We start from the raw sequence: 72,089 nt of genomic DNA on the forward strand, positions 1-72,089 counted from the left end.
TCGAGCGTCATATCCTTGTTCCAGTGAGCTGCCAGATGGTACTGAAGGGGGCGGAGGTGGAGTCTCCCTAACTCGATGAACAGGGCTAGTGATGAAAGAGTCCCTGTTAGACTCATCCACTGCCTCACCGAGCATCGGTTCCTCTTCAGCATGCTCAGGATGCACTCCAGGGCTTGGTTGATTCTTGGGGCCGACGGAAAAGCCCGAAAAGCTCGACTCTGAATCTCCATACCCAGGTAAACGATGGACTGGGAAGGAACGAGCTGGGACTTCTCTAAATTGACCAGGAGGCCCAGTTCCTTGGTCAGATCCATAGTCCATCTGAGACTCTCCAGACAGCGACGACTTGTGGGAGCTCTTAACAGCCAGTCGTCTAAATAAAGGGAGGCTCTGATGTCTGCCAAGTGAAGGAATTTCGCAATATTCCTCATCAGTCGCGTAAACACAAGAGGTGCCGTGGTCAGGCCAAAGCACAGGGCTTGGAACTGGTACACAACCTCTCCAAAGACGAATCTCAGAAAAGGTTGGGAGTCTGGATGGATGGGAACGTGAAAGTAGGCATCTTTCAGATCTAACGAGACCATCCAGTCCTCCTGCCTGACCGCTGCTAGGACCGACTTTGTCGTCTCCATTGTGAACGTCTGCTTGGTGACATAAGCATTGAGCGTACTGACGTCCAGCACCGGTCTCCAACCTCCTGTCTTCTTGGCCACCAGGAAGAGACGGTTGTAAAAGCCCGGGGATTGATGGTCCCGAACTATCACCACTGCCTCCTTCTGTAGCAGGAGCGACACCTCTTGTTGTAACGCTAGCCTCTTGTCCTTCTCCTTGTAGTTGGGAGAGAGGTTGATGGGAGAAGTGGTCAGAGGGGGATTGCGGCAGAACGGAATTCTGTATCCCTCCCTTAGCCACTTGACAGACTGAGCGTCTGCACCTCTGCTCTCCCAGGCTTGCCAGAAGGTCTTGAGTCTGGCCCCTACAGCTGTCTGGAGAGGAAGGAAGTCAAAGCTTGCTTTTCGTGGACTTGGCACCCTTCTTTGACTGAGCACTCGTAGCAGGTTCGGGGGTCACCACCACAGGGGAAGGAAAAGGTTGAGGGACATGGGGAGAGGAATAAACCAAAGAGCGAGAAGAACTCCTCCTAACTCTCTCCTTCTCTAACCTAGTTGTATATTTGAGGAATTCATTAAATTTGAATTCCGAAAGCCCCGCACATTCCCCACATCGATCTTCCAATTGACAGGATTTTCCCCTACAATCGGAACAAAGGGTGTGAGGATCAACAGAGGCCTTCGGAAGACGCCTATTACAAGTCCTAACACTACATCGCCTATATTTAGGAGCTTGAGAGTGGTCGGACATCTTGAATTTAGGGAACAGTCAAGGGGGAATTCCAAAGTAAAGCAAAGATCGTTAACCAATAAATCAAATTAATTCCAAAAGCTATCTAAGCTAAGGGAAAAGCTTCCTGTACAGCGAAGGCTAAATTTTAGAGCAAATACTTCACCAAAACCGTGAACAAAAGACTCCAAAATCAACAGCGTATCCATGTAGGTCTTGCCGGCGGCACGACAGAGGAAAAATTGAGGTCTTATTGACAAGAAGTACTGGAGTACCTGACCACAGATGGCGCTGGTGAGTACACCCCCACCTGTATAAGCGATCGCTGGCGTATCCCGACCGTAGATTTCTGTCGGGCAACGGAGTTGACAGCTACATGATCATCGGGTAAGATTAATATTGAAAAATATGATTTATTCCAGTTTCAAATCTTTTGTAGTATTTTTGCTTATATTATTCATAGATTTGTATAATATATGGAATGTTGATGATAATGACATTCCTCCACCTTTGAACAACACAGTTCAATCATCTTGCAATCAGTTATGAACTTTACAAGCTCTTGAAAAAACTTGGATTCCTTTGTTACACTTTATAGTGCAATGAATCCCCCTTAGTAATGGTAATTCTGGTCACTAACACCCAAATTCCTAACTTAACCTACACCACCAAAGATCAGTCTTATATTAGCATTCCCTCAGCTGCTAAACCCTTTGTGGTTCACAATTCTATTTACTCTATACTATAGCTAGATCGTGAGGCAGAAGACCGAGCAGGTTGTTCTGATCCTAATAACCCTCTGCTTGCTAAAGTACTGTAGATGCTTCTCATTAGTCTCATTAATATGTGGTTTGTGTGACACTGATTCCTTTAAAACGCAGGGGGTTAAGGTAGGGTTAACTAAAATTATGTTTTTATGGAATTTTGTGTCAATAATTACTCACTTGGTTAGCTGTCTACACAAGGGAAAGCATCGAGTTTATCCATTGTGAGGAGTATGATATCTAACTGTTCCTATTAGCAATTATGATTTAAAGTTAGTAGTTATGGAAAAGGAGAGTATACTCTGCACACTGGTAAGATTATACAATGTTTAAAAATGGCAGCCTTGTGTGTCTAATAACAGCTGAGGAAAGTTTTTTTCAAGGGGAATTACAGAGAGAAGTCACCGGCCGTATCACGCTGAAAAACTGCTTCTCGTCTGGTCAATGAGTTAAGCAATGCTGGGTTTGGTCAGTACTTGGATGGGCGACTGACAACCTGGGAACACCAGATGCTGTTGGTAATCAAATAGAAATCTTTGGTTTATGGAGTGGATAATATTATGAAATGTCATTCTCACCTACAAACCTAGGTAGTGATCAACCAGTTTAGGTTTTAACTTATTTAACTTCCTTTGTTATTCTCAAAGGCTTGTGAGCCTTCTCTTGTGAGTGGTAAGTTTGACTTGCCTTCCTGGTTGCTTGAACTACCCAAACTTCATTAGTCAGGTCTACTTACTTAGTGATCCTTAAGTAATTGTTTTGAATGTTTCTCTCGGAGTCTCAATGTCTCCACTTACTGTACTCCTTCTGCAGCTTAACCACTGCATTACCACAATACCGTGTTTGGTAGCTTGATCTTTATATTCCACCTCTCGCTAGTAAGCGAGCTTAAAAAATATTGACTTAGTTTGAGATATGGTTTCATATCGTTGTCACACTTGAAATATGTTTGGTACTGGTAATATTTCAGCTCAGTTGGTTGGTTGCATAAAGTGATCAATACATATGACAGTGCATTTTCGTTGGCTTACAAGCTGTCTCTATTTCATCACAGGTTTACTTTAGTGTGGTAATTTATTTCTCTCAGGTTGAAAGAACATTTATGAGTCTGACTGTAAGAAAGAAATACAGCATTATATTGGATTTACTGTATTTGCTTTTTCTGTTATTATACTGTAGTTGCTCTATGTGACATCTAAATTGAAGCAAAAGACAGTTTGATAGCTGGATCTGTATATCCCACCTCTTCTTAACACAAGCATTTAAAAAAAAAATATCTTTTACTTTTAGAAATGACATTTCATGTCATAGACGATCTTTAAGGTACACGAGATAACTTGTATTCTATAGATCCTGCATCTAACCATACGGAGACTATCCATCACTTTTCTCCAAACCAGTCCTTGCAGCCCTCTAGATTGTCTTTCATAAGTTCTAAAACTCAATTTACCATTATTCTATATCCAATACACTGAAATGCTTATTTTGAGTGGTGCCAATCCAAGAATGTATCAATGATTACTAGCTAGCATTACATTTCTAAATCTTTAAGTTTCTATTTCAACGAAAAACTATCAATTTCAACCATTAAGGGATATACAGTAGATTAATGGTTAATTCTGCACTGAAGCCTCTGGGATTAGATATATCTGTTTTAGGTATTATAGTAGATGTGTTCATGGATTTTAATATTAAAAAGCCCCAAGTAGTCAGGTCTATTTCTTTGAAAGTTGGACGTGGTTTTACAGTAATTAAAATGTTTGGCTTTCAAGCCATTGGAAAATCTTTCATTTACAGATTCCTTGGTTAAATACTTTTTTTAGTGGCAATAGCTTCAGGTAAGTGCATAATAAACTACAAGTAGGTTTTGGGGAGCACAAAATGATTCTATCTTTTTTGCCATCTTTCAAATAATGAAATCTTAAGACAGAGTCTACTGCAATTTTTTCACATCTGCTCTATTGAAATGAATGAAAGCATATCGTCAAATTAATTTTAAAAGAAAAATTTCTTTGGAAAGTTTTAGCAGCAACTCAATGGCACATATTTTTAGTATAAAAAAGTATGCATTACATATAAAGAAGGAAAAACCCTACATTTCTGTGTATTTCATGTGCCATCAAAGATGAGAGGAACCCATTCTGATTTGGGACTTTATAAAATATATTTTTAAAACTTCCTATGTAATTTGGGATTTATACATCAGAATTATGCAGCTCAGGGATTACCTCCAAATAAAAACTGTGATGGACTTACTCTCAATAATAGCTGACAGGCTATAGCATCAGAAGGGTACACACATTTCCATATGCAAATCAGTAAAACATTTCCATCCTTTTCATACACACAGTACATGTACTCCATTACATTTGGACAATGGACAACACAAACAAACATTACAAGGATATCAGAAGAAATAAAATACTATCACAAGATAATTCAAAAACACAAATCACAAACACTGTTTGTAAGAAATTTAGATTCAATCTAAAGAAATACCAGGGCTCAATAAACATAATCTACACCAAAGAAAAGAAGTTTAACAATAAAATAACTAAAACACATAAACAATAACATTAAATATTGGTATGTTGTCAATTGATTTTTAAAAAATGAACACTGCAAATAATCAAATAACCATTATTCATAATTTACACACCCTTTTCATAACACTACAACAGCAGTACAGTGAATTTACATTAAATTTCAGCTTGTATGCATGAATTAATCTATTGGCCCTTTTAATTACAAGAAAAACTTCCTGTTGAAATGTTTTATAAAAGGATTATTATTCCCTAGTTTATGCTTAAAATTGGAATATTGAAAATGTGAGAAAATAATGTTTTAAGTGTACCCTATTAGGACATCTAATGATCCCATATTTCCCGTTACTCTCCGTTTCAAACAAAACACAATCCTTGCACTCTTCGCCCATCCCTCAATCTTTCATTCAATGTTTCAATTATCAATGCTTATCAGAAAAAATTAAGAACTTCAAAATAAAACTTACCTTAAACTTCCAGTTTCCTTCTTTTGTGCAACATCAAGCTTGCTAACAAAAGTCAACTTCCCTGTCTCATCAACAGAATAAAGCATTGGGCAGCACCCGTGACCCTGAGGACAAAAATTGGGCATGATACAGCTACTAAATTTCAAAGACAAAGGAACAAAGGAATCCTACTGCAGTGATATTCATATATGTTAAGAAAAATATTCCAGTATGAAATTAGATATTAGTTCTCTTTTATTTAAGAAATTACTATTCGTTAAAATACAATTACAATACATTAATACAAATGAGAATTCTAGAGTTTGTAGAAGCTCTTATTGTGATAAAATTTTTACTACTTTAGAATAGCTAGAACCATAATATTTATTTATAAAACCATAAAATTGTTAAACGATCAATTATCTTGTAGTAATCTATTTGTAAGGAACCTAACCTAACTGTATAATGATGTTTACTGTGAACACTAGAATTATCTTGCACTTTTTTGTCCTACAAAACTTAATAATTCTTTAATAGAGGATATATAAGTTCAAATTGTTAGAGTTTTTTTAATACAGGTAACTAAAGTTACATTATGTATGAAAATCAATTGTACTCACAACTGCCACCAATGAATTAAGAGCAATCCAAGACACAGCTGTAAAAGGTAAGTATTCAGTCTTTAGCTGAGTTTTGGACATTTCCTTTCCAGCATCTGCAACAGTAAGACTGGAATCATGACCAACCCAACACACACGGTTTCCATCTGAAGAAAAGCTGACACTATGCACCCAGCCACCTGAAAAAATAAAACAGTTTTGTAAAGGCAATGTGATGATATTTTATAATAACAAGAGTACAACAGATGTCAATGTTTATATCGTTTATAGATTGATTTACTATATTCACACCAACTCATACCAACATCAAAAATGATGGAATATTGACAAACTCTAATGAATGTTCTATCATTGGAAATGGAAATCTATTATCTTTTTCCATTAGTAAAGCTACCACTTCAGCTCTTCTCGCTAAGACTAAATTCTCAAATGCAAGTAATTCGTTACTCTATTTATGAACAGCTATTTTTTTCTAGTCCAGTGATCTTATTGAACTAATATTATAATATTCAGTAATAAAAAAATTCATATTGGGAAGGACTTTAGATTTAAGATAAGATTTTGTCATTGCCATGGACATAGCCATAGTTTAACAGGCTTCAAACAAAAGAATCTTTAATACACTCTTTTTATGTCTAATAGATACCAAAAAGTACTTGGCATGTACTGTTTAATGAATAGGCCTTATGATGCCTCACACACTGAAAAGGTTGGAAAGTCAGTCATCAAATCATACAATCATTAGAAAGAATTTTCAAATTATCGAAGTATTGGTATCGGTTATTTCTCTGGTATCAGTCTAGAGAAAAAATGGGTATTGGTATCGGCCTAGAAGAAAATTGGGTATCGGTAACGGCGTCCAAAGTGGTATCGGCATATCTCTAATAAAAACCAAAGATCACGAAAAGCACAAAATACATTATCAAATTGAATGAATATTGAAGCGTACGTAAAACACAAAATGAAGCAGAGCTAAGAGTACGTAATAAGCAATGAAAGCAAAAACATTGTACTAACCTCCTCCAGTGGAATTTGAAAACTCAGTCATAAGCTGGCCTAGAGGCATCTTAGCTCCCCAAGGGGTAGGGGTGGGTTTTGGTTCTATGTCCTTGATCCAGGCAGAGAAGATACGCACCTGCAATATAGAATTTTTTTTTTTCCTCCCTTGAATTAAAATATAAGCTTAAGACTATTCAATACGTTGAAATAAAAGTATATTTATTACTAGTTATGCAATTTATCTGTCCAGTTTTCTAGTTATTGGTCCAAAATATTTTTTTTTATAAACTAGGAAATCATAAAACCACTACAGGAACGTGAATCATAAACTTCCATACACTGCTCTATTCTATCATTAGACTCCTTTCCCATTTGAGATTACATCCCTTGACATAAAACAAATGGTCAGAACTAGAGCAAATGCCCCCCCACAAAATAAAGTCCTGTAGCCTAATTATAATCATGCATATATCTATGTACAGTACTGAAGTATCTAAATATGCAACAATTACAAAAGTAAAAAAAATTTCATAAAAAAGTACTTTTTATGGTATTTGTCAAAACTGTGCGACATTAAACAAGGAGGCATGAGCTTCCAAAATATAATAACACAAATCTGAATCTTTTAAAAAGCACAGTCAATTAGATATAATAACCTTGGCTTAAAAATAAAAATAATATATACAGTACAGTATATACTGTATTTGAGAAAGGTAGACTACTGTACCTTATTAATACATACATACGTACATACATATACCAAGGCACTTCCCCCAATTTTGGGGGGTAGCCGACATCAACAAATTAAAAAAAAAAAAAAAGGGGGGGGACCTCTACTCTCTACGTTCCTCCCAGCCAAACAAATTAAAAAACTAAAAAAAATATTTGTAAATGAAGAAAAGATCAAGATATATTAAAACTTTTGTTTGACTCTTAATCAGATATTTCTATGCTTTATATGAATACAGTTTTAAAAATTATAAATGCTTATTACTTAAATGACTAACAGGTAGGTATTTCAATGATAAATCTTCTTATAAAAATACCCACGCCACGACGCGAGCGCCATCTGAACAACATCCTTCTTTTTGGAATACTAAGTGTTGATTTGTTTTGTTGTGCTCTCGGTCTTTTTTATCTATCGTGGATTTATTTTGTCATGTCCGAAGCTTCACCTTCACACATTCCATGTTAAGTACCATAGTTTGTTTTGACAGTATTTTATTGTACCGGGCTTTTGTTTTATATCCAGTATAGTCTGTTTTATTATTCCCGTCTGGCCTTTCATGGCGGCCATTGTTTGTTCACTTGTTGGGAATTCATCTTTGTCTGCCCGTTTAGTACTCTGTCACTTAGGTTCTTGGTTAAGTCCCTGGCCTTATGCCTTTAGAACCGTTATTATTTTTATTTTTATTTTTTTGTGTATTTATGCTCATGGTACTTTTTGCTAGTAAGTCCAGCCTACGAACGAGATAGCGATTTAGCTTTGTATTTGTTTAGTGCCCGCCCCTCCGAGGCGTTCGTCACTCGACTGTGCTATTTATTTAAAGTTTTAGCAGATGCTATTCTTCGATCGTAGTGTTATATGGATGTACATTTTTATTTTATACGTTTATAATAGTGTTGTGTGATTTTTAGTCCTGTTTTTGTGTCCAAGAGAGCGAGAGATTGGGGTCCCCGTTTTCTGTTCGCAGTCACGAGTTACCCCTTTCTCTCGTTTTCTTTCTTTGCTCTGGTGGTTGAGCGGATTTCCCGTTTTCCGTTTTGTGCGTTCAACGGGTTCTCCCTCCCTCACCTCTCCCCCTCGGGGTGGATGATAACTTACGAGTTATTTATTTTTCGTGACTTTTCAATTGTTAGCGTTATTTTGGTCCGTGTTCGTCCTCTCCCCGTTACGGCTCGGGAGTAGTTTATGAACGTTTTCCACTCCGCCTTGAGTTCTACTCCGGCTTGAGGGATTCTCAATGACTTTCGTTCTATTGTTATATTTATATATTGTTTACTACATGGGACGGGCTTCATATTGTTTAGATACGACCCTCCGGTGGCCCTTACTGCGGTCTCAGGCCACGGCCATATCCACAATAGCCATTGTTATTACAATTGTGTTTTTATTCACAATAATTATTCAGGACCTTTCTTCTCCCTCCGGCCTCACCGGAGTTTGTAAATACGCTTTGCTATGATCTAAGCCTTAGCCTTTAGCTGCGGCTTGGCTTTTATATCTTCACAATTGAATTATTAGCCACAATTGAATTATTCAGGGTATCTCATTATCCTCCGGCGTCACCGGAGGTCGCCCATACACTTCACACTTATATTTGCCTTGCCTTTGGCTAAGACGGCATTATTCAGGACATCTCATTACGCTCCGGCTTCACCGGAGGTCGCCCATACACTTAACACTTATATTTGCCTTGCCTTTAGCTAAGGCTGGTGTTTATATTTATTTTAAGGGCATGTCACTGCTTCCCCGACCCTCGCAGGTCGGCAGATTGCTTTAAGTTATTTATCCTTATGTCATTAACAGACATTAGGTAAATTACAAATATACAAACATTTGGATATTATAGTGCCAACAATGGTTTTGGCCGAATAGCGATTTAAACGTTTGCGATTTAGTCTGTTAGTCTGTTAGTTTGTACTCGCCCCAGGAAGGCTCGATTTAGACTATATCCTTATTTATTGGTTACGTTGTCGTTATTCTTCGTTTTTGGTTATTACAATGACTAAAAATGAAAAAGAAAAAGGAAAAAATAAAAATAAAATAAAAACAATCAGTTTTATTTTACTTTCCTTATATTATTGTGTGATGTTAGCTTTTATTATGTAACCTTGAGAGTGAGAACATAGGGTGCTCGTTTATTAGCTCGAGTAAGGGAGGTGATTTTCCCGTTCTCCGTTTTTATACGTTCACGAGTTATTCAGGCCTCCTCTTATTATCAGAGTTGATGATAGTACGTTTAATGTTATACACGTTTTATTGATGTGGTTACTGTTAATATAGCTAACACTATTAGTAGGAACGTTGGTGTATGAGTCATTAATTGGGTTCGATTTATACCGACACCCTTAGCTCCGCCTTGAGTTATGTTTAGCTCCGCCTTGAGTTATACGCCGCTATAATGGATACTCATTGGGTGAGAACTAGTCAGATATTTGGAGTGCAACGGTGAAATCCGGCACTCAGACTCCGGCTGAGACCTTTTTGCACACGAACCTTTGTCATGTTTGATCTCAATTACACCTTTCCGGCCCCTTTTTTCATCGAATCTCCGGCTTCGCTGGAGATAACTCAAACATTCATTGAGGTTAATGTTATCGTACCGGTGACGGTCACGATCTCACGGGGACTAGCCTTTGCTACCGGATCTCCCATACAAACAGAGATCAAGCAGACGTCCAGAACCGGAGTTAACAATGTGATACCGATGAGGATTTCACAGTTTCATTATTACGGTCCCTTTTTCATCGAATATCCGGCTTCACTGGAGATAACACAGACATTCAGTTTTAGAGAATGTTATCGTACCGGTGAGGATCACGTTTTCACGTTGCCGGACCTTTGTCACTGGTTCTCCGGTACAAACTGAGATCAATCAGACGATCAGAATCAGGGTATGAACCCTTTTTCATGAATAATCACAATATCGTCATTACGATTCTTTTTCATCGAATCTCCGGCTTAACCGGATATCGTACAGGCGGTCAGCATTGAGGTTAATATTAGATTTCCTCTGGTTCACGTTGTCACTATGACGGACCTTTGTTTGTACCGGGGATGGTTACCGGAGATCCGGTACAGTCGGAGGTCACTCAGACCACGGGTGGCCAATCTTTTGTTTTACCTGTAAAGGGAAGGATTTAAAAAAAAAAAAAAAAAAAAAAAAAAAAAAAAAAAAAAAAAAATTATTATTTATGAACGTAACTATGCCTATATTTACGCATGTATTTAATTCTAACTATGTATAAATATGGATAAATATCCATACAACATCGTGTTCAAATAGAATTAAATTAATTATGCCTATATTTATGCATATTCAATCCTAACTGTCTAAATATGGCTAAATATCCATACAACATAGTGTTCAAATAGAAATACATTAATTATGCCTATATTTATGCATAGTCAATTCTAACTATGTCTAGATATGGATAAATATCCATACAACATAGTGTTCATATAGAAATAAATTTCCACCCAGTGGCGAATGCGCCAACAGTGTCACATTTCATGAATACAAGTGTCGCACTATACCCCAGAAGATAATACATTAAATAACTTGTCTTTAAAATGGCTTTTTAAGAGTTATACAGCTGATCCCAGCCTGTGAATAGGATCGCTAACCAAAGTTCAAGGAACATCCAGACTTATGTCCCCTTTGTGTTACAGAAGGTTCGCCTGCATGGTTCCCATCAGGATGATGATGATTCTCTCTGGCCTGCAAGAGAGGCTCTCCACCCTTGGGTATCGAAGTTGGGAAGGAATGCTCCATCTAGAGGTCCCTATCTCCTCGGAGTGTCCTCTCTAAGGTTGGACAACGACCCCATGGACGGGCAGGTATGTGGGGATGAGTTTTGAGCCTTCAGCTTTGCAATTACCTACGTCACCAACCTAGGACCATTAAAGGATCCTAATGTTCATGTTACCCTGCATAAACTGTGACGGCTAAAAGCAACACATTCTAAGGAAATCCAAGGGGCTATGACGAGCTCTAAGGTATGGTGGTGAGTCAGTGCCGTTCAGGAACTCGGATATAGGTGGTACCATAAATCTGGAGGGCATAGACGTCCTCCCTCTGGGGGACCTAGATTTTACTCCCAGGTACTAGAATTCCCATTCAACGGATTCGTTCGATTGAAAGAGATTGCCTTGGTTAGCTTAGACAAGGTACCGAAGGTAACGGTATTATTTCCTAAAGGGCAGGCCCGATCTGTCTGGACCAGGATGTTGTCAGCCTGGGGGGTACGATAATTCCAGGCTCTGCCCTTCCAGTTCGACCTACACGTTTGTTGGTCTGATCGGGTCAGTTGTGGGAAGTACGTTCTGTCTGAGACCTCTATCAGACAGGAATCGATAGTCGGTTTCCCACTCGTCATCACAGCCTTCCTCTGGTTCGACGCTTTTGTATCTGACCCCCCATCATCAGGTGGTCTACCTCACTGATTCCCCAGGTACACAGCCCAACTCCGTTGGGATGTTTTGCCTGCATGCAGCCCTAGATCCGAACCCTCAGGCTCCTTTCATGGACACCAGAGAGGAAGCTACAGGAGTAGAAGACAGTCCCGACATCAAGGCGGACCTAGGAAAAAGGGGGCTCGGAGAAGGGAAGGACCTAGATTCACTCCCTCACAACGCGGTGGTCCCGGTAGAGGGAAGACTTTACCACTTTCGTGACCATTGGACTCGGTCTGTGGGATCATAGCATAGTCTCTAACGGTTTGAGATGAAAATGGCCTCAAGGTCCTCCTCCTCCGCCAGTGACCTTCTCCCAGAAATACACTCCCGTCCTGAAAGAGTACACCACAGGGTTACTCAAGAAAAAGCAATCAAACGACTATCTCTTAGGTACGGTCCTTACTTCCCCGTGGGACCGTCACCACCTCTGTCGATCTTACCGACCGCTATTAGCTTGCGCCTATAGCTCGAAACTTCTCTTCTTATCTGGGTTTCCACCTAAGCAGGAAAGCCTTTGTGTTCAAGACATGCCCTTCGGCCTCAACATTGATCCCAGGATATTCACGAAACTGGGAGAGGCAGTGTTAGAACAACTCAGGAACCAAGAGATACAGATCATTGCTTATCTGGCCGGTTGGCTCATTTGGGCCCGGCCGGCCATAGAAGGCAACAGAGCTACGAAGGAATTACTTCGATCGCTCGACAACCTGTGATTTCGGGTCAATCTCCATAAGTCTCGCCTGCGACCATCAGGCCACTTAGAATGGTTAGCCATTCAGTGGGACCTTTCGAAGCACACGTTGTCTCTCCCTTCCAAAAGTAAGAGGAATAGGTTCCAAGATCAAGAATTTCTCAAGCACAAACAGGTGTCCAAAGAGCCTAGAAAGTATCCTCGGCCTTTCCCAATTCACTTCAGTAACAGATCTCCTAATAAAAGCCAAACTCAAGACATCAATCGATTTTGGAGAAAGAGAGCTACAGTACCTATAAGAAGACAAGGTCTCGAAGATCCCCTCTGTCGGGAAAATGAGACAATGCCCATGGTCCGAACCGAAGAACCTCTCCAAAGCGGTTCCTCTACAATTCCCACCTCCACAAGTGACATTCCATTCAGCCGTGTCTCTAAGTGGATGGGGGGATTTCTCCGAACATCAGATGTTTCAGGTTCTTGGTCACTAGCCATGAAACAGTCCCATATCAATGTTCTCGAAGCCATGGCAGTGTTCTTGACCCTGAAGAGAGAGACTCCTCCGAGGTCGACCCACATCAGAGTAGTGTCAGACAGCACAAACGAGGTACACTACGGAAACAGGGGAGGATCCAAGTCACCCAACCTGAATCAGATCCTGGTCACTTTCTTCGCCTGGGCAACAGAAAAGAACTGGTTCCTGTCAGCACCTCACCTAGCGGGAGGCCAGGATGTGAGAACGGGCTCACTATCCAGGACGAGTTCCCTGGAGTCAGAATTTCACTCCGGTGGATACTCAGGTTCGTTCCAGGCATCCAGGTAGATCTATTCACATCTCAGATCAATCACAAACTTCCTTGTTATGTGACCCCAATCCTGGACCCTCGGGCTCATGCCATGGACGCATTACCCCGGGATTGGAACCATTAGAGGAAGATTTCCCTATCTCTCCCAGTGAATCTTCTAAAAACTTTAACACGGACTGCGCTCCTTCCGGGGCGCAGTGGCTTTAGTACCACCTCACTGCCCAAGAACAGTTGGTTTCCTCTCCTCCTCGAGTGGAAACTCCGTCCCATCCGGATCCCGTTCCTCAAACTGACCCGAGTATTCCAAACTCACTGTGTCAGATTACTCAAGGATGTCCAAAACCCTAACTTTGTGGACTACAGGAAGTTGGCAGCTCGTAGAGACTCGAACATTGAACCGGAAAACGATTTCTTCATCGAATCAGACAAAAGGGACTCGACAATTCGCCAATATGATTCGGCCGTTAACCCCCAAAATAGGTGGTCCCCTTGGAAAGTTATTCCTCTTCTCCAAGATACTTTTCTATGTCCGGTCACCACTCTCAGGGCCTTTTTAGCCACGACTGCTACCCGATCGTCTGGCCCCTTGTTTATCAGAGAACAAGGAGGTACCATTCCCATACGTGGTATTAGGCTATAGATCCTATACTTCGTTTAACAAGCCAATCCGGGATCATTTCCCCCAGAAGATGGACTTTGATGACCTTATAAAGTTCACGGGTTGGGAATCTCCTATGGTCTTCAAACGCCACTATCTAATGAACTTACAGGCTCTTAAATACCCAACAGTTGCAGCTGGGAGCCGTATCTCTCCCCAGTGATCTTTTGTTCTTCCTTTCATCCATCTCTTTCTTCTCCCTCCTACCCGCCACTCGCACCACGACGCCGCTTCCTTGGTGGTTCGTTAGCCCTAAGTTTATTACATATTAGGTTATGTTTGTAACTATTGTTGATTACCGTTGTTACAGGGTTGGGATATTCTTAGCCACGTCAGTTTTGTAGCATGTTTCCTCTGATACTCGGAGGCTTCCCTGTTATCATGTTTGTTTACCTTAATTATTTATGATTTTCTTTACATGGTGTTGTTTCTCTCCCCTCATTAAATTAGTTATTGTTGGGCTTGGAAGGCATTCTCTGGTACATTTTCACCCGGCGCCACAGATCGACCCAGAAAAGGGATTTTGACGAAGGAAAAATCTATTTCTGGGGAGAGACCTGTGGCGCCCGGTGAAACCCTTCCCCCTTTATTTTACACGATCCCACCCTTTCCTTTCCAAGCCGTCATGACCATTACAGAAGGATGCTGTTCAGATGGCGCTCGCGTCGTGGCGTGGGTGGTGCGGCGATGGGGGTGTGTCTAGGGCCGTTGTATCGGCCCATCCCTTTGACGAAGGAATTAACTAAATGGAAGACAACCTGTGAATAGTGGATTTCACGCGCCTTTGCTTTATACACGACACCCAAAAGGTGCTCGCGCGAGGGTTGTAACCTCAGCATTCCATGCTTTTATCTTTCTCTGGTATAATTGGAAGGTTTTATCAGAAAAGACATACAAGAAGGACTTTTCACCGGGCGCCACAGGTCTCTCCCCAGAAATAGATTTTTCCTTCGTCAAAATCCCTTTTTTGAAGTGCAAATCATATTTTTTTGTTTAACAGTAAGGAAACATAAACAAAGAGCCCTATCTTGTGGTCTATTTCTTCACAAAACAGCCTTACATACCTACAAAAACACTTGTATAAATGTATGTGTTAGTCATAATGGTCTATCTATCTTTGCACTTCCCCCAATTGTGGGAAGTAGCCAACATCCAAAGAAAACAAACAAAAGTGTTTTATTTCCTGCTTGTTCTTCCTTGCTTGACAAGGGACTTAGCCAAGTTTAGCTGGTATTGCTAGGGTTTCTACAGCCCAATCCTCCCCATTCTTCCACCACAAATGAAGCTTCACATGCTGACTCCCCTACTACCGCTACCTCAGCGATTACCAAGGTAACCCTAGGTAGAAGCAGGGCCTTTAGGAACTGCGTCACAATCGCTCACCAGTCATTTTTATTCCTAGCATGATCTTTTGCCCCCCTCACATCTATCTACCTGTCACCAAGGAAATTATTCATTCATTCACCTAAATCTTGGCTTTCCTCTTGCAGTTCTCCCAACTCTTGCATTTATCACCTTCTTTAGCAGACAACCATCTTCCATCCTCTCTACATATCCAAACTACCTAAGCATATTCATATCCACTCTAGCAGCTAGTTCATTCCTGAAACCCATTCTCACTCTTACTACTTAGTTCCTAACCCTATCCAATCGAAATACACCAGCCATTCTCCTCAGATACTTTGTCTTGAACACATTCAATTTCTGTCTGTCACTTTCATTCTCCACAACTCTGATCCATATGTCATAGTTGATACAATGACTTTCTTATACAGAACTCTCTTTACATTCATTTCCAACCCTCTCTTCCTTACCATTCTCTTCACTGCCCTCAACACTTTACATCCTTCATTCACTCTCTGATGTACAACTGCTTCCACCATCATTTGCAACAACAGAACCGAAGAACTTAAACTGATCTACTTCAAGTAAATCTCCATTCAATATGACATTCAATCTAGCACCACCCTCAATTCTTGTGCACATCTTAACCTTACTCTTACTTATATCAACTCACAACTTCCTTCTTTTGCACACCCTTCCAAACTGTTACTAATCAACACAGCATCTCCTCCAAGTCTGCAACCAATACAGTATCATCTGCAAATAACAACCGATTCCCCTTCCACTCATGATCACTCACATGTATCAATCACAATCCTCGACCAAGCACTCAGGTAATAGCATCTCTTACAGCTCCATCAACAAACAAATTGAACAACCATGGCGACATAACACATCATTGCCTAAGCCCACTCGCTCAATTCATTCCCTAGCCTAACACACACTCTACTTCCTACATATAAACTCTTCATGGTTTGCAACAACCTTCCACTAATTATATATAACCTTATCACATTCCACATCACATCCCTATCAACTCTACCATAAACTTTCTCCATATCCATAAATGCAAATTATACCTCCTTAACTTTTGCTAATTTATCACATATCTACCCAATTATAAAACCCTGATTTATACATCCACTACCTCTTCTAAAGCTACCCTGCACTTCTAAGATTGCATCCTCTGTTTAACCCTTAATCCTATTAATGAACACTACCATATACTAACAAACTAATGCCTATAGAATTTCAACACTCAAGCACATCTACCTTACCTTTGTATAAACACAATACACTCACTAACACAGTTAACTTGCATTATTGACAGCATACAACATATCAAACAATCTCACCAACCATCCAAGCACACGTACACACCATTCCCTTAACATCTAAGTCCTCATACCATCCAAAGCAGGAGCTTTTCCTGCTTTTGTTTCATCTAGTGCTCTCTTCACTTCCTCTTAAAATGGTAATGACAATAATCCAAGTAATTATCTTGGAATCTTAACGGGCTGACAGACTATAAATTCAATTCATTATCATACAGTATACCAAAACTGGCTGACAGTCAGCACTTCATTACATCTAATAAGAATAAAATTCTAACCTTGAAGTCAGCAGCTCCAGCAGCCAAGAGCACATTATTAGGATGCCAGTCAAGAGTTGTAATGGTTGATCGAATGGGCTTCTTGATGTGTTTGGAAACCCACCAATTGTTCTCTTGCTCAAAGTAACACACTGAGATTAAACGAGCTCCTGACCCAACAGCAAACTTGTTTTCTGTTCAGAGAAAAAAAAAATATAATGAAATCTTGCTCCTTTGGCTTTAGGAATTAATAATAATCTTAAAGCCATTATAGTAATTATTAAGCAACTATATAGTATAAAATTCTAAAAAAAATGGGTTTTCTAACTCCAAAAAAATGTCTAGGTAATATTCATGTTCCATAAACACAAACGTCTAATTCTGTTTGTTATACTGGCAAGTAGAGTGCAGTATTGACAAAGATATGAGACAGAAACAGTTAAAAGAATCATATACAGTAATCCTTTCAGTTGAGTCTGAAATTTTAAAAACGATGAAAAAGTTGTTAAAGAACCCTAAGAATTGTTAACAATGCACAGAACATTTACATGAAACAAACCATTTAAAGTTCAATAACAATCTTTTTAGTTTATCTATATATGAAGACTTAATATGATAACAGTTTACATTCAGAACAGATGCTATTCTTTATACAAACAAATGACTTACGATCACACATTGATACACAAAAAGTTGTTGTTTTGTCTTAAATTTGGTTTGTAATTTTGTAATGCAAGCTCTGTTACAACCTGTGCCTGTTATAACAGCAAAGTATAGTAGCATTTAATCACCATCATTTAATATGCATTAACTCCCCCCAAAAATATGCCAATAATACCCATCACATCATAATGTAATTTTCTTAAAATAAACTATCACTGTGGTCTTTCTGTACACCATTTTCTGGCATGACCCTTTTAACTTGCTTAGATTCTGCATTAAGTCATATGTACAGTACTCAATCTTGCTCAAACGCTGCAAATTTTTAAAATACGTATTTTTCTTAGCTATACAAACCTAAGTTATTTATATGATTTGCTCCTAAATCATCCAGTTATGACCAGAATTAAAGAAGTTGTGGAATTGTGGTAACATTGTATGGTTACCGGCTATTCCATCCACCCTAGGAAGGAATGGTTGTGTCAGTGAGACAGCCTCACTTATCTCATGGTTAAGATTTGAGGGGTAAATGAGGCAATACATTTATAATAAATGACTCTGGTTTGTATAGCTAGGAAAAATAAAAATTTATCGTTAAAATTTGTAGTTTGTTCCTATACAAACACAAACTGTCATCATTTAGGTGGTAGGCAGTCCCCTGTAGCAGGAAGGAATCTGTCTAACCTTTAAACCAGATAAAATAGATGACATTCTAAGACCGGATCGTATGAGAGGCGAGGTCAAGAAGTCAATCCCGAGCAAGTTATTACATGACTAGAACAATATTATAATTTCGTTTTAATAAGTTCCAAAATTACTTAAGATTAAATGTCATATGAAAAACCTATTACCAGCATAAGTGTTTCTTCTGTTAAGATACTTCCCAGGATGTCCAGAAGAAGAAATGAAAAGAACTCATTCATTTTACTCTCATACTCCCTTACGATGAACATAACTAATGATGTGACCAAAGGTTAGACGTCCTGAAAAGGCAATTTTTATACATCTGTGGAGCAGCAACTACTGGACCAACAGAAAAAGTGTCAAGTGATCTGTGGGTACAGTCCATATGGTAATGTGCAATAAAAGTGGTCTACCAGCACTAAGGACTTAGGCTACCGAGCAGTTTTGCAGAATGCCATGATCTCTAGAAGGGGCCAGAGTTGGCACTTTTCCCGAGGATTTATAGGCTTTCAGTATGACTTCCTGCAACTAAAAAAAGATGTTGTTCTTTGTTACCCTCTTTTTGTTTCGACCTGCAGTAAAAAAATATGTTCAGGACAAGACATTAGGATGAGGAGTAGTAGTTCTCTTAATGTAACGTTTAACTGCCCTCACAGGACAAAGTAACATTCAGCAGTTACCCCTCTTATAGTGGAGATGGAAAAAGAATCACTTAAGTTGTCAACAATGGATGGACTCTGGGTTTTTGCCATGAACTCTGGAACAAAAGAAAAGAGAGCTTTCCACTACTTGGAGCGTAAAACAAGATGCGATAAACCGTGCAACTCGCTCACTCTCTTAGATGAGGGTAAAGCCAGAAGGAAGAGCGTTTTTAAGGAGAGGTCTTGATCTGAGGCTCTATGAAAAGGTTCATAAGGTGCCATTTTTGGGGGCCTTGAACCTTAATCACACTCTGTGACAGGGGTTGAGTTCCCCACATGGGCAACACTGCTTAAAACTCTTGTTAAGAGACAAAATTTCCCAAGAGGAAGAGAAGTCTATTTTCATCAGTCTGAAGACCTGGTTTAAGGCTGAGCAATAGACTTTCATCACTGTGACCTAGAAACTTCTCTTTCTGCAGGAACATCAAAATGTCCACAATTAGTGGATTAGTGGCCTAGAGTGGAGCAATACCCCTTCACAAAACCAGTGGCCTAGAGTGGAGCAATACCCCTTCACAAAACCAGTGGCCTAGAGTGGAGCAATACCCCTTCACAAAACCAGTGGCCTAGAGTGGAGCAATACCCCTTCACAAAACCAGTGGCCTAGAGTGGAGCAATACCCCTTCACAAAACCAGTGGCCTAGAGTGGAGCAATACCCCTTCACAAAACCAGTGGCCTAGAGTGGAGCAATACCCCTTCACAAAACCAGTGGCCTAGAGTGGAGCAATACCCCTTCACAAAACCAATCACAGAAAACTGATTACTTTCCTTGATAGACTGTTGCTAAGGACTTACCGAGGTGTCCTGACTGCAGTTGGTCTTGAAAATCCTCTCTTTTGGAGGAGATGCTGGATAACCTCCAACCATGAAGGGATACGCAGTGCACTGTGTCGTGAAACTTTCTGACATGAGGTCAACGCAGAAGATTTGGCCGCACATTCCCCTTGGAACTTCTGAGAGATTATCCAGAAGGTCTAGGTACCACTCCACATGGGGCCACCTTGGAGATACTAGTGTTATTCTTAGATTCTTTGACTCCATGATCTTGTTCAGTACCTGACAGATCAGGCAAAATGGGGGAAAGGCATGAATATCTATTCCCTCCCACTAGTCTTGGAATGCATCCTCTATCATTGCAACCAAGTCTGGGATTGGAGAGCAATACATTTGGAAGTGGGTGATGAAAATGTCCACAATCTGTGAACCCCACAAAGTACAAAGATTCTTTGCCACTTTTGTAGATAGTAGGTTGGCCAGGGAACCAGCCACCTGATGAGATACTACAGGTAAAGTGTTATTGGGTCCTTTGACTGGTCAGACAAAATTACACTGGATCCTTATCTCTGGTTACAACTTATTTTCCCTTTGCCTACACATACATTGAATAGTCTTGCCTATTCTTTACATATTCTCCTCTTTCCTCGCACACCTTATAATACCGAGATTACCAAACAATTCTTCTTTCCTCAAGGGGTTAACTTCTGCACTGTAATTATTCAGTGGCTACTTCCTTCTCGATAAGGGTAGAAGAGACTCTTTGGCTATGGTAAGAAGCTCTTCCAGGAGAAGGACACTATAAATCAAACCATTGTTTTCTAGTCTTGAGTAATGCCACAGCCTCTGTACCATAGTTTTCCACTGTCTTGGGGTAGAGTTCTTTTCCTTGAGTGAACACTTAGGTACACTATTCTGTCCCATTAATCTTCCTTTTGTTTTTCTTTCAAGATTTAATAATTTATACTAAGATTTATTTTCATGTTGTTACTGTTCTTAAAATATTTTAATTATTCTTTACTTTTCTCGTAGTTTATTTCCTTTCTTTATCGAGCTATTTTCCCTGTTGGAGCCCTTGGGCTTATAGCATCCTCCTTTTCCAACTAAGGTTGTAGCTTAGTAAGTAATAATAATAATAATATTATTAATAATAATATTAATAATAATAATAACAAGTATGCAGACCCTTCTGAGCCAACTGCATCCCCAGTTGGCTCAATTTATCTGCTATCACATTCTTCTTTCCCAAGATGAAACAGACTGAAAGAAGAACTGCGATTATCTGCTCCTAATTGTGTATCCTCACAGGGAGTTGACTTAACAGGTGGGACACAGAGCCTCCTTGTTCATTTCTGTAGGTTACTACGGTCGTGTTGTTGCTCACCAACACTACCGAGTGACCCTTGATGGTCTTTGAAAAGTGGAGTAATACTAGTTGAGCAACTCTCATTTCTAGGTAGCTCAACTGGGAAGGTCTCTTCCTCCTGTGATCATATCCCTAAAATCTGTTCCTTCCGTAGGACAGCTCCCCAACCCTGTCGAGAAGTTTCTGTGAACAAGAAACTCTGGAGGGGAAGCCTATAGCAATGTTCTGGCTAACAAGTCCTCTTTCTTCAGAGATCTGTTCTCACTACTTGGGGGCCTTTCACAAGAATTGATGGGAGTTTGGAAGCTTGTGAGCAGTGACTCTTCAGTGCCTACTGCAATGAACAAAAGGTACAACCTCCAAAAGGGACCAAGCTTCTCGAGGGAGGCGAGACGTCCTAAAAGCTCCTACCAGGAGTGATCTGGAAAGGATTCGTTATCAAGTAAAGGTGCCGCTACTTGCCTCAACCTTTGAACCGTCCAACCGTCTAAGGACGGATACACTCTGGCTTTGACTAAGTCAATATCCACGGCCAGGTAATGAAGGCGCCACTAAGGGACAAGGTCGGATTTATCTAGATTTAGGTGGATCCCTCTTTTTCTTCAAAAATCTAGATCATCCCTGTGGCATATGAGCTGTGATCTTGATTCTGCTAGAAGCCAATCGGCTAGGTATCTTAGTAGCCTTATACCCCCATGACATGAGCCCATGCGGAGACAAGGGAAAACAGGCAAGTGAACACCTATGAGGCTGTGGATAGGTTGAAGCACAGCACCTTGAATTGATAGGTCTTACCTCTGAAATGGAATCTTAAATCATTTCTTAAACCGTGATGAACAGGGATCTGAAAATACCCATCTTTCAAGTCTATGGTCAATAGGAAATTTTTTTTTCTGATAGCCTGAAGAATTGTGCTTGGGATCTCCATCTTGAACAGCATTTGGAGCATGAACTGGTTCAAACGGGAAAGGTCTACAACAGATCTCCAACCCAAGTTAACTTTTCCACCAGGAACAGGTTACTGAAAAAGCCTGGGGACCTGTCTAATACCTCTTCAATGGCACCATTCACAAGCACTTGAGATGCTTCCTTCTCCAGTAGGAGTCTTTCTCTGATCTTCTCACATAAAATGAGGAGTCATTGGGGTCAAGAGTCGGAGGAGGGCAACAGCTTGTGAATGGGACGCAATACCCTGAGCGGAGCGCTTCTAAGGCCCAGGGATCTGCCACCTTGTCCAATTACTTTTCAGGCATCTGCTTAATGGTGTTAAGTCAGGGGACCTGCCCTCCCTAACGGGACCCTTAACAGCCTCTCTTCCTTCTTCCAGAGAAATTTCCCCTGCGATGATAAGAGGGAGTATGATCATGTCTTTTGGAGGTCTGTGCGATATCTGGATCTGGTAGCAGATGACTGTTGAGCCTGAATGGCAAAGGCTTATGAACCTGTTGAGGAGCTGGGAATCGTGAGGCCACAGCTCTTCTCCGAAAAGAATTATGACTGGTCTTCTCACAGTTTTCCACTACAGCCACCACTTCTGCAGGGGGGGAGGGAAAAGAGTAGGGTAGTCAATGATACTCAAATTCCTACGAAAAAGAGCGTTTCGGGGAGTCATCTGTTTTGTGAAGTTAGTTAGAAATGCATCCCTCCTTTTGAAGACTAAGTTCCTCCAAATGGAAGCAGTTTAGTGAAAGATAAATTCTAGTGCTCTCTCTCTCTCTTGACTGCACTATAGTCAAACCAAACGAAAATGGGGACGAGAGAAAACCCAGGCATACAGGATGGGAACAGACCTTGACCCTGCTCATGAAGGTGCCACACGGATGTCCATCAAGGCCAGGACAGCTTCTCATACTACCTTGAGCAGCATTCATAATTACTTGCATGCACCTAATGAAAGAGAAAGCACAAAGCACTAGCATAAAGCTCAACATGAAAGCAGTCGTAAACAGGTCCATCAACTAGGAAAAGCAGGAGGTAACCGAGGCTGTCTCTCTGCCTTAGACAATCCTTCCCAGCATGGGTGGGATAGCTGGTAACCATACAATGTTATCAATATCCCACAACTTCTTTGAATCTGGTCATAACTAAGACTTGGGAGTAATCCCATAAGCTATAAATGACGAGTGTTGTATTTGCAAAGGAACAAATTGTATTTTCATTTCTACTAATGAATAAAATTTCATAAAAATTCTAAATGGCATTTACAAAACTAACTCTGGTTATAACAATAGCCTCTCAAGGGAAGATTCCAGGGTTCACCGATTTGTTTGAATTTTGGAAAGTTAGGCATAATTATTGTTTAACACCTCAGTTTTTGCCATTTTTTTTTTACTGTAATTATCAGTCCCCCTCAATAATTATTATAATTAATGTGGTTTACATGGACATAAAAAGTAGTATGCATAATACTTTTACGTTTGTAAATAGATTTCCTTTAAGGTAAGGTAATATGTATACAACTTTTTATGTCCATGTAAACCACATTAATTGTAATAATTATTGCTGACGACGCTGTCCTTATTAGCAGAACACCACAGGACTTGTAAAGCTTGCTTACCAGAATTCAAGAAATATTACATGAGGTTGGGCTCAAGATGAACAGAACACAGATGATAAGAACGGAATATGCATTGGAAGGAGAAAGGATTAATGATGTTGAATCATTTAAATATTTAGGAACTACGATCTCTAATACAGGATTTTTAGAATTGGAGTTTAATGAAAGATTGAAAAAAGCAAATCAGACAATGGCTAGGTTAAGTAAAATTTGGAAATCAAATCGCCTGAAATTACAATAAAAATCAGGCTATTATCAGTTTAGTGAGAACAGTGTTACTGTATGGACCCGAGTCGTGGTATGACAATGAAACCATATCCAACAGATTTTGTAGATTTGAGAACACAGCCTTCAGAAGGATATTGTGAGATAAATGGTAAGACAGGATGTGGCAAGACAAGATTCAAAACGAAACTATAAGAGATTACTCGAGTGCCATGTGTGGATGAGATCATGGTGAGATGGTTTGGGCATGCTCTTTGCACTCCCCAAGAGATTAGTTCACCAACCTTTTAACTGGGCTCCACAAGGCAGAACACTAGGAAGACACAGACCTACATGGCTGAGGACTATGAAGCGTGAAGTAGGAGATGACGAGTGGAGAAGTATTGATTTAAAAGCTCGGGACTGACAAAATCTAACCCAGGCCCTTTGCATCAAGCTCGGGACTGACAAAATCTAACCCAGGCCCTTTGCATCAATAGGCGTAGGAGGAGGAGATGATGATGACAGTAATATGGACTTAAGAATAGCTTAAACATTTCTGACATGTTTGTAAGTTGGTGGACATGAAATTACAGTCAATACCCTAATATCCAAGTTCAGGACTGACAACTATTGAGGCAAAAGCTCTGACAATTGAGGAATATGATTGCATCTCACTATAATACAGTATTTAAAATGTACAAGGGAACAAAACTAACAATAATTATCTGTTATGAAAAGACAAAAATCAATCCTGAATCCTGGAAAACTGTTGTAATTGCTGTACCCTTCATGGATTTATCATCTTAATTTGAAAACCAGGCCTTGTAAACGATAGTAATGCATGTCCACCTTTAATATTAATTTTCCCACCTCAGGGAGAAGAAAGCACATATAACCCAATATTTACATTTATACAGGAACAAGAAAATTTATTAAATATTCTCTTAAAACTGTAGTGTTTTATGTAATACAAAACTTGACTATTATATCAACTGAAAGGGAATAACTGAATCTAACCATTTGGTGACCATTTGACACAAGTGGCAGCACGATTGATGCGAAGTAGCACCAAGGTTGGGCTCCATTTTCCATCACTTCCACAAGTCCAAACATAAGCATTGCGATCCTGAAAAGTCATTATTTCCATAAAAAAGTTAATCCTTAAAAAATTCAAGCAGTTTAGTAACAAACACATCAATCATATTATAACCACATTTACAGTCTTGCACTGTATGTCTTCAAATGTCTTTTGACTTTCATGCAGAAAAATTAATGTACTGTACTAAATTAGACTATAATAGGCAAGCACTGGGGCATTAAAAAGAGCAGTCACTCATTCATGTGTCCCTTACTAACTACTGTTTTAAGGTTTTGAAAGTCCTATAAAAGACACTGGGATGTGGGCACTTCATGAGGCTTGTGAATGATATAAGAAAAACTATTTTTGTAATTTATTTTATATAACACTTTGCTTATTATATTACTGAGAAGGATTAATGTAATTTTGCGTTGCTAGTCTTTTGAGCGAAGTCACTTTCAGCGAAGTATTTTTCAGCATCGCCAGTTGAGTAAAGTTCATTTAAAGCGATGCATTAAGAGCGAATGTCAGATTCGGCGACTTACTACTTTAACATTAATTTTAGTCCAAAGCTACTTCGCCAACAGGTATCAAAGAGAATTTGAAACAAATATTAGTGTCAAGAGTTTGACAAAGGTTATTAAAAGAAATTTAAACATTAATCACTATCTTTAATAAAATAAATTCAATTTTATAATACTGTTCTAGTGCAAAAAATTAACATAAGTTTTATAAAGAGTTTGACAAAGGTTATTAAAAGAAATATAGGCCTAGTCATTCAGCAAATCATAAAGAATAGTACCAAAAACAATGAGACGGTTACCATCTCAAACTTAAATGCCATATAATAAAAAGATAATTCTTCGCTAAAAGTGAGGCGATATGATTCCTTAGCATTGTTCTCTTCAGATTTGTTCCTGTCCCAAGTCATGATCCAATTTCATCTGAAACCCCAAGTACTGCATCCTGAAGTAACCTATACATCGTGGAGGATTGTGTGTCTTTTCGACAGAGATCACAATTTCATTTTTTTTCATGTCAACTTTCACTGGATCATGACTCTGAGAATGTTCACCTTTTCCGTAAAATTATTGACATCTCTGTAATTTAAAGTTGTTTTTAATCATTCTTTGCCATCATGTACTTTACATCACCATACAATAGAACTTGAGAGTTGCTTTATCCATTTTATATACATATATCGATTACAACTTGATTTGTCTCTTTCACACTTCAATAAAATGATTCCCAAGATAATGTATAAGTACTTTATATAAAAAAGCCGAAGAATCACACGTCCTCAATACTGTGTATGAAAAACGGTAGTCTATTGATTTTAAAATGCTCAATTTCAGTTTCCTGATAGATACTAAGAATATCTTATTGCTTTTAGGGGCACTTATATTAAATTTCTCATGGCTTAAACAACTCATCGCTCAAATAGTTCCGCTGAAAACGAGCATCGCTCAAAACGACTTTGTTGGAATGGACTCCATCGAACAGGTATAGAACCGTAATTTGGGCTCCATGGCCCGGTACTGGAGCCAAGATTCCATTCAGTACCCAAGTATGACGGAGGGAAGACCGGTTCTACGTTGACCTGACCACAGTACAGTACCATGGGAAGGAGACTTGGCTAAAAGTTTCAATTTTTCTTTGCCCAATATCCGAGGAGGAGAATAAGGCAAAAACAAACTACAAATGATAACCCACTCACACTTCACTAGAGGTAATGAGGTTGAGTAGTCATTGTTACAAGCAGATTGAAAGAATAGGTAAAATTTATTATTTTTCAGGAGTTGAGCAAATACAGCCAATAGAGTAGAGACATTGCCTCATATAAAATTTGAGAATTGTGGGACAAATTCTCATTTCTTCCACTCTAGAAAATAGTTTGACTATAAATATCGAAATGCCAAGGGACACCTTTGCCATATAAGGTAACAATGAAGATGTTCCTTGTTTTCCTATGGAAGAAAGTTGTAACTTTAATTCCAACACAGAAAGAAATTGTTATCCATCACTCACTAAGGTGGTCTCATGCCTCTGTCACATGGTAGCAGGGGACAATAATAAGTGGAAAGAATGATGAGAGGCAATAGCAGAGCTTTAAATCTATGATTACCTCTTGAGGAACCTAGAAAGATTTCTGTGAAAGAAGAGTCAACATCTTCAGTAATGGAATCCATGAGAGAGCAGATAATGAACATTCATACACTTGATCCTGAAAAAAAAAATACTCTTGATCCTGAAAAAAAAATTCTACTAAAAGTCATCACCTGGTGGAAACCTGTCCCACACCATTTATTTGGAGACTAAATTCCTCCTAGACTGAAGTCTGACAAAAAGTCATCAGTTATGAAAGAAGTACTGTACTCCTATACATAGCGTTGGCTTGTATTAGTGATGGAACAAACTAAGTTTACATGTACATTCCCATTTCTTGCCAAGAATACACCAACATAAAAGATGGTTTGTATCTTCATAAAAAAAAAAAAATTACAATTATCAAATCATACTTTTATTATTTTCTATCCCTACAGTTTCAATCTATGGTTGAAACAAAGTACCTTGGTGTAAAAAATTAAAAAAAAAAAAAAAAAAATATGATGGCCTTTGTAGGGGCAGAGATTCCCATTCACTCTTCACAAGATACTATAAAACTACTTATGAGACCACACCCACAAAAAACAGTAAAAAATTTTAAGTGTCAACAATGAACAATACAAAATGCATGGATTACAGTATAGTGTATATTATAGCAAATGCATTTAAAACAAAAACATACCGCTCCACAAGTAACAATTCGGTTGGTACTAGGTGCCCAATCAATGCCAGTCACACGTAAATCATGACCTTTCAAAGTTTCTTCCAGCTTCCACTCAATACCAGCACGTCCATAAATATTAACTTCATTGTCATTGAGAGACAGTGCCACTTCTGGAATTGAAAGACAATATGTACATGAATAATTCTGCATGTGAAATAAAATTACAGCAATACCAAAATTATTACCTGTATAGTATTATTAAAATTATTAGTTACTAAAAGGGAAGGAATGGGACGAGGGGACTGGGAATCCATTCTTCATTATATTCATTCCTGCAAAGGAGAGGAATTGGGGAGAGTTTGACTGCTCCTCAAACTCTAATTTTGGGGTGTCTGAATGTGCATGAATGTAATAAGATGCAGAGTGAATGATGTGAAATGGGTAAGATATTCAGGAATAGGAAGTTCGATGTATTGACCTTTTGTGAGACAAAGGTAAAGGGGAAGGGTGAAGTGATGTTTAGTGAAGTGAAAGGGGGAAGAGCAATAGGTGTAGTTTTATTGTTGAGTGCATTGATGATAGATTAACTAGTGGAATGGAAGGTGGTGTCATCCAGGTTAATGTGGGTAAGGGTTAGGTTGGGTAGAATGTTGGGCTTCTGTTAGTGAGTATGGGCCAGGTTGTGAGGAAGGTGAAGAAGAGTAGAATGGTTTCTGGAATAAGTTAACTAGGCGTGAAGGAGGACTGAGTAGAAGGAATTATGTAGTTGTATTGGGTAACTTAAATGCCACAATAAGTGCTGGAGAGGTAAAAGATGATATTAGAAGTTGAACAAGACTTGGTGGTAAGAAATAGTACTTTCAAAAAGAGATATATAAGTATATATGGATAAGAGTGACAACTATAAGAGTGGTAGAAAAGAGCATTGATGAATTGTGTGTTGATGACAAGAAGGCTGACGGGGAGATTGAAAGGTGTGCACGTGTTTAGGGATATGGGTACAGGTACTGTATGTCGGATCGCTTGGTTGAAGCAAAATTAGTTGCAGCAATAGAATAAAGAAATCGAATGGGAGGATGTAAAAGGGAGAGTGAAGATGGAAGAGTTGAAAAAACCAAAGGTATTGAGTTATTATAAAGAAAGGTTGGAAGTGGTATATGACAGTGAAAGTGAGAGAAACAGATGATCTAGAGGAGTGTTAAAAAGAAAAAAAAAATGTTTGGCATGCAAGTGATGTATGTGGTAAAAGGTTTGTTGGAGGTAATAAGGGTAGCGAGTGGTAGAATGAAGTAAAGATGGTGGAAAAATAAGAACAAAAAGACATGGTATTTGAAGAATGGCAGCAGAGTAACAATATAGAGAAGTATGAAATATATAGAGAAAATGTGGAAGTAAAATGGAAGGTGCTAAGGCAAGGAGGAGGTAGGGTTAGGGATTAGGTAGAGCATATGAAGAGAATGAGAAGTTTTGGAAAGAAATGAAGAGAGTAAGGAAGGGTGGATCGAGGCGTGAAGAGTCAGTGAGAGATGAAAAGGGGTTATTGAAAGGATAAGAGGCAAGAAAAATATGGGCCGAATATTTTGAAAGGTTGCTGCATGTTGAAGATGGATCTTATCATTATTATTGCTATCCAAGCTACAACCCTAGTTGAAAAAGCAAGGTGGTATAAGCCCAAGGGCTCCAATAGAGAAAAATAGCCCAGCGAGGAAAGGAAATAAGGAAATAAATAAATGATGAGAACAAATTAACAATAAATCATTCTAAGAACAGTAACAATGTCAAAACAGATAGGTCATATATAAACATAAAAAGACTTATGTCAGCCTGTTCAACATAAAAACATTTGCTGCAACTTTGAACTTTGAAGTTCTACTGATTCAACTACCCGATTAGGAAGATCATTCCACAACTTGGTCACAGCTGGAATAAAAGTTCTAGAATACTGTGTAGCATTGAGCCTCGTGATGGAGAAGGCCTGGCAATTAGAATTAACTGCCTGCCTAGTATTATGAACAGGATGAAATTGTCCAGGAAGATCTGAATATAAAGGATGGTTAGAGTTATGAAAAATCTTATGCAACATGCATAATGAACTAATTGAACGACGGCGCAAAAGATTAATATCTAGATCAGGAATAAGAAATTTAATAGACTAAGTTTCTGTCCAACAAATTAAGATGAGAATCAGCAGCTGAAGACCAGACAGGAGAAAAATACTCAAAACAAGAGAGAATGAAAGAATTAAAACACTTCTCCAGAATAGATTGTTCACCAAAAATCTTGAAACTTTCTCAATAAGCAAATTTTTTTGTGCAGTTGAAGAAGGCACAGACCTAATGTGTTTCTCAAAAGTAGATTTGCTGTTGAGAATCGCACCTAAAATTTTAAAAGTGTCATACAAAGCTAAAGAAACATTATCAATACTGAGATCCGGATGTTGAGGAGCCACTGTCCTTCACCTACTTACAATCATACTTTGATATTTGTTAGGATTCTACTTCATACCCCATAATTTGCACCATGCACTAATTTTAGCTAGAGCTCTATTAAGGGATTCAGCAACCCCAGATCTATATTCAGGGGATGGAATTGATGCAAAGAGAGTAGCATCATCTGCATATTCAACAAGCTTGTTTTCTAGACCGAACCACGTCATGTGTATATAGTATGAAAAGTAATGGGCCAAGCACACTACCCTGTGGAACACCAGATATCACATTCCTACATTCACTATGGTGCCCATCAACAACTCTTTGAGATCTATTACTCGAAAAATCAATAATAATGCTAAGAAATGACCCACCCACTCCCAACTGTTTCAGTTTGAAAACAAGGGCCTCATAATTAACACGGTCAAAGGCAGCACTAAAATCAAGGCCAATCATACGAACTTCCTGACCACAATTAAGAGATTTCTGTACAGCATTGAAGATTGTAAGAAGGGCATCACATGCTCCATGGCCTTTACGAAAACCAAATTGCAAACTAGGGAATAAATGATTACCTTCAGCAAACCTATTAAGACGTTTTGCCAAAAGACGTTCAAACACTTTAGATAATGCGGGAGTTATGGAAATAGGGCGGTAATCAGTTGGACATGAGCTACCACAAACACATTTACATAAAGGAGTAACATTACCAATTCTCCAACAAGTGCTAAAAGCTCCTTTTCTTGCTTACTTGCGCAAAATAACAGATAACTTTGGAGCTAAGAAATCTGCAGTCTTTATAGAAAGCTATGGAAATATACCCTTTGGGTCTACACCTCCATAAGCATGAAGGTCCATCAACAGAACTTTAATTTCACGAGATTGAAAAGCTAAACTAGTTAGTTTAGCCTCAAGAAAACAAGATTGAGGAAGTTCAAGTTTTTCATTACTCTGTTTACTGTAAAAAACATCAGCCATAAGGGTTGCCTTTTCCTTTGGACAGTGAGTGACTGAGCCATCTGATTTAAGTAAAGGAGGAACTGTTACATCTACACCAAAGAGTGCAGATTTAAGGGTAGACCACCATTCATGTTCCTGAGTTGTACCAGAAAGGGTTTCTTTTATGCTTAAATTGTATTCCTTTTCAGTTAAGGCATAAACACTCTGAGCAAAAGCTCTTAGGCGAGTATAGTTATTCCAGGTCAAATCTGATCTGTTACCCTTCCAAAGATGATAGGCCTCCTGCTTCTCCAAATAAGCATGTCTACAATCATCATTGAACCACGGTTTGTCCTTCACTCGGTACCTTAGCATACGAGAAGGGATACGCCTATCAATTATGTTGACTAGATTCTCTTTCAAAGGGACAACAGGATCAACACTACTATATAATTGTGATCAATTCAAGCACAAAAGATCATGCAAAATCCCATTCCAGTCTGCTTGAGATTTCATATAAATTTTACAAGAGTATGATACATCTGAGACAGGCTGCTCAGTCTTCACTACTAATGAAATCAAGACATGATCAGATGTCCCGACTGGAGAACCAACCTTACTAGTTATAACGCCAGGGGAGTCGGTGTATACAAGGTCAAAGCAATTACCAGATCTATGAGTAGCTTCACTTATGATTTGCTCACAGCCTGATTCCGAGGCAAAGTCTAAAGCTCTTAAGCCATGGCAATCAGTAGGAGAGATAGAACTTAACCACTCCCTATGGCGAGCATTAAAAAAACCACCAACAAAGACAAAAGAAGCCTTTCTATCATCTTCTTGTATCTTAGCCATAATGGTAAGAATGCAATCCAAGATAGAATCATCCATGTCTGGATTCCGGTAGATCGAACACAAATAAAAGTAGTTGTGCCTGCCATAAACTTTCATTACCCGAATCTCATGACATCCACATTCATAGCAGGACTTATGAGAAGCAGGGTACTCAGTCCTAATATACACCGCCATTCCACTGGCCCTAGGGATGGAATCATGTAACATTGTGGATTTCTTAAAACCAGTTATAAGGAGCTCAGATGAGTGCCTCATATTAGAAACCAAAGTTTCTGAGCACAAAAGAATATCATACTGTCTGGACGCAACTGTAAGGGCTTGAGTATTTGCATGAAGACCACGAATATTGCAATACAGAAGACGACATTGACGAAATCTACGATGTACTGGTCCCGGATTTCGCTCAATGTCTCTAGACAGCATAAGAATTAATATTAATGAAAAAGAGACATCATACTTAAAACTAGATTAAAAAGAATTATAACAAAAACAATATGTACAGAATTATAAATAAAGTGATAGATCAAACCCAGACACTATAGTAAAAAGTCGGAAAAACTGGTCAACATGGAGGAGCCGATACACCATGCAAGGCTAAATACCCTCCAAGATAGCCACTTCAACTGAAAGGAAGACAGTAAGGATGGTTTTGAGAAAAAAAGAATCAGATAAAGAAAAGACAACCTCTTGATAAACCACCAACCATCCATGGCTCTTCTATTAAGCCTGCCCAACACAAATGAAATTGGTGTTGCAGGTGTTGAGGTGCCTGTGATGGGAAATGAAAACAAGAGAGATTACTAGAGAGGAAGTGAAAAAAGCATTGGGAAAGAGAGAAGAAAATTCAACTAGTATGGATGGTGTGAGGGCTGAGATGTAAAGGAAGGGGTATGACTGCTGAAATGGTTTGCAAGATTGATTAATCTGTTTTTATGTTGTCAATGGTGGCAGTGTACAGGGTGTGAGCGTGTATTGTCCCACTATACAAAGGCAAAGGAGATGTTAATGAGTGTTGTGATTCTATGGGAAATAGTTTATTAAGTTTGGTTGGAAAAGTGTATGGTAGTGTTAATCAATAGGATTATGGATAAAACAGAGGGTGCAAACTTAAGAGGTGCATGATGGCTTCAGAAGAGGTAGGAGACGTATAGATCAGATTTCTATAGTTAGACAGATGAGTGAGAAATATTCAGTAAAAGGTAAGGAGTATATTTTGCATTTATGGATCTGGAGAGAGCTTATGATAAAGTTGATAGGGATGCGATGTGGAACATTATGAGGTTATATGGAATTGGTGGAAGGATGTTCCAAGCAGTGGAGTTTATACGAAGGCAGTAAAGCCTGTGTTAGTTTGTTGATGGAGGGGTAATAAAGGTGAATGCTTGAGTGCTTGGTCGAGGATTGAAACTGGTAGATGAAAGTGATCGTGAGTGGGAGGTGAATCAGTTGCTGTTTGCGGATGATACTGTATTGATTGTAGACTCAGAAGATAGGCTGTGTTGATTAGTGAAAGAGTTTGGAAGGGTATATGAGAGAAAAAAGTTCTGAGTAAATGTGTGTAAAAGTAAAGTTATGAGGTGTAAAAGAAGCAAGGGTGATGCTGGATTGAATGTTGAATGGAGAGTTACTTAAGGAAGTAGATCAGTTTAAGTACTTGGGGTCTGTTGTTGTTGCAAATGGTAGAGTGAAAACAGATGTAAATTGAGCGTGAATGAAGGATGCAGTGTTGGGACAGTGAAAGGACTGATAAATCATAGAAGGTAAGGAATGGTTGTAAAGAGTTATATTTGAGAAAGTGATAGTACCAACTGTGATGTATTAATCGGAGTTGTAGGGAATAAAAGAGAGAGAGAGACAGAAATTGAATGTGTTCAAGATGAAGTATCTGAGGAGCATGATTGCTGTATCTTGGTTGGATAAGGATTAGGAACAAAGTAATAAGAGTGAGAACAGGTGTGAGAAATGAATTAGCAGCTAAAGTGGATATGAATGTGTTGAGGTGGTTTGTACATATAGAGGATGAAAAATGGTTATCTGCGGAAGAAAATAATTAATACAAGAGCTCATGGAAGAAGTGCAGGAGGAAGGTCAAGGTCTGGGTGAATGGAGTTAAGCAAGCCCTGGTGACAGGAGGATAGATACGAGAGGGGTAAAACAGCATGCTAGGATTGGCGAGTGAATGTGACGCAGTTCTGATAGGCCCTGTTGCCATCTTGGGTCACCTTATGATGACTGCTAAGGTAACAGCAGTAGCTGTGCAGTTTTCTTGAGGTAGAGCCTCAAACTCCTCACTGGGTACAGTAACAGATAATCTGGATCATCAGCTACAGAGCGGCGACTCATAATCCGGAATGAGTCGAATCTCGGATCCGACACCACTGAATTCTAAGTCTTGACAACAAACTCAAGGACGAAGCTGAACGTTACCACTCTCCATCCCCTTGAACAGGCGATGTCATATGAGAGACCATGAATTTCCCTGACTTGTTTGGCCGAGGCCAGGATGAGTAGGAACACTGTCGTCCAAGTCAGGTGGCGATCTCTTGCTTTGCGTAATGGTTCGAAGGGAGGCCTCTTTAGAGACCGGAGAACTCGAACCCTGTTCCAAGGGGGAGGTCTCACTTCCAACTGATTACAGGCAAGTTCGTAACTCCAATTCAGTAAGGAAAATTCTGGTGATGAGGATATGTCCATTCCTTTCAGTCTGAAGGCGAGGCTTAAGACTGAGCGCTAGCCTTTCACTGCTGCAACTGAAAGGCGCATTTCCTTCCGAAAATTCACAAGGAATTCTGCTATCGCTGGAATAGTGGCAGCGAGAGAAGAAAGAGCCCTTCCACAACACCAAAAACAGAAGACGTTCCACTTTTCCTGGTAGACTGCTGCTAAGGAATTCTACAGATATCCAGACAACCTCTTCACAACTCGTTGCAAAAATCCTCTCTGAGTGAGGAGATGCTGGATAGTCTCCAGGTGTGAAGTCGTAATGAAGCTAAAGCTTTGTGGTACTCTGAGTAGATCCTGTCTTGGAGGGAGTTCTCTTGGAGGCTCCGTCCGGAGTTGCAGAAGGTCCGGAAACCATTTCGCATGATGCCATAGCAGAGCTATGAGAGTCATTGAGAGGTTGGATGATTTTCTGGCGTTGTTGAGTACCTTTCTCATCAGACTGAACACGTAAAAGGCGTAATGTCGATGTTGTCTCACTGTTGTTGGAATGCATCTTGCCAGAGAGCCTTTGTGTCTGGGATTGGGGAGTACAGTAGTACAGTGGGAGACTGAAGTTCAGGGCGGTGCGTACAGATCCTCAGACTGAGAACCACACAAAGTTAGGACTTTGTTGGATACTAGATGATCCAAAGACCATTCAGTACCCCCTATCTGAGATGTTCTGCTCAGATTGTCGGCGAGCACATTCCTCTTGCCTGGAATAAAATGGGCTGATAGCAGTACCGAGCGGACTTCAGCCCACCTTAGTATTTCTAATGCTAAATGGGACATGGGCTGCAAAAAAGGACCTCCTTGTTTCTTGATGTAAGCCACTAATATGGTGTTGTTGCTCATCACCAGCGACGAGTAGCCCACCATGAACTGATGGAACCGTTGAAGAGCCAGAAAGACGGCCTTCATCCCTAAGAGATTTATGTGAAAGTACTTTTTGGACTCTGACCAGAGGCCTGAGGTCGTATGGTGCAGCATGTGGGCCCCCACCCTTCCTTCTTTTAATGAGTCGGAAAGCAGCAGCAAGTCCGGGGAGGACAAGAAGATCTACAACCCTCCGCAGATTTTCGTCTATCACCCACCACTCGAGGTCCGTCCATTTCTCTGGTCTCGTGGAGATTAGAATGTCCGGGGAATCAAAGGCCCGATTCCAATTGGACTTTAGTCACCACTGGAGAGATAAAGTCCTGAGGCGGCTGTTGGGAACTAGACGGGCTAGGGATGATAGGTGTCTGAGAAGACAGCTATTTCTGGGGTGGGAGTTCTTCTCTTCTGAGAAAAGGTCTTGCGACCTTTCTCAGCCTCATTATCCTGTTGTCTGATGGGAAGACTTTGTGGAGATTGGTGTCTAAAATCATTCCTAGGTATAACCAGTCTTCTGAGTAAGAGGCAAGGAAAACTTCAAGGTTTACTATGATCCCCAGATCTTAGCAAAGCCTCGGAAGTTTATCCCAGCATTGAAGAAGGGTTGCTTCCGAGTCAGCTAGGATCAGCCAGTCGTCCAGATAACGAATGAAACGGATGCCAATCCTGTGAGCCCAGGATAATACTGGGGCGAATACTCTGGTCAAGACATGAGGTGCTGTGGAAAAACCAAAGCACAGTACCCTGAACTGGTATTTCTTGTTGTCTAGACTGAATCTCAGATACTTCCTTGAAGATGGATAGTTTGGGATCTGGAAGTATGCGTTCTTTAGGTCCAAAGTGCACATGAAGCTTCACCTGTGGTCTTACCGCTTGTCTAACCTTCTCATGGTGTGGACTTTGCGGATCCCTTTGCATCAGAGCTCGTTGACGCTGGGTCTTGACCAGTGGAGGGAGACGAGAGAACGGGACACGATACCCTGCATAAGGGGCTGATGCTGTTCCTTAGAACGGCTCTGTTCTGATGAACGGAGCTGATGGTCAAGGGCTGGTTATCGTGGCCACTGTGTAGTCGGAGAGTGCTCACAAGTAGTCACCTGTCGACAAGCTGCGAAGGTCGGGAACCAGTAGAATCAGGACAAAAAGGATCCTCCGAAGAGGAGGACTGCATTGACGAGGTGGAAGAGCCGAAGAGGAGTCTTTTTTCCAAAGGTGGAGGAGCATGGGGGGGGGGTCAAAAACCACGGTGTTGAACCACCGATGGGGCAGGAGGATCAGCAATCTGATCAGCAGCAGCAGGCCTTCAAAGAGGAGTCTCTACGAGTGGCCTCTCTCGTGAACGAGAGAGGTGAACACTTACAGAAGAGACTTGCCTCAGGATTTATTTCGCCCCCGACGGAAGAGTGGACTCGGCATCAGGGGAGGAGCATAGTCTTTGGCGAAGAAACAGCAATCAGCGATCAATACAATGAGATGAAGATCATGAAGGGAAGTTCTCCCTCGGAAGGGAGCCCAACACCTAGGGAGGATAACTCTCCCTCAGAGGGGAAAGTAATCCAATCCCTGGAGGCAGACCTCCGGGCAGCGCTCTTTGCTTCTCACCAACAAGCCTTGTTCAAGTTGAAGGTCGTCTGCATCGAGAGCCGCAAGAGAAACTGTAGCTGGAGGAGTTCCTCAAAGACTGTGTGCTGATCAGGAGCTGCCACAGGGGCAGGACAGGAAAATAATGGTGCAGAGACAGCAGCTTCCCCAGGAACGAACGGTACTGGTCTTCTGCGTCTGCTATCTTACTCGAACGAAGAAGAACGACATTGCTAACAGAGGAAAAATAAAATAAATGTGACAAAAACTACCTCGGGAAGGAGCATCTAGTCCACAGATGGGAAAGGTGTCCCACAAGAGAACAAACAAATTAAAGTCTGCGCACTCCCTTCCCCGGCCAACATCGATGAGAGAAGGAGAGGGGCAGTGTAAAAACTGTAACATAAGAATTGCAATTAATTAATTCAGCTAAGAAAATTAACAACTCGGGAGAACCACTCGACTCTCTGGTGGGAAGGGGGTTCCCCACGGAGAAGAAGCTGAAAAGGTAAATTACAAAGTTATAATATCACTTGATTAATGAAGAAAACCATTCGGAAGAGCAACCTAATCCTCGAACGAAAAAGGTGCCCCCCCTGCAGAGTATACTGCCGGTCGCCCACGAAAAGTGAGCGGCGATGACCCTGCAGATTCCACATGGGGGGAAGGCAATGTCAACAACAGAACAGAGGAGTATCCAAACGATGACGATTCTCCAGCGGCAACGGTATTGTCACATGGAAGGCTATCCGCCAACGAGAAGACTGATGTCCCCGGGGGAAAGGTTCTCTGTCCTTAAAAAACCTGCCATTCTATCACACAAACAGCAACATACACTGTAAAGAAAGCTTACAATATACATAAACATTAAGAATGTTTTCATATACAGTACTGTATAGTATACTTAAGAAGTAACATAGGTTAAAAAGAAAGATTAATGGCAGTCCAAAATAGGCAAGGAGGAAAAGCGGAAACAACAACTCTACCTCCGAACCAAAAGTAAATTGAAGCACATTCACAGGTGTGTGAGTGAGAGGGGTAGCTATCTACCTGCTCTACACCAAGCTAACTAGTGGTATGGGTAGTTAACCCTTGCTAAATTTTAATGTCTCGTCCTTTCAGCATCTCTGAAAGTATACCCATACAAAAAGCGTAGGTTTGTATTCCAGTTACTGAACAAACCCCTCTCATATATTTTGATGTTGGCTACCCCCCTAAATTTGGGGAGTGCCATGATAGGTAGATAGATAAATTAGTTACAAACACTTGGTTAAATCTTTATGTTGAACAAATAGAGTTTTTTAATAACTTTAATACAAGATATTAATTTTAACTTGCGACAAGAAATTGAACATCAACAAACTTGAGATACTTACTGGTACGATCCTTATTCCAGGCATGGCAAGTGATGGGGGCAACAGCAAACTGATAGACATCAGTCATGATGTTACTTAAGAGCAGGGAGCAATGAATTACTGTAAAGAAAGAAGAAATCTTGAATGAAAAACAAGAGAAATTATGGATGAATTTCTTAAACTAAGATTACAAGGAAACTATCACCCACTTAGCACATAATTGTTCCGGGACAAATACAAACCATCGGCCTTTATATAGGAGAACGACAACAGAGAAGCTGGAATACGTCATGTAGTCACTTTGATAGCAGCCATCAGTGGAGACAGAGCTTCAACTGGCTGGAGACTTTGGCAGATTTTCAATCTTTTTCCAGAGTTTTTCATCAGTACTTTTGGACTTTGTTCCCGGTATAACGCAACTGGATCCTGGGATATTATTCTTTAGTCAGAGATATGTTTAATGATAACATGTCTCCTACAACCCTATAGGTTGGCCAGAGGTGAAGGCAAGATTCTCAACTTCGCTGCTTTCTAGTTAAAATTCCCTGGAGTCGAAGAACTGACTCCTTCCCGAAGGAATTCTATTTCCTTTTTGTTTACAAACGCATGTAACAGGTCTCCTAACAAGTGTTGTTGATTCAACTTTCTCAACCTCGTTTATTGGATGCCAATTGCTTTGCATTGTTGATCACTAGACTTGGTCTGCAATCAACTAGCTTCTAGCGACTTGCGAGAACTTGGCAAGCGAGCACTCTCACCCCTCAGCAAGGATGCTAGTCAATCTTTGCAGGAACCCTCTTCATCATCCGGAAAAACAAAGACTAGCTTCTATCCAATGCCCGCATGCATCTCATCCAGATGTGCCTCACCCAGACACACGACACATACATGCCTCATCCATAAGTCACCCAGACATGCAACATCTACAAGCATCCCTAGACACAATTTGTCTAGTAGTGTCCCCTCAAGGTGAACACAAGACTCTCACCTGAGCACTCGCTCTCATGGAGAGCTTGATCTCACATAAGAGTTTACTGTACATACTTTTCTTTGGATGCACTGGCATGGCAGTGCACACACATGAACGAAATGTATTTGAAAGGGTTCGCAGAAGGACTAAAATCAATAAACCCCTGGCGTGTGCTCAGATCGTTAGGGGTTTAGAATATTGTACAGTAGGCAATTTACTCTGCCTCAATGTTACGTACATCTCTCTTAAGCAACTCTTATGTGCATGTGCGAGTTCTCTTTAACAAGAGACACTAGCACCTACGAGAAAAACGCATGCGCTCACACATAATTATAACTGGTAGGTCTAACCAGTAGACCTTCTGAGTTGTGACCATTGACATACAGCTACTCATAAAGATGATCCTCACATTTGATCCCATTATGGATCATGATCACTCAAGAGTAGGGGAACGTCCAGCAGGCTGCTCCCTAGGGGAAGTCTGCCCAACATCTACCTACCACGAGGGGGGCTTGTGCACCCGAGGGTTGGAGGAAAAGCATGAGAAACGTAATAATCTCTTGAGCCTCCGTTGCCCTTTGGCTGTTCTCTCTCGAGAATGAGATATGTACTCCACGCAGGGGAAACATCAGGAGTGTGCCCTGCCACCGCCCATGGTGGATCGGCAAAACTCTCAGAGTCTAAGACTGGCATTGCTTTGACTTTGAGGAAGACCCCAAGGGCTAAAAACCACTCTTAGACTTCTTCTTCCATCGCCCGAACCTCTCCCACTGGGAGGCAGACCACTCCCTACACTCTACACAGCTGTCGCTCCTCGAACACCGGCAGCCCCAACAAGTAGGACAAAGCAGGTGATGGTCCGTCTTAACACCGGACATGAAGGTACCTCTAAGTGCAGCCTTCGGGACATGGACAAGTACGCATGGGACTAAGTCACGCACACGCATACACATTCAAAAAAGAAAAAGCAAATTATCACAGCAGTACGACCGTCACTACCAAGCCAAGTAAGCAAAGTGGTTACTAAACCAGGTCGCTTGAGTGAGAGGGGTAGCCGACTACCCCAGGGGTAGTTATCCCTTACTAAAATTATCATGGATAGCTCAGCTTCGCCAAAACCAATATACCCAATATAGATAGGATGAAAAAATTTCATGATTTTGATGAGAGATTATTTTACTATACCATCACAATAATACTTACGATACAAAAAGACTTTTAAGGTACCAAGTAAAATATGCAGTATGCACAACTACCGTATTCTGACATTATACTGCAGTAAAACCAAAGAATATAAGAAAAAGGGCAATCATGTGATACCTCAATTTCTCATCAATATGGAATTTGCTATAAGAAATTGGTATGCCGACCATTTTTGCTAATTTCATTTGAAACTAAAAGGAACAAGTCAATAATAAATGGGGTATAAACTGACCAAAATATGCACATAACTGTATTGCTATTTTCCAAGTTATGCAATTGAAGTTTGGCAAAGTAATAAGCCATTATCATGCACTTTTGAGACCTATATCTATTCTTTTTTCTTGTTTAATCATTACCTAACATTTTCAAATACCTAACCTCTGAAATCTTTAAACTAAAGTTACCCGGTGTTTTCATACTTTTTGTTTAATACATCCCTTACAAAGTCCTCCCGTGTTACTCAAACGGCTACTGTAAGTGCATGAATTGGTTATGGGGAATGAAATTATAATACAGTGAACAAAAGTGCTTTTTCATATAATCAATGGCAGCTGAGTGTAATTTTTGTAGTGTTTTAGGGAAATAATACCTATTCATGAAAGAATTGAAGACAACTGCGAAGTAAAAAGATTTTGGAGCCCCAGCAGTTGGTTGAAATGGACCAGATAAGTAATTACTACAGTTATATGCAGGTAAATATATACTATAGCATAATATTCCAAATGAAGAAAATAAGTAGCGTTCCTGGTATATTTATAGATACTTTGAACTGTTTTGATGCAAATAATTGGGGGAAGCCTACATTTCTCACATTTTAGACTTTAAAATTCCAAAAGTTATGACAAAAACCATATTTTAACTTGGGGGAAAAAAAAAAAAAAAAAAAAAAACACAAGAACAACACCTAACCTAAGGGTCCCCACTTGAACTAACCCAGGAGCAGTATCCTTACCTAATGGGGAGAGGATGGGGCACTATGCCACCCCTGTGACCTCCACCTTAGACAGTCGTATCCTTAGTTTAACCTATGACAAAGTCTCAACCCTTATGTTTGCTTCCCAGCAGGCTTCACTCCTGGCAAGGTAACAATAAATCATAATATTTTGTAAAATGTAAATATAGCCTCAGAAAAAGATAAACATCATTTTCTCTATGAGGAAAATTTATTTTTGACAATTAATAAGAAAGTTTATGCTCGTCGCTACCAACTACATACACCTAGATTACCTATTTGAGGTTTACTTAGTGATAGGTGTCATAAAAGGTTATGAAACAGGGTATTGGAAGGGCAAGTAACTCTGGGAAGGCAGGACAGCTTCCTAAGTATGGTTAGGTGGGTGTGATTAGGTTGCGTTCCATTCCTGATTCTCCATCATTATATGATTCGACCCAGTAAGCCTGCTTTCTCATGACTTTCTCATGACACATGCTATATGCTGTATATTTTTCAAATGAACTTGGCATGATTTATGCATATATACCATTAATGCATGGAGTAATACTGTATACATTTGGGGGGGGAGGGCTTCCCAACACAAAAACCATGTTTCTTATTGGAACTCCCAAAAATTGTTGTGAGTAAAGGGTGGAGAAACATACAAATTAGGAGTGGTTTATACAATAAAGGTCATAAATGCATAAACAAAGATAACCAATAGGAAAAATATATGGTTTTGCACATTTGTTAATACTGTAAATTAAAGAATTTCACTATACACATACACACACACAAATGTATCTTTGTCTGAAATACAATGTTAAGAGGCTAGTTTTATGAATTATGAAATATGATTTAATATCACTTTGCTACTAAGAGTGAAGATGGTTCGGAAGCAACCAAAGGCTTGAGACTAATTCTTAATAATACAGTAATAATGATATGGCCCCTTGGTTAGGTTAGGTTAGGTGAGGAACCTTAAGTTAGATGGTGTTCTAGTATTTTTTCATTTGAATTACGGTTTTAGTACAGTTACAGACGGGAAAAACTTTTCTACTAAAAAACAACAGGTATTTCCTATTGAAAAACATGTTTTCTTCTAAAACAGCACTTATTTTCACTGCAAATAAAAACTTAATTATCGAAGAAATAGTAGTTAATAGGTTAGTGTGCGCAGCTCAGCATTTACTGCTTTCCAATACATAGGAACTTGAAGTTTTTCTTTTTCCGCGAGCGATGCGAGCGCAGTGTGGTGCAAAAACCATTAGATTTCTAAAATACATCCCCTTTCTTAGACGGTCTACAGAGTTTTCGGTTCATTTGCTGTTGAAAGGAAGGTCAAATTCAGTGAAAGCACACTGATTTCAGGAAATACTATTTTTTCTATTTAAAATGTTGTTCTGACCGTTACTAGGCTATAATACCTAAATTACTGACCTGGTCTGCACCAATCAACTACAGAGGCTCCAGAATAGGAAGCAGTAGTAATAGTAAAATCCTCAAAATCAGGGGAGCCTTTGTATATCAGCGGCCAGTTCCTTACGCGCTGATTAACCCTGGATAGGTACGGTCCTCGGACACCCCTTTAAGGGTATACTCGGACGCGAACGACCCCGACGCCAAAAAAAAATTCTTGAAAAATCAGTTTTTGCAGTAACCTCCTTTTTTCTTTTGCCAAAAAAAACTTCAATGAATGCTTAAAACAACTGTAAAGATAAATACTACTCATCTGCAGAAAAACTATTTATTATAAATATTTTAAAAAATTAAGTAGAAAAAAAAAAAGACCTGACATAAAAATTCATAAAAAAAAAGTTTATACATATATACACAAATCCTTTTAGGAATTGATTCTTGAATGTTTAGGACACATCTTGATGTATTTTGGATGAAGTCAGACCCATGGAGGTGAAGATCTGAAATGAGAAAAAAAGGGTAACTTTTTTTGGCCAAAAAAAATTGTCCAAATTTCATGAATTTTTTTGGGTACCCAAATGAAATAGGAAGTGGCTAATTTTTTTAGGGAATAAACATATGTTATCCTAAAATAGAAATATGTAAAAAAATCTTCATTATTTTGTAAATTACATTTATATCAGGGGCCATATCTAAAGGTAATTTTTTGAGTACTTGGAAATTTCGTAAAAAAATACATATATTTAATATATAATATGATATTTATGCAGGTAAAAATATACCAAAATATCAAAAATTCTATAGGGAACAAGAATATATATAGATAGGGCAGCTTACGCTTCGGATATGTCCACAAAATGGCCGCCAACCACACTGACTCAGACTCCCTAATCTGCCACTTGAAATGTAGGAAGGGTATGTCAATTTCAAGGTGTTATTTACTAATCTAATTATTATTGGATATGCATAAAAATTGTATGGTGGGTTGCTGGATAATTGTCGATTATTTTACGACTATAAAATTAAAATTCTGACCCAAAAAATTTTTTTTGAAGGGAAATAAAATCGGAAAAAAAAATGTAAAACAATATTTTAGCTAAAAAAATTTGATGATATTCAATCAAAAAAAAAGTAAACAAAATTTTCCGACAAATAAACATCTAGAGGAATCATTACTCTGTGATAGTTCCTTAGTACGTAGTAATTTTGAAAGAATTGGGAAAAAACGAAAAAATGGCAATCACCGGAAAATCGAACACATACCTATATATACGCCATATCTGGCTAAAAAAAAGATAGGCATGGATAGCCAGATCATCTAGAAACACTTTCCAACACTATAAAAATATAAGTTTTGCGACACTACTTGCCAATTCCTTACGGTAACATGACTAAGCAAAAAAATGCAAAACAAATAAAAAGGGGCACTCGTGGAAAAATGGCCATTCTAATATACAGCATTTCAGAAAAAAAAAATTTCAGCCACGTGCTAGGCAAACCATCAAGGCATATTTTCCGACAAATAAACATATAAATGAAATATTACTCTGTGATAGTTCCTTAGTACGTAGTAATTTTGAAAGAAATGGGAAAAAACGAAAAAATGGCAATCACAGGAAAATCGAACACATACTTATATATACGCCATATCTGGCTAAAAAAAAAATAGGCATGGGTAGCCAGATCATCTAGAAACACTTTCCAACACTATAAAAATATAAGTTTTGCGACACTACTTGCCAATTCCTTACGGTAACATGACTAAGCAAAAAAATGCAAAACAAATAAAAAGGGGCACTCGCGGAAAAATGCCCAACATTCTAATATACGGCATCTCAGATAAAAAAAAAAGACATGCACGTGTTAGCCCAACCATCAAGGCACACTTTCTAACACATAAACATGAAAAAAAAATCAATAATATACGGCAATTCCTTACTACGTAGTAAATTTTTACAAATATTGAAAAAAAAAACAGAAATTGGCAACCGCAGTTAAATACCCAATATACCAATAACTACGTCGTATCTGACAAAAACAAAATCACGCATGGGTAGCCAGATCATCTAGACACACTTTCCAACATTAAAAAAGCAAAAGTTTTACTACACTATTTCGCAATATCTTACGGAAAAATGACTTGGCAAAAAAATTAAAAAAAATTAAAAAGGGACACTCGCGGTAAAATGCCCGACATTCTAATATACGACATCTCAGATAAAAAAAAAGACATGCACGTGTTAGCCCAACCATCAAGGCACACTTTCTAACACATAAACATGAAAAAAAAATGAATAATATACGGCAATTCCTTACTACGTAGTAATTTTTACAAATATTGAAAAAAAAACAGAAATTGGTAACCGCAGTTAAATACCCAATATACCAATAACTACGTCGTATCTGACAAAAACAAAGTCATGCATGGGTAGCCAGATCATCTAGACACACTTTCCAACACTAAACAAGCAAAAGTTTTACGACACTATTTGGCAATATCTTACGGAAAAATGACTTGGCAAAAAAATGAAAAAAAATGAAAAAGGGGCACTCGCGGTAAAATGGTCCTAGTGGTGATGAACGACATTTTAACTAAAAAAAAAAACATGCACATGGTAGCCAAACAATCCACCAAGACTTTCCACAACTGATAACCTATACAAGTTGCACCATTCTACGACAATTTCATAATACGTAATAACTTTGATAATTATGCAAACTACCTCAGAAGGGTAAACTCGGACGCGAACGACCCCGACGCGTCTCAGAAATCGGGGAAGGAGTACAGCTACAGCAATGCACATCTGGACACTACTAGAGCGTGTAGGGGAGACACCTCCTGCAGGTCGATCACCCACAAATTCAGTCACAGGGGTGAGTCACGTGAGAAAAACCTGTTTTTTTTTTACGCTCGGGGTCGCAAACGACCCACCGTACCTATCCAGGGTTAAAAATGAACATCGACTAACCTAACTTTTCCCCCTAACCTAACCTACAAGCCTTGTCCTTACCTACTTACATAACAAGCCTGCAACACCCCCTTATACAGCAGTATTCTAAGTTAGCCATGATAATACATACAGGTGGCCGCTATCGTACATACACCCCAAATCAGGTCCACATTGGAACTGAAGGGAAGCTGCAAAGACCATCAGGTAAGACCTATGGTATAGCGCATTGTGTGTGGTGGAATGATGGTATTAACATTGGTAACACAGAAACCTCACAATTAACCTAACCTAAATGCAGTGTAGAGGGGGAGGGGCTCAGAGCCTTTGTATATAAGCGGCCAGTTCCTCACACGTTCACTAAAAATGGACATCAACTAACCTAAACATTCCCACCTAACCTAACCTACAAGCCATGTCCTTGCCTAACGAGGGGGCTGCGACCCCCTTACACTGCCGTATTCAAAGTTAGACATAATACATACAGGAGGCCACTATCATACATAAACCCCCATCATTCCATTATAAATAGCTAATCCTTGCTTAATTATAATATAAAACACGAAACTAATATATATTTGATGAGTTAAAGTCAATACTCCACCCTATTCTACCTACCGTATAAGGTGCTAGGCTAAGCCATTGAGTAGCCCCACTTAAAACTATCAAACTGGACAACACATGGTTCATTTAATATAATAAAATCCAGCCATAACTGATCCTGAGATACAATTACAATAATTTCGAATGAAGTTTAATACTTACAGCAAAATTAACGAGGGATATTAGCGGACTCTGGTCAGTCTACGCTAAAACCCTGACTGTCCTGACAACACCAGAAATTGACTAATGCAGTGTTCGTGTAGCATGTCAAATTATTAACAAATTCATCTTTCTAAATTGTTTTTTTTTCATTAAAAACATGTTAGTAGTTTTACTATAAATAATATTTAATATGATAATTATGACAGGCAATAGAATAAATTTGTTGTAAGCAATTATTTATTATGTAAATATACTAAAGTCGTACGTAGAACTTTAGAACGCGTGACACCTCCCCAGTGTTATCAACATTCTTTCTAATTGGTCAATTCGAGGAAAATCATTTAGCGCTTAATTTTCAAACATGCAAATTGTGACAAATTGTTTTTATTATCATTATTATTACTTGCTAAGCCACAACCCTAGTTGGAAAAGCAGGATGCTATAAGCCTAGGGGCTCTAACAGGGAAAATAGCTCAGTGAGGAAAGGGAACAAGGAAAGATGAAATATTTTAAGAGCAACAATATTAAAATAAATATCACTTTATGAACTATAAAAACTTTAACAAAACATGAGGAAGAGAAATGAGATATAAGATAGAACAGTGTGCCCGAGTGTACCCTCAAGCAGGAGAACTCTAACCCAAGACAGTGGAAGACCATGGCACTACCCAAGATTAGAGAACAATGGTTTGATTTTGGAGTGTCCTTCTAGAAGAGCTGCTCACCATAGCTAAAGAGTCTCTTCTACCCTTACAAAGAGGAAAGTGGCCACTGAACAATTACGGTGCAGTAAGAAGCATTGTTTGGTAATCTCAGGGGTTGTCAGGTGTATGAGGACAGAGGGAAATATGTAAAGAATAGGCCAGACTATTGTGAGTGTGTAGGCAAAGGGAAATGAACCGTAACCAGAGAGAAGGATCCAATCTAGTACTATCTGGCCAACCAAAAGACTCCATTACTCTCTAGTGGTAGTATTTCAACGGGTGGGTGGTGCCATGGCCAACCTACTACCTATAACTCGATCTCCCCTTAGTGATCTAACAAAATAACTTACACCTAAGGGTCAATGTGTTGGGAATTAGAAAGAAACATAAACTTAAGTTTTAATATTTTAAGATGAAGTTTGTCTCTCTCTTTCATGGTGCTTTAGGCGATTTACACTGTCCACTGAGAAAGCAAATTAAACTTGTTGAGATAAGATAAAAACGCCATTTAAACGGTAGAAAGCGTTGTTTACCATTGGGATTTATTATTCATCTCATAAACCACCAAGAAGTCTTTTGTTTCAACACTGCAAATAAAATACTCATGGACAGCTTTGTTATAACTTGAATAAGGATTAAGGCTATTTAAAATGACAATAACATTCTACTTTGACATTACAAACAAAATATTCAATCTGAGTATACATAAACATTTAAGCATATCGAATGATATGTAAGCAGAAAAACACAAGAGAAAGATATAATGCTATATAGAAATTATTTGATTAGACGTCAAACTGTTTCAGTTTACAGCTGCATTTAAAACGAGCTCATCGTAATGGTTAATAATATACAGTAAATGCATGTTAGTAACATGATAAGCAAAATATAAATCAATATTGCAACGTAACTGATAAATAGAAACTTGCAATTTTTTGCAATAACCAGCAACATTGAATAATTGGCGAATATGAAATGGTAAATTTGATAATAATAAACTACAAACAGTGCATAATAACTGGCAAAAATGTACTCACAAACTTGATAATAATAAACGACCAACATTTGGTATGAATGAAAAATACAGGCACTTTTACAGTAGATATAGTCCCAACTTGGTGATTAGTTCTCAAGTCCTCTCAGTGCAGATGATCTTGGTAAAGAGATAAACCAAATTCTTCTTTGACGGAACGTACTTGATGGTGATTCTTCTTAAGTTGATTTGCTCTAGTACAAAGTGATTTTGTGTATCAATGTACTTTGATCTCTCAGAACAATAAGTGTCATTTGCTAAGGCTATAACACCCTAGTTGTCAACTTTTATTTTCGTTGGTTTGTCGACAAACTTCTTGAATCCAAGTTCCCAAAGCAGTTTTCTGAAACAAACTACTTCTCTTGTTGCTTCACAAAGTTCTACATATTTAGAATCATTTGTTGAGAGTGTAGTTATTCTCTGCTTCCTACTTCTTCATGATATAGGTCCATCTGCTAGGATGAATATAAATACAGATATGGATTTTCTTCCATCATGATTATTTTCATGGCCTGCATCCACCCATGTTGTTAGGATTTCATGAGTTTTCTGGTAACAAATGGCTAAATCTTGAGTCCTCTTGAGATATCGTAGGGGATGTTTGGCATTCTTTAGATCTTGTTTGTGAGGATCTTGATTTTCTGGCCTAGTGCTCCTGTGGAAAAAGCTATGTCAGGCCTAGTGCAATTTACTATAGTCCATTTCTTTTATCGAAGCAGATTTGCACAGACTCGCAGCGGTGCCCTTGTAGCTCGGAAAATTTTCCTGATCGCTGATTGGTTGGAATTATCTCGTCCAACCAATCAGCGATCAGGAAACTTTTCCGAGCTAAAAGGGTACCGCTGCGAGTCGGTGCAAATCTGCATCGCTAAAAGAAATTGACTATAGGTGTAACACGCTACCAGTGATTCCTCTGTATTCTGTTGCATTAAATACCTCATCTTCTGGGACTTCTTTTCTAAAATTTAGGGCTAATGGCGTTGATAACCCTTTTGATTCAGTAAGGTTTTGATTTATTAGCATTTCTTGAATGTAGTCTCTCTGATGGATCAGAATTGTTGATGAATGTTTGATGTATTTAATGGGAAGAATATTTTATGCCTCTCCTAGATCTTTTACGGCATAATAATTCTTTAATTTTTTCTTGAAATGTGCCACATCTGAAATTCCAACAATGATAAAATCATCTAAATGAACAGCTATGATTGTTGTTTTTGCTTCATTATGGTGGGCACATCTGTCAAATAAAGATTTAATCAGGCCCATTTTTGACAACTTCTCGTTTAGTTCTTCAGTCAAATTTCTACCGCTTTTAGGTAAGCCGTAGATACTTTTCTCCACTTCACAAACAAAATGTTTTCTGTTTGAAACTTCAATACCCTTTAGTTGTTCCATGAATATGACTTCCTTCAGTCCAATGTTGAGATAGGCTGAATTAACGTCAAGCTGTTCAACAGACCATGAAATTTCAGCAGCTAATGGCTAATGCAAGTAACAGTTTAATGCTCGATTTCCTCACTTCAGGAGCGTAAGTCTCGTAGTCCACACCAGGTGTTAGGCAGAACCCTCTGGGCACAAGTCTTGCTTTGTGTACCATTACCTCCCCAAGTTCATTGTATTTTCTTCAAGTAGAGTTAGTCTATTCACCTTTAAAGAGTGCAGTGATTTGCCGTGTACCTCGTTTTTCTATGTTAGTCTATTTACACGTAGAATTAGTCTATTCACCTGTAGAATTAGTCTAGTAACATGTGTAAATAGTGTGCATTGTTTTGCTTTTTCCATGTGAGTGTATTCACCTGTAGATTTAGTCTATTTACCTGTAAAGAGTGTAGTGTTTTGCATTGTGCCTACTTTTTATGTTAGTCTGTCCACCTATAGAGTTAGTCAATTCACCTGTAAAGAGTGCATTGTTTTGGATTTTGCTTACGTTTTCTATGTTAATCTATTCACCTGTCTTTTTGGTCTATTCACCTGTAAAGAGTGCAGTGATTTGGTTTTTGCTTACCTTTTCTGTTAGTTTACTTACCTGTATAGTTAGTCTCTTCACCTGTAAAGAATGTAATGTTTTGCTTTGTGTCTAATTCTTTATGTTAATGACGTCTGTTCACATGAAGAGCTAGTCTATTCACCTTTAGAGAATACAACGTTTTTGGCAGATGTGTTTGACAACAAGCAGAGTAATGAGAAACTCGAACTTCCTCATTCCTGTTTTCCTGAGGACACCTAACTAGTTTAGCTTTTCGATAGCGTAAAATGAAAGCTCTCTTGATGGACTTTGATGCTTATGGAAGGGTAGACCCAAATGGTATTTTACCTTTGTGTTTTATAAAGACTGCAGATTTCTTAGCTCCAAAGTTATCTGTTATTTTGCGCAAGTTAGCAAGAAGAAGAGCTTCTAGCACTTGGAGAATTGGTAATGTTACTCCACTATGTAAATGTGTTTGTGGTAGCTCAATTCCAACTGATTACCGCCTTATTTCCATAACTCCCATATTATCTAAAGTTTTTGAACGTATTTTGGCAAAACGTCCTAATTGGTTTGCTGAAGGTAATCATCTGTTCTCTAGTTTGCAATTTGGTTTTCGTAACGGCCTTTGAGCATGTGATGCCCTTCTTACAATCTACAATGCTGTACAGAAAGCCCTTGATTGTGGCCAGGAAGTTCGTATGATTGGCCTTGATTTTGGTGCTGCCTTTGGCAGTGTTAATCATGATACCCTTGTTTTCAAACTCAAACGGTTGGGAGTGGGTGGGTCGTTTCTTAGTATCATTATTGCATTTTTAAGTAATAGATTGAGTTGTTGTTGATGGGCCCCATATTGAGTATAAGAATGTGATATCTAGTGTTCCACAGGGTAGTGTTCTTGGCCCATTACTTTACATACTATATACACATGCCATGTGGTTTGGTCAAGAAAACAAGCTTGTTGCATATGCGGATGATGCTACTCTCTGCATCAATTCCATCTCCTGAATGTAGATCTGGGGTTGCTGAATCCCTTAATAGAGATCTAGCTAAAATTGGTGCAAGGTGCAAATTATGGGGTATGAAGTTGAATCCTAACAAAACTCAAAGTATGATTATAAGTAGGTCAAGGACTGTTGCTCCTCAACATCTGGATCTCAACATTGATAAAGTTTCTTTAACTTTGTATGACTCTCTTAAAATTTTAGGTGTGATTCTCGACAGAAAATTTACTTTTGAGAAACACATCAGGTCTGCGCCATCTTCAATTGCACAAAAAATTGGCTTATTGAGAAAGAGTTTCAAGATTTTCGGTGATCAATCTATTCTGAAGAAGTGTTTTAATTCTTTCATTTTACCTTTTTTTTCGAATATTGTTCTCCTGTCTGGTCTTCATCTGCTGATTCTCATCTTAATTTGTTGGACAGGAATTTTCGGTCTATTAAATTTCTTATTCCTGTTAAGTATGTTAATATCTGGCACCGTCGTTCAATTAGTTCATAATGCATGTTGCATAAGATTTTTTTATAATTCTGACCATCCTTTACATTCAGATATTCCCGGACAGTTTCATCCTGTTCGTAATACCAGGTATGCAGTTAACTCTAATAGTCAGGTCTTCTCCATCATAAGGCTCAATGCTAGAAGTTTTATTCCAGCTGTGACCAAGTTGTGGAATGATCTTCCTAATCGGATAGTTGAATCAGTAGAACTACAAAAGTTCAAACACGCGGCAAATGATTTTATGTTGAACAGGCTTACATAAGTCCTTTTATAGTTTATATACCTATGATCTGTTTTAATGTTAATGTTTTTAAAATATTTTATTTTAATTATTCATTATTTTTTATATCGTTTATTTATTTCCTTATTTCCTTTTCTCAGAGGGCTATTTTTCCCTGTTGGGGCCCTTGGGCTTATAGCATCATGCTTTTCCAACTAAGGTTGTAGCTTAGCTAATAATAATAATAATAATAATAATAATAATAATAATAATAATAATAATAATAATAATAATAATAATAATAATAATAATAATAATAATGATAATAATAATGTTTTGCCTTGTAACTAGTTTTTCTATGTTAGTCTTTTCACTTGTAAAATTGTTCTATTCACATGCAAAGAATGCAGTGTTATGCTTTCTGCTTAATTTTTCTGTGAGTCATTTCATCTGTAGAGTTAGTCTATCCACTTGTAAAGAGTGTAGTGTTTTGGTTTTGTCCTTACTTTTTTTTTTCTGTTAGTCTTCTCATCTCTAAAGAGTGTGGTGTTTTGCTTTGTGTCTAGTTTTTTATGTTAGTCTGTTCACCTGTAGAGTTAGTGTATTCACGTGTAAAGAGTACAGTGTTTTGCTTTGTGCTTACCTTTTTCTATGTTAGTCTGTTCACCTGTAGAGTTAGTCTATTCACCTGTAAAGAGTGCAGTGTTTTGCTTTGTGCTTACTTTTTATGTTAGTCTGCTCACCTGTAGAGTTAGTCTATTCACCTGTAAAGAGGGCAGTGTTTTGCTTTGTGCCCACTTTTTATGTTAGTCTGTTGACCTGTAGAGTTAGTCTATTCACCTGTAAAGAGTGCAGTGTTTTGCTTTGTGCTTACTTTTTATGTTAGTCTGTTCACCTGTAGAGTTAGTCTATTCACCTGTAAAGAGTGCAGTGTTTTGCTTTGTGCTTACTTTTTATGTTAGTCTGTTCACCTGTAGAGTTAGTCTATTCACCTGTAAAGAGGGCAGTGTTTTGCTTTGTGCCCACTTTTTATGTTAGTCTGCTCACCTGTAGAGTTAGTCTATTCACCTGTAAAGAGTGCGTTGTTTTGCTTTGTGCCCACTTTTTATGTTAGTCTGTTCACCTGTAGAGTTAGTCTATTCACCTGTAAAGAGGGCAGTGTTTTGCTTTGTGCCCACTTTTTACGTTAGTCTGTTCACCTGTAGAGTTAGTCTATTCACTTGTAAAGAGGGCAGTGTTTTGCTTTGTGCCCACTTTTTACGTTAGTCTGTTCACCTGTAGAGTTAGTCTATTCACCTATAAAGAGGGCAGTGTTTTGCTTTGTGCTTACTTTTTATGTTAGTCTGTTCACCTGTAGAGTTAGTCTATTCACCTGTAAAGAGTGCAGTGTTTTGCTTTGTGCTTACTTTTTATGTTAGTCTGTTCACCTGTAGAGTTAGTCTATTCACCTGTAAAGAGGGCAGTGTTTTGCTTTGTGCCCACTTTTTATGTTAGTCTGCTCACCTGTAGAGTTAGTCTATTCACCTTTAAAGAGTGCGTTGTTTTGCTTTGTGCCCACTTTTTATGTTAGTCTGTTCACCTGTAGAGTTAGTCTATTCACCTGTAAAGAGGGCAGTGTTTTGCTTTGTGCCCACTTTTTACGTTAGTCTGTTCACCTGTAGAGTTAGTCTATTCACTTGTAAAGAGGGCAGTGTTTTGCTTTGTGCCCACTTTTTACGTTAGTCTGTTCACCTGTAGAGTTAGTCTATTCACCTATAAAGAGGGCAGTGTTTTGCTTTGTGCTTACTTTTTATGTTAGTCTGTTCACCTGTAGAGTTAGTCTATTCACCTGTAAAGAGGGCAGTGTTTTGCTTTGTGCTTACTTTTTATGTTAGTCTGTTCACCTGTAGAGTTAGTCTATTCACCTGTAAAGAGGGCAGTGTTTTGCTTTGGGCCCACTTTTTATGTTAGTCTGTTCACCTGTAGAGGTAGTCTATTCACCTGTAAAGAGGGCAGTGTTTTGCTTTGTGCTTACTTTTTATGTTAGTCTGTTCACCTGTAGAGTTAGTCTATTCACCTGTAAAGAGGGCAGTGTTTTGCTTTGGGCCCACTTTTTATGTTAGTCTGTTCACCTGTAGAGGTAGTCTATTCACCTGTAAAGAGGGCAGTGTTTTGCTTTGTGCTTACTTTTTATGTTAGTCTGTTCACCTGTAGAGTTAGTCTATTCACCTGTAAAGAGTGCGTTGTTTTGCTTTGTGCCCACTTTTTATGTTAGTCTGTTCACCTGTAGAGTTAGTCTATTCACCTGTAAAGAGTGCAGTGTTTTGCTTTGTGCCCACTTTTTATGTTAGTCTGTTCACCTGTAGAGTTAGTCTATTCACCTGTAAAGAGTGCAGTGTGTTGCTTTGTGCCCACTTTTTATGTTAGTCTGTTCACCTGTAGAGTTAGTCTATTCACCTGTAAAGAGTGCAGTGTTTTGCTTTGTGCTTACTTTTTATGTTAGTCTGTTCACCTGTAGAGTTAGTCTATTCACCTGTAAAGAGGGCAGTGTTTTGCTTTGTGCCCACTTTTTATGTTAGTCTGCTCACCTGTAGAGTTAGTCTATTCACCTGTAAAGAGTGCGTTGTTTTGCTTTGCGCCCACTTTTTATGTTAGTCTGTTCACCTGTAGAGTTAGTCTATTCACCTGTAAAGAGGGCAGTGTTTTGCTTTGTGCCCACTTTTTACGTTAGTCTGTTCACCTGTAGAGTTAGTCTATTCACTTGTAAAGAGGGCAGTGTTTTGCTTTGTGCCCACTTTTTACGTTAGTCTGTTCACCTGTAGAGTTAGTCTATTCACCTATAAAGAGGGCAGTGTTTTGCTTTGTGCTTACTTTTTATGTTAGTCTGTTCACCTGTAGAGTTAGTCTATTCACCTGTAAAGAGTGCAGTGTTTTGCTTTGTGCTTACTTTTTATGTTAGTCTGTTCACCTGTAGAGTTAGTCTATTCACCTGTAAAGAGGGCAGTGTTTTGCTTTGTGCCCACTTTTTATGTTAGTCTGCTCACCTGTAGAGTTAGTCTATTCACCTTTAAAGAGTGCGTTGTTTTGCTTTGTGCCCACTTTTTATGTTAGTCTGTTCACCTGTAGAGTTAGTCTATTCACCTGTAAAGAGGGCAGTGTTTTGCTTTGTGCCCACTTTTTACGTTAGTCTGTTCACCTGTAGAGTTAGTCTATTCACTTGTAAAGAGGGCAGTGTTTTGCTTTGTGCCCACTTTTTACGTTAGTCTGTTCACCTGTAGAGTTAGTCTATTCACCTATAAAGAGGGCAGTGTTTTGCTTTGTGCTTACTTTTTATGTTAGTCTGTTCACCTGTAGAGTTAGTCTATTCACCTGTAAAGAGGGCAGTGTTTTGCTTTGTGCTTACTTTTTATGTTAGTCTGTTCACCTGTAGAGTTAGTCTATTCACCTGTAAAGAGGGCAGTGTTTTGCTTTGGGCCCACTTTTTATGTTAGTCTGTTCACCTGTAGAGGTAGTCTATTCACCTGTAAAGAGGGCAGTGTTTTGCTTTGTGCTTACTTTTTATGTTAGTCTGTTCACCTGTAGAGTTAGTCTATTCACCTGTAAAGAGGGCAGTGTTTTGCTTTGGGCCCACTTTTTATGTTAGTCTGTTCACCTGTAGAGTTAGTCTATTCACCTGTAAAGAGTGCAGTGTTTTGCTTTGTGCCCACTTTTTATGTTAGTCTGTTCACCTGTAGAGGTAGTCTATTCACCTGTAAAGAGTGCAGTGTTTTGCTTTGTGCCCACTTTTTATGTTAGTCTGTTCACCTGTAGAGTTAGTCTATTCACCTGTAAAGAGTGCAGTGTTTTGCTTTGTGCCCACTTTTTATGTTAGTCTGTTCACCTGTAGAGGTAGTCTATTCACCTGTAAAGAGTGCAGTGTTTTGCTTTGTGCCCACTTTTTATGTTAGTCTGTTCACCTGTAGAGTTAGTCTATTCACCTGTAAAGAGTGCAGTGTTTTGCTTTGTGCCCACTTTTTATGTTAGTCTGTTCACCTGTAGAGGTAGTCTATTCACCTGTAAAGAGGGCAGTGTTTTGCTTTGTGCTTACTTTTTATGTTAGTCTGTTCACCTGTAGAGTTAGTCTATTCACCTGTAAAGAGGGCAGTGTTTTGCTTTGGGCCCACTTTTTATGTTAGTCTGTTCACCTGTAGAGGTAGTCTATTCACCTGTAAAGAGGGCAGTGTTTTGCTTTGTGCTTACTTTTTATGTTAGTCTGTTCACCTGTAGAGTTAGTCTATTCACCTGTAAAGAGTGCGTTGTTTTGCTTTGTGCCCACTTTTTATGTTAGTCTGTTCACCTGTAGAGTTAGTCTATTCACCTGTAAAGAGTGCAGTGTTTTGCTTTGTGCCTACTTTTTATGTTAGTCTGTTCACCTGTAGAGTTAGTCTATTCACCTGTAAAGAGTGCAGTGTGTTGCTTTGTGCCCACTTTTTATGTTAGTCTGTTCACCTGTAGAGTTAGTCTATTCACCTGAAAAGAGTGCAGTGTTTTGCTTTGTGTCTAGTTTTTATATGTTAGTCTATTCACCTGTAGAGTTAGTCTATTCACCTGTAAAGAGTGCAGTGTTTTGCTTTGTGTCTAGCTTTTTATGTTAGTCTATTCACCTGTAGAGTTAGTCTATTCACCTGTAAAGAGTGCAGTGTTTTGCTTTGTGTCTAGCTTTTTATGTTAGTCTATTCACCTGTAGAGTTAGTCTATTCACCTGTAAAGAGGGCAGTGTTTTGCTTTGTGTCTAGCTTTTTATGTTAGTCTATTCACCTGTAGAGTTAGTCTATTCACCTGTAAAGAGTGCAGTGTTTTGCTTTGTGCCCACTTTTTATGTTAGTCTGTTCACCTGTAGAGTTAGTCTATTCACCTATAAAGAGGGCAGTGTTTTGCTTTGTGCTTACTTTTTATGTTAGTCTGTTCACCCGGAGAGTTAGTCTATTCACCTGTAAAGAGGGCAGTGTTTTTCTTTGTGCTTACTTTTTATGTTAGTCTGTTCACCCGGAGAGTTAGTCTATTCACCTGTAAAGAGGGCAGTGTTTTGCTTTGTGCCTACTTTTTATGGTAGTCTGTTCACCTGTAGAGTTAGTCTATTCACCTTTAAAGAGGGCAGTGTTTTGCTTTGTGCTTACTTTTTTCTATGTTAGTCTACGATTTTGTAAATGTGCTTCTTAAAAATGATAACGGATCTTTGGATTGTAAGGAGAATGATCCATGTTCTTTTAAAAGATAAATATAAAGATAGTGATCAGAAGGATTCCCATTCATTCTCTCTCTGTTTTCTTATCTTTTAATACTGTCCCATAATTCATGCTTTATTATTATTATTATTATTATTATTATTATTATTATTATTATTATTATTATTATTATTATTATTATTATTATTATTATTATTATTATTATTATTATTATTACTTGCTAAGTTACAACCCTAGTTTGAAAAGCAGAATGCTATGAGCTCAGGGGCTCCAACACGGAAAATAGCTCAGTGAGGAGAGGAAACAAAGAAATATAAAATATTTCAAGAAGAGCAACAAGATTAAAATAAATATATCCTATATAAACTATAAAAACTTTAACTAAAGTACTTTATAAGCTAAATGAGAACAATATACCAACATTCACAGTAATACACACATATACAGGCACACACACACACATGCGCACACTAGCCTGCTTAAACAAATAGCTGTAGTATCTCGTGTAAAGTTATCATTGAATTATTTTGTAAAGGTAGCAAAATGTTATTGTAATGCATATTAGAGAGAGAGAGAGAGAGAGAGAGAGAGAGAGAGAGAGAGAGAGAGAGAGAGAGAGAGAGAGAGAGAGAGAGAGAGAGAGAGAGAGAATTATATTTCAGACGTACACTAGAATTCTTTGGAAATTAATGATCACCGAGATATTTGTCAAAGTATATTATTAGCCAAACTGATTTTTTTTCTCAGCCCCAAGGACACCTGAACGTCACTCAAGCTTTTCTCTATATCCTTATTCAAGGCACCTTCTATCTCATGATTAACTCCTGCACTATAGGCTATGGTGAAACTTGGTAGTTATTATCCTACACCATTACTAAGATATGATTACGGTACACTTCTTTTTTTCCTTATTTTCATGTAGCCATTTAATCTATACTTAACAGTAAGCCTAACACGTATACATTTGCGTCATCTCCTGCCTTTATCTAGTCTTCAAGCTTCTGTTGTTCTAACTGTGTTTCATTGATGATCATGATAGTATTCCGTATAGTTAAATTTTAATATTATATTAATTCTGGTCTTTACTGGTTCCTGATTGCTTATAGTTATCACATCATCATCGTTCATTTGTATGCGATCTGTATTATTCAGTGTTTGTCTGTGTCTAGCTTATATTTCAACCGAAAATAAAGGAAGAAACCATAAACTAAATAAGGCCTTGCATAAGGACATAAGAAAACCTACAGACCGGCCACTATTAGTAAAGAAGCAGAACAGAAGCTGAAAAAAAAAAACCGAAAATAAAGGAAGAAACCATAAACCAAATAAGGCCTTGCATAAGGACATAAGAAAACCTACAGACCGGCCACTATTAGTAAAGAAGCAGAACAGAAGCTGAAAAAAAAAAAACCGAAAATAAAGGAAGAAACCATAAACTAAATAAGGCCTTGCATAAGGACATAAGAAAACCTACAGACCGGCCACTATTAGTAAAGAAGCAGAACAGAAGCTGAAAAAAAAAAAAAAAAAAAAAAAAAAAAAAAAAAAAAAAAAAAAACATGCGATGACACAGCCAGGATAAGGAATGAATCAAAATCGTCGAAGAGAATTCAACAATGATTCTAGTTAACATTTGGAGGGCAAAATACAAAAAAAAATAAATTAACAAAATCAACGAAATATGGAAAGAAAATTCAGTAGATAAATATAAAGATGAGATACTGAAGATACTTCAAAGAATATTTACAGAACTGCATACAAAAGACGCTCACCGTATATTTTTTTTCCACATGTTGCTACACGGAACAAGACAAAAAGAAAAACACATGGAGAAGAATTAACAATTGGTAGAAAAATATGAGAATGTCAAGTTGTCTAGAAAGGAACCTTAAGTCTCTAAAAGAGAAGAAACTTAGTATAACAGTAAAAACTATGTTAGTAATCAAAGCTAAGTTAAACATACTAAAAAACACTAAGTCAGGAAATATTAGAGTAAGAGGAAACAAAATATTTGTTATTCGAGATAATTAATGCAATTTTAGAGCCCTTCTACTTTACTGTCCAGCATACAATTATTTTAGAAGTAGTTTTAGTTTCTGGCAAAAACCATACATGAAAGATGAGGATGGATTACAGGCAACATCTTAATTTTCACATATTTATTTAAAGAGGATATTGATGATAGAAAATCCTTTATAAACCATGCGGTCCTCATAAGAAAAGTTATGCTGTCTGTGCAAGAGATAATTAATAATTATGAAGTTTCTAGAGATTGTACAGAGTTGCACCTACATTTCTAATAATATATCTGCAACCGCCGTGGTGTGGAGTGAGAGACAAGCTGCAAAGTAGCAGCTGCTGCTGTTACTACTACTACTACTACTACTGTTGCTGCTGCCTCAGCTACTCATCGTTCTTGTGAATGAAGCCAACTACTACTACTACTACTACTACTACTACTACTGCTGCTGCTGCTGTTGCTGCAGCCTCAGCTACTCATCGTTCTTGTGAATGAAGCCTACTACTACTACTACTACTACTACTGCTGCTGCTGCTGTTGCTGCTGCCTCAGCTACTCATCGTTCTTGTGAATGAAGCCTTCTACTACTACTACTACTACTGCTGCTGCTGCTCCTGCTGCTGCTGCTGTTGCTGCTGCCTCAGCTACTCATCGTTCTTGTGAATGAAGCCAACTACCTCCTCACAACGTTCCCACAACTTCTTAGCAAGGCCGCCATTTCTACCCAGATTGGTCATACTCCGCTCCTGTTAAAAATATTAAATACAGAATTCTGTGTCAAAGAAATTAAGGTGTTGAGTATGAGAGAGAGAGAGAGAGAGAGAGAGAGAGAGAGAGAGAGAGAGAGAGAGAGAGAGAGAGAGAGAGAGAGATTTACATAATTTTTTTATGTCGTTATAAAATGGTGAGTATTATTAAATCAATCATGCAATATGAAAATACAATAAGATGCTTTCAAATTTGTTTTAGCCAGATTAAAAGTAAAAAAAAAAAGAAAAAAAAACGTTTTTACTAATTATTAATTTGGTAATGGTCTGTTTGGCCTAATATCACAACCTTGATTTATTTTTGATACATTACAGCTATTTTTAATGAACACCCATTAGTAGTTTTACCTTGCAGTCAATGTAGAAAGCTCCTGTATGATTTGCAACTTCTTCAGAAACGGCTAAATGTATGAGCGTTTGAGCTCCTTCCTCAGTAGTCTGCGATATGAGAAAAGTGGTTAATACAGTGTATAAGGAAAACATCTTAGTTTATTCCCTCTTTATTTTATCTTTACAAGCTAGACTTACATACACACAAATTTTTATTTATGTATACATTATACATATGTATGTATGTATGTATGTATGTATGTATGTATCATAATACGCCTTAATCCCCTTTGGAGGAGCTGAAACAAAAAGAGTCCAGACCTCCTGTTTCTCTTTTTTTATAGTAGGTAGCAGGTTGGCCAGGGGACCAGCCACCCGTTGAGATACTACCGCTCGATAGGTATGGGGTCGTTTGACTGGCCAGACTGTACTATATTGGATTCTCCTCTCACTTTGCCTACACATACACCGAATAGTCTGGCCTATTTTTTACATATTCACCTGTCCTCATACAACTGACAACACTTAGATTACCAAACAATTCTTCTTCACCCAAGGGGTTAACTACTGCACTGTATTTGTTCAGTGGCAACTTTCCTCTTGGTTAGGGTAGAAGAGACTCTTTAGCTATAGTAAGCAGCTCTTCTAGGAGGACACTCCAAAATCAAACCATCGTTCTCTAGTCTTGGGTAGTGCCATAGCCTCTGTACCATGGTCTTTCACTGTCTTGGGTTAGAGTTCTCTTGCTTGAGCGTAGACTCGGCCACACTATTAAGTCTTACTTTCATAGTTTTTATTGGAAATATTTATTTTGATGTTACTGTTCTCAAGATATTTTATTTTTTCTTGTTTCCTTTCCTCACTGGGCTATTTTCCCTATTGGAACCCTTAGGCTTAAAGCATCCTGCTTTTCCAACTAGGGTTGTAGTTTAGCAAATAATACTAATACTAATACTAGTACCAAGTTACATGTGTTTGGATTAGTGAGAGGTAGGCCAGAAGTAACCCATGACCAACAAAATGCGGGGAAGAGTTGTACCGTAAAGCTGCGCACCAACATTTGAACGTTACATCTTCAAAAGTGGGTGTTTGCGTTACCACATCCCAAATGCATAATACATCTATACATACATAAATACTGCACAAGCACGCGCACACATGAATGTATGTATGCGTAACATGACTTACCCTTGTTGCTACATTTAGAAAAATCTGATAGATCTTTGCCACCAGACCATTTCCTGTTATATACGGCTGGTTTTTTATCATTCCTGGGCACATGGAGTTCACGATAACGCCTGGAACAATTAGTAAAATAATAGTAAATTACTCTTCCTTGCTTTACTAGGTTATTAAGCTAATCAACTTCAGAAATTAAAAAAGCTAATTCCATTAAAAACAGTCAATTCTATGTTAACATGCATCCAAACAATATATTTATACCTGATCCTTCCAATAAATGTGCCAGATTATTAGCCATGAGCAAATTACATGCCATGGATTGCGCATACGCCTTTAAGCCGCCATAAGGTATTGTTTTAAAGTTAAGATCCTGAGGGAAGAGATTTTTCTTTTGTAAATTCATTTATAAAGTAAGTGGAGGTGTTTTAGTATTTAATCAGGACTATATTAACACTTTCATGATTAATTTTTTATAATATATTCAAAACAATCTTATTTAAACTTTTGTATTCAGATTTGATATCACACCCTTCTAAATACAAAGTAATTCCTTCCTCTTAAATCTTTAGAAAACTTAATTCTAGAAGGCAAAGGAACAGTAGCTATTATAAAGACTTAATTTTCAATGACAAAGGAACTTTAGCGACCTAAGGAGACTTAATTTTCGATGACAAAGGAACCTTAGCGACCTTAGTTGACTTAATTTTCAATGACAAAGGAACTTTAGCGACCCTAGAAAAACTTAATTTTTAATAACAAAGGAACTTTAGCGACCATAGAAGACTAAATTTTCAAAGGAGCTTCAGTGACCTTAGAAAACCCAATTCTTAATGACAAAGGAACCTTAGGTATATAAAAGACTCTATATAACAAGGGAAACTAAAATGAACATTTGGTATCTGCTAGTGGATTAGTTTTCATCATAAAATGCAACACACTAGTCTCAAGTATCATCATAGTGTCCGTTAGTATCAAAATAAAACATGTCTTTTTAATAAGTAAATGCCCTTCTAACTCTTCCATAGATCAGTATTTGATTGACATTAAAACTTAAACTAGTTTTTATCTGCAATCTATGAGATTAAGGATTCCTTTTTTTTTTGGCATCAAATTCTAGCCTACTCTATATTTTGGAATTGCTTTCAGAGAAATAAGAAGGCTATTACGACAGGACAATTGAGTGAAATTAAAAAGAAATATAATAAGTCCTGTAGTCCAATGCCAAAAGCTGTTTATCAAGGGAGCAGTTTACTCAAGGTTCAGATTCGTATCCTGATTTTACCTTTGGGTTGATAGAGGTCAGAAGAGAGTGGGCTGATGATGCCAAAACCACAACACGACTTGGTGAGCTGGATTTCAGCATTCCTGTTGAAAAAAATCATAGCAAACTTACTTTTTTGTAATCTTTTAAATACTAATGTGTTATTTGAGCAACCTTCCAATACACAATTCTAGTTTTCAAGGCAATTATACAGGCTTTGATTAATTTCGCGTTTAATGATTAGTATTAGTTTGTTCAGTGTAGTTGGAAAAGTGTATGGTAGAGTATTGATTAATAGGATTAAGGATAAAACAGAGAATGCAATCTTGGAAGTACAGGGTGGTTTTAGAAGAGGTAGGGGTTGTATGAATCAGATTTTTGCAGTTAGGCAGATATGTGAGGTGTATGTTGCGTTTATGGATCTGGAGAAAGCATATGATAGAGTTGATAGGGAAGCAATGTGGAATGTGATGAGGTAATATGGAGTTAGTGGAAGGTTGTTACAAGCAGTGAAAAGTTTCTACAAAGGTAGTAAAGCATGTGTTAGAATAGGAAATGAAGTGAGCGATTGGTTTCCGGTGAGAGTGGGGCTGAGACAGGGATGTGTGATGTCGCCGTGGTTGTTTAACTTGTATGTTGATGGAGTGGTGAGAGAGGTGAATGTTCGAGTGCTTGGACGAGGATTAAAACTGGTAGACGAGAATGATCATGAATGGGAGGTAAATCAGTTGTTGTTTGCGGATGATACTGTACTGGTAGCAGACACAGAAGAGAAGCTTGACCGACTAGTGACAGAATTTGGAAGGGTGTGTGAGAGAAGGATGTTGAGAGTTAATGTGGGTAAGAGTAAGGTTATGAGGTGTACGAGAAGGGAAGGTGGTGCAAGGTTGAATGTCATGTTGAATGGAGAGTTACTTGAGGAGGTGGGTCAGTTCAAGTACTTGGGGTCTGTTGTTGCAGCAAATGGTGGAGTGGAAGCAGATGTACGTCAGAGAGTGAATGAAGGTTGCAAAGTGTTAGGGGCAGTTAAGGGAGTAGTAAAAAATAGAGGGTTGGGCATGAATGTAAAGAGAGTTCTATATGAGAAAGTGATTGTACCAACTGTGATGTATGGATCGGAGTTGTGGGGAATGAAAGTGACGGAGAGACAGAAATTGAATGTGTTTGAGATGAAGTGTCTAAGGAGTATGGCTGGTGTATCTCGAGTAGATAGGGTTAGGAACGAAGTGGTGAGGGTGAGAACGGGTGTAAGAAATGAGTTAGAAGCTAGAGTGGATATGAATGTGTTGGGGTGGTTTGGCCATGTTGAGAGAATGGAAAAGGGCTGTCTGCTAAAGAAGGTGATGAATGCAAGAGTTGATGGGAGAAGTACAAGAGGAAGGCCAAGGTTTGGGTGGATGGATGGTGTGAAGAAAGCTCTGGGTGATAGGAGGATAGATGTGAGAAAGGCAAGAGAGCGTGATAGAAATAGGAATGAATGGCGAGCGATTGTGACGCAGTTCCGGTAGGCCCTGCTGCTTCCTCCGGTGCCTTAGATGACAGTGGAGGTAGCAGCAGTAGGGGATTCAGCATTATGAAGCTTCATCTGTGGTGGATAATGTGGGAGGTTGGGCTGTGGCACCCTAGCAGTACCAGCTGAACTTGGTTGAGTCCCTGGTTAGGCTGGAGGAACGTAGAGAGTAGAGGTCCCCTTCTTTGTTTTTGTTTGTTTTGTTTCATTGTTGATGTCGGCTACCACCCAAAATTGGGGGAAGTGCCTTTGGTATATGGATGGATGGATTTATATATAAATATTCTATTTGAAGTTATAATCTTATTATTGTTAGAAAATGAAATGAAAAACTCGTGATAAAAAATGGTGGAACAATACAAGAAGCTGTTTCTTAAGACTTGCAGAATCAGTTATTTAAAAGACGACTGAAGATATTGCAAAAAAAAAAAAAAAAAAAAAAAAAAAAAAAAATTCTCTCCGTCTCCCTGATATAGTCAATCTTTATTCTAAATTTTGTAAAGTAAATTATTTCACGAGACAGTAAATAATTCTAGGTTCTCAAATAAAGTTCCAGTAATGCCTGTAGATACGAAGTTAATCGGTTCTGGAGTGGCTTTCGTATCGTGATTTGGTTTCATTTTTTATTAACTTTTGTTTTTAAAACGATTTTCAATATCATATTTCAATTAATCATTAGTAGCAAACTAGTTTAAACCAATAATAGGAATCGCTCGGTTCTTATTAACCGTGTTAATAGAAAAAGAACTCTTTAGCCTACAGCCCTAAATTTTCCTAAGTTCGTTTTTATCTGAACCATGCCACTGGTAGCTCCTCTCGATAGTTTGCTCTCTCCTGGTAGTAATAGTAGTAGTAGTGGTAGTAGTAACTGGTTTATTTACCATCATCCACTCCCCTAGGTTATTGTGATGTATTTTGGTTACGCGAGTATGACCTACGCGAGTATGGCCTCGTTTATTTCATAGTTTATTTACTCTATAAATTCTTTCGCTTTCCAGTCATTTCACTCTAATAGACATAGAAGTCCTTATGACAGAATCATCTATTCAGAATTACCTTTTACATATCCTTTTTTCTTGCTTGCTATAAGTGCTTTTGTTTTGATAGGCCTACACTACCAAGAGATTTAGATTGAGCCAAGCGCATGAAATTGCTCGGCCAGGTCACGCCTTTGTCCTCAAATAAACCAATTAAAACTGTCCCCGGGATGTTTTGATAGGGTGACACCTTGCTATAGGAAGGGCAATCTAATACCTACCTATCTGTCCATTGCCTACCCTGGTCGTTATTATCCACTCACTCAATGTGTTCCCCATATAATCTATGAATTCTATTCATGATTGAGAAAAGGTGTTTATTTTTTATTCATTAATCCAAATATTGTTCTATTCTCATTACGGGAATATAACTTGGAACTTTTTAACAGACACAACCATCTAATTTCTCAAAAAAGTACCTATAACTTGCTTTCATTATATAAAAACTGTAAAGTACAGCACTTCATAAGAGACAAAACTATATGTCTCAAAATTGTTCCCATATATGTTATTGGTGTGGTATCTGAAAACCCAATTCTAATATCTACCTCATTTTCTTCATGATCTCCCTTCATTAATACTGGATTTCATTACAGAACACCTGCATTCTTCAAGCTTCAAATTATAGTCACCTGCAATACTCCCTTGTTATCGTGTGTTATTTAAGGCAAGATCATGCCCTTTTATTTTTACTGGATTAATTTGACGGCGACAGTATTCATATCGCCATCAAAAGTGAAGACGTTCTATTCTAACTTAACTTGTGTAAGAAATGAGATTTAGACTTTTTTTTTTTTTTTGATTGAGCGTTCCGTTGTGATATAATTTGAATAAGTTTGAAGTGGTGTTTAACTCAGTGTATAGCATTGCCAATGATGAAATCAGTTTAAGTCGTGTTTTATTTTAATGCTTGCGTCGGAATTGGTATCTGTTTTCTTGATATTACGGGTTTATTCATGAACTTAGGGCATTTTTGAGTTGTTGGAATCAGGAGTCTCATACTGAAAACTGCTATTTGTCGACATTTCCCGTGGGGGAGAGGTGGTTGCGTAAGAATGCCCTTTTCTTATGTTTTCTCGATATTACGGATATCTGTGTGAACTTTGTGTTTTTGGGTGGTTAGAATCTGGAGTCCCATAACGAAAAAACCCCGTTTACCGTAATTTCCTGTAGGGGAGGGGGTTGTGAAGAGTTTTTCTTCACTCTTCTTTCCTTTGTATTTTTGTCTTTCTTCCAATATTGTAGTCACCCCTAAAACTTTCACTCTCACACTTTACGGTTTCTTTACTGAAACATGGGTAGACTACGCTGAATTTAACTCGTTGACAATACTGTATGCCATATTCGTGACGTCACTGCAAAGGAACGCAAAACAAAAGCCTTATTCCGGCGTAAGATGGTTCTTTCCTTAAACTACGTGTGTCGAGATAAATGATTACACTAATTTTGAATCTAACGTTAGTACTGGTGACTTATAAGCAGCTTATTTTGTCTCTCAGTAACTATTCAGATCTGATTAATTTGAAGATGTATGCCCGTTGCACACCCCATTGGTAATTTCCCATTTAAATTATCAATATTCAGTAAGCCAGAATAGGTAGGATTATTATGGATGTATATTCCCTTGGAGATGCAAGGTTTCTCTTCGTATTTTGCACAAAATCCTGCCTCATACTCACTCCTTACAACGTTACATTGCCCTGCCCTAAAGTCCAGATATGACACCTGAACTGGGTTATCCTACGCCCAATGACCCTCACCTGTTTAGAAGCTGAACCCAGGTAAGCACACACGACCTAAAGGTCACCCCATGTGTTCATGCACGGCCCTACTGACCTGGCGAGTAATCTGCATTGCTCTGGTTCACCCCACTCGACTCCCATCAAACAAATGACAGGAGTTTTAGTGTCTTTTCGGCTGGAGAAAGGGGAAAAAATGATGCTGGGAATTGTGCCAGCTATACCCGATCTGCTAAGAAACGAAGAAAATAAAGGGATGGGCCAGAGGACGAAGGGTTTAAACTATCCATTCAATGGCAATTTACAAGCAAACAAGCTGAAACAGCCATTTAAGGACAAGGGCTGTCTTACAAGTAAGGAATGATGGTAAATCACGTGGCCACTTATTATTCCCTTATTTTAGATTAGCTTAGATTCATTTTTACTTGATTAAGGTTTAACTAGCTTTTACATATTTCGGCTTGAGTACGTGGGGTTTTGTGTACAAATTTTGTGTGTGACATTTGGTTTACAAACTAGTACAGTCTCAGGTAAAAAGACTATGACCAACCCCACTACAATCATTTATCATTGCAAGAGACTTCGAGTCACACATATTTTGGTTGCCTTTTGATTTCTTTTATTTTGTTTTGTGCTTGTTTAACCTCTTTTGCTGCTATTAAGATGTCCCTTTTTTCAATGTAAATTTTGTGTAATAAAATGACTAGATTAAGTTAATTACACCCTTTCGTATTACTACTCCCTTTTTTGATTGATTATGTCTATCCTGAATATTTAATCTCGGGACAGTATATCAGATATATCGAAAGGGTTAAGTCTAAATATCTCAAGAGTAATAGTGTACTAGCTAGTGACTTAATATCTATTTCATGCTTCGAAAGTAAAGATTCTTATCTTTAACTTGTATGGATGACAGTTCACAGGGAGGTGTTAGTCCCCCATTAGGTCCTTCAAGAATATTTATACAATACATCAGTGCTCCCACCATTGCCATTGTCTCAATAATTTTGTAATGTAAAATTCTTGTCCAGCATCTCACTGGGGTCCCTGGTACAGAGCCGAAACAGAACCGAAACAGAGCCTAAGAGTAAGATAGCTTTAGACCTGATAAAGCTAAGGAAGGCCATCAAATTACTTTTATTTCACGTGTGGAGTTTTCAAGCCTCTGGACAGAGCACAGTTTATTTTTGCATTTTGGGGGAAGATATGGGAACTACATCATCAAAGTCATTAACAAGGTGTTTGTACCTTCATTGATAGTGCTCATTTTCCTCCTCGACTGATCTTTGCCTAAATGATGTAGGGAGACTTTCCCGGATCAACAAGTTCCCACTCAACAATTAAACAAAAATAAATATTTCTCCACAGATTAGGGCACGTGTCTCTCGAGAATACATTTTTTTTTTGTGTGGGAATTTGGTGCTCTTTTGGGGTATTTTGAATCTGGAGTAAAAAAAAAAAAAGAAAAAAAAAAGTTTTTTTTCTGACACTCTAAAGCACCAGAAACGTTAAAACACCTATAATCACACCATGTTCAATTTCTTAAGCCAAAAAAACTATCGTTTTAATGTAAAAATTTACACTTGCTTTTTTTGCATGAATCACGTTTTACATGTAAATTGCCAAATTCGTTCCAAACCATAAAAAATACCACATTAAATTTCATATTAAGGCTAAACTGTAGGCCTACTAACCACAATGAAGTACAGCCATTTGGATTATTTAATAATTAACCTAATAATTAAAACCTGTAAATGAGTTATTTTTTTAGAATATTATGCAATAATAAATGGAAAATAATACAATGCACACAGTACAATACTGTACATATACAAAATATACAGTACCGTATATACTGTAATATTATAACTGTTACCCATAATATATGGAAGTACGTTTTCTATGAAACGTAAATAATTCGTTTTCTTTAACTCACAAATATTTTTAAGAGTAACTACTTAATTGTCCAATTATTATTCGTTAGTGATAGGTCTACATCAATATATAATCTACACTTTTTACACACTCTTATGTTTAAGCTATTTTTTTTGTAATACAGGCAAGATTCATTAGTGTTAATATGTACGTGAACTTTGTAGAATGAATAAACTTTAATTGTTCAGTAAATAGTTTTTTAAACTTATTTATTTACCGAAATGAAAGAAAAATATACAGTATGCTAAAGTTTTGATGTGTAATAGCATAGAGCGTACGTACATGCCATGCAAAAACACAATATAGTGCTGTTCATTGTGTTTTCTACGTAAAAATTTACTTATTGATATAAAATAGGAGAGCAGGATCTTACGGTGGTAACTAGCATCAAGATAAGCAGAGAGCCAATGGAAGAAAAGGAGGATGGTGGCTAGTTTACAGTTTGGTGGTGCGGGAATTTTAAAATTATTCTCGGTCGTTGGGTGAATCTTGTTTTGTATTATGATTTTTTTTTTTTTTTTTTTTTGTAATATGAGGCAAAAAATCTTTGCATCTCGTTTCGTATCATGAATTTTACCTATGCCAAAACTTTCCTACCAAGAGGTATCACACTTACCAATTAATAGATTTACCAGTACGAAATGACCAAAATGATTAGTAGCCATTGTAAGTTCCAAGCCTTCGTCCGTCATGATCTTTGTATCCGATCCACCGAGACTAGCTGCTAGTATCAAAACGTCCAGCCTAGAAAAACAAATGAGTATGTTTTGTACCAGAATTCCCTTTCTTCATTCGCTAAACTTTTAAAGTCTTCATCATTAAGCTACTGTCTAACTCAATTCCTTATCATTGGTCCCCTTTATATATTGCATATTTCTTGTGTAATTAATAGTAATTTTCTACTATTTTTACTTGTCCATCTTTCTATCTGTATTTTATGTAAGTTTATTACAATTAGATTTCTACAACTAAATTCAGAGCTCATATGCATGATGGTAACATTAAATGACTAAATATAAACAGATATGTTATAGTAACTAGATATTCTTATATATTTCAGGCATTACTCTGATCTCGTGAATAAACATTATCAAATGATTTTTTACCTTCTTTCAGTTTTCAGAAAATCAGCTGCAAAGTTCCTAACCTCCCTTAAAGATGCAGTATTCAGTTTTCTTACCAAGATTACGCCATCAGTCTCTAAACTATTTATAGATGCTGTGAAAAGAATACAGGAAAATATAGAATAATGAATCTAAAATATTTCTATAATTAAGTATAGCTAGCTAAATGTATCATTGACTCTTTTATACTGTTGTATATCTCAAAAATTTATTATGGAGTTATGTAAATTCAGAATGTAAGAAAGATTTTTGTAGAATATATTCCATAAAGGTTGTGTAAAAGTCCATTCATTTCACCATTATGTTGTAGAAAAGCTAAAAAATAGAAAAAATAAAGCATAAATTAAACTTGTGTTCGAAGCAAGCTACTGACAATATCGATCTGAATTTACCAAAGGGACACAAAGTACGAATATTAATTTCAAGCAAGACAAAATATTTTATAAATCGTCCAGCATATGAAAATCTCCTGCCAAGACTTTGTTCTAATGAAGATCATATTTCCTAATGTTATTCGTACAAATAGGTCATGTGATCTAACCTGCCATCTTCTGCGCCTCCTTTATTTCACCACATGCTAGAATGACCCTGGCACCACGCCGGGCCAAATCCCGGGCAGCCTCTAGACCGATGCCTGAAATGGGTGTCCAATTTTATTTGACGCTCTCCAAATGTTGAAATTTAAGCGTACAATATTTGTCACGTTCTTAGGTGATGCTCCTTAGCATTAAAGTGCTGAAATTAAACGATAGTAAATCACTTTCATGGAAGTCTAAATTCATATTTATTTTATGAAAATCAAATGGAGGAAACAGAGTATACTTGAAAATTATTTCAGTAGATTTTATCACTTTTGGAGCTAAACATACACAAAAAAGAATGAAATTACTTGACAGTATTGAGACCCTGGGGTGAGATAATGGTGTGAGTGAAGAAGAGAATACAGTGCACAATTCTTAAAGGTGCACTTTCAGATGCTGAATAGATAGGCATACTAGTTACTTTTTAAGGTTAATTGCAACACCATAGAAGTCTGCTATACCAATTGTCACAGTAACTTGAAATAATTTCATTCATGATGGTAAGGACTTTATAATTTTGGTAATTTTCTCGTTTATTTCCTTAAAATAATTAACCTCAAAGCTTACTCACCTGTAGCCTTAGAAGTGATCAGGATAGTTTTTCCATTTACTGTCTCCTTCGAATTGCAGTACCCAACAGAAGATCGATTGGCGTAACGAAGATACAGAGCGTAAGCAAATAACCAAATGGCAGCAGTCACTATAGAATATATTATAATCCATATTATCCTAACTAACCATGCTTCCCCTACCTCTGCCTCCTCTTCAGGGAATGGCAGAAATGGGACGCCAAAATCTACGTTCTCATTCACCACAGGAAACCGCTGGTTATCCATTCTGTAAGGAAAAATGACGTTTTTAATTATACAGTTAAAGTACAATGGGTTTCTTTAGTATTGTAAGCGAATAAGGAAAATCTAAATTTTTTTCGTTTATCAAGAAACAGTTTTTTTTTTTTATTATTATTATTCATTGAATGATTCCAAACATATGTAATATGTGTATGCACCTTGTAAATGCATGAATAAATATATGAATATTGAATTCAATTCTTAAATTTACTCTTCAAGCCTTTCTTTCAGCAGGGTTTGATTGTGTCTCTCTCAATGATATATTTCTTAGATGGTTGGGTCCGGAACTACACTTCTGATCTGAGCCCAAGAGCTTCAACAGGGAAAATAGCGCAGTGAGGAAAGGAAACAAGGAAATAAATAGATTA

The 72,089-nt window shown here is 38.2% G+C and overlaps 2 protein-coding genes across 2 annotated transcripts; both read right to left on the reverse strand.

Moving 5' to 3' along the window:
• Nucleotides 1-5,092: 5,092 nt before the first annotated feature.
• LOC137649804 (actin-related protein 2/3 complex subunit 1A-B-like) lies at nt 5,093-46,856 on the reverse strand. Its single transcript, XM_068382748.1, has 8 exons — nt 46,755-46,856; nt 38,537-38,635; nt 27,799-27,950; nt 24,950-25,058; nt 17,004-17,176; nt 6,732-6,849; nt 5,715-5,893; nt 5,093-5,219 (listed from the first exon to the last, which is right to left on the reverse strand). Exons 2-8 carry the CDS (start codon nt 38,601-38,603, stop codon nt 5,112-5,114), a joined length of 906 nt encoding a protein of 301 aa, XP_068238849.1. The 5' UTR covers nt 38,604-38,635; nt 46,755-46,856; the 3' UTR covers nt 5,093-5,111.
• A 12,686-nt stretch (nt 46,857-59,542) lies between these two features.
• On the reverse strand, nt 59,543-71,706 carry LOC137649805 (retinol dehydrogenase 12-like). The gene is made up of 9 exons (XM_068382749.1): nt 71,442-71,706; nt 70,831-70,923; nt 70,272-70,383; nt 69,782-69,909; nt 62,966-63,048; nt 61,945-62,053; nt 61,690-61,799; nt 60,520-60,609; nt 59,543-60,150 (listed from the first exon to the last, which is right to left on the reverse strand). The coding sequence occupies exons 1-9, from the start codon at nt 71,704-71,706 to the stop codon at nt 60,049-60,051; spliced, it is 1,092 nt and encodes a 363-aa protein (XP_068238850.1). The 3' UTR covers nt 59,543-60,048.
• Nucleotides 71,707-72,089: the final 383 nt, after the last annotated feature.

This window comes from Palaemon carinicauda, chromosome 11 (genome assembly GCF_036898095.1).
Source record: "Palaemon carinicauda isolate YSFRI2023 chromosome 11, ASM3689809v2, whole genome shotgun sequence".
Taxonomy (NCBI): Eukaryota; Metazoa; Arthropoda; class Malacostraca; order Decapoda; family Palaemonidae; genus Palaemon; species Palaemon carinicauda.

Excerpts from the sequence above, each read along its gene's own strand:
- LOC137649805 (XM_068382749.1), bottom strand. The coding sequence starts at position 71,706 with ATGGATAACCAGCGGTTTCCTGTGGTGAATGAGAACGTAGATTTTGGC. Across the intron at positions 63,049-69,781 it reads ACTGGTAAATCTATTAATTG|GAATGCTGAAATCCAGCTCA; the intron begins GTAAGTGTGATA and ends TTTTTTCAACAG. Across the intron at positions 60,610-61,689 it reads TTCTAAATGTAGCAACAAGG|ACTACTGAGGAAGGAGCTCA; the intron begins GTAAGTCATGTT and ends CTCATATCGCAG.
- LOC137649804 (XM_068382748.1), bottom strand. The coding sequence starts at position 38,603 with ATGACTGATGTCTATCAGTTTGCTGTTGCCCCCATCACTTGCCATGCC. Across the intron at positions 17,177-24,949 it reads TGTCAAATGGTCACCAAATG|AAAACAAGTTTGCTGTTGGG; the intron begins GTTAGATTCAGT and ends TTCTCTGAACAG. Across the intron at positions 5,220-5,714 it reads TTAATTCATTGGTGGCAGTT|GGTCACGGGTGCTGCCCAAT; the intron begins GTGAGTACAATT and ends TTTTGTCCTCAG.